Source organism: Hoplias malabaricus, chromosome 17, assembly GCF_029633855.1.
Source record: "Hoplias malabaricus isolate fHopMal1 chromosome 17, fHopMal1.hap1, whole genome shotgun sequence".
Lineage (NCBI taxonomy): Eukaryota > Metazoa > Chordata > Actinopteri > Characiformes > Erythrinidae > Hoplias > Hoplias malabaricus.
The window spans coordinates 20,142,911-20,212,681 of NC_089816.1; the positions used below are offsets into that span (position 1 = coordinate 20,142,911).

The 69,771-nt window shown below is 41.1% G+C and overlaps 6 protein-coding genes across 10 annotated transcripts; 4 read left to right on the forward strand and 2 right to left on the reverse strand.

Moving 5' to 3' along the window:
- Window positions 1-5,713: 5,713 nt before the first annotated feature.
- On the reverse strand, window positions 5,714-7,822 carry smim19 (small integral membrane protein 19). The gene is made up of 3 exons (XM_066649499.1): window positions 7,598-7,822; window positions 6,372-6,496; window positions 5,714-6,275 (listed from the first exon to the last, which is right to left on the reverse strand). Exons 1-3 carry the CDS (start codon window positions 7,726-7,728, stop codon window positions 6,196-6,198), a joined length of 336 nt encoding a protein of 111 aa, XP_066505596.1. The 5' UTR covers window positions 7,729-7,822; the 3' UTR covers window positions 5,714-6,195.
- A 568-nt stretch (window positions 7,823-8,390) lies between these two features.
- si:ch211-175m2.5 (uncharacterized protein LOC568697 homolog) lies at window positions 8,391-12,485 on the forward strand. Its single transcript, XM_066649991.1, has 5 exons — window positions 8,391-8,533; window positions 9,082-9,255; window positions 9,408-9,507; window positions 9,689-9,819; window positions 11,916-12,485. The coding sequence occupies exons 1-5, from the start codon at window positions 8,480-8,482 to the stop codon at window positions 12,201-12,203; spliced, it is 747 nt and encodes a 248-aa protein (XP_066506088.1). The 5' UTR covers window positions 8,391-8,479; the 3' UTR covers window positions 12,204-12,485.
- A 983-nt stretch (window positions 12,486-13,468) lies between these two features.
- On the forward strand, window positions 13,469-22,318 carry ppp2r2cb (protein phosphatase 2, regulatory subunit B, gamma b). 3 transcript variants are annotated; one of them, XM_066649241.1, is made up of 11 exons: window positions 13,469-13,769; window positions 14,839-14,961; window positions 15,213-15,306; window positions 16,905-17,002; window positions 17,202-17,343; window positions 17,482-17,594; window positions 17,874-18,051; window positions 18,125-18,289; window positions 18,424-18,593; window positions 19,031-19,122; window positions 20,056-22,318. In XM_066649241.1, exons 3-11 carry the CDS (start codon window positions 15,249-15,251, stop codon window positions 20,405-20,407), a joined length of 1,368 nt encoding a protein of 455 aa, XP_066505338.1. In that variant the 5' UTR covers window positions 13,469-13,769; window positions 14,839-14,961; window positions 15,213-15,248; the 3' UTR covers window positions 20,408-22,318. The 3 variants fall into 3 exon arrangements, with proteins under 3 accessions (XP_066505338.1, XP_066505337.1, XP_066505339.1); XM_066649242.1 differs by lacking the exon at window positions 13,469-13,769 and adding an exon at window positions 14,472-14,492; XM_066649240.1 differs by lacking the exon at window positions 14,839-14,961.
- A 137-nt stretch (window positions 22,319-22,455) lies between these two features.
- LOC136673837 (C-terminal binding protein 1) lies at window positions 22,456-42,421 on the reverse strand. 2 transcript variants are annotated; one of them, XM_066649584.1, is made up of 9 exons: window positions 42,158-42,421; window positions 35,141-35,295; window positions 30,298-30,442; window positions 29,794-30,000; window positions 28,048-28,262; window positions 26,561-26,691; window positions 25,404-25,525; window positions 24,854-24,965; window positions 22,456-24,084 (listed from the first exon to the last, which is right to left on the reverse strand). In XM_066649584.1, the coding sequence occupies exons 1-9, from the start codon at window positions 42,195-42,197 to the stop codon at window positions 23,898-23,900; spliced, it is 1,314 nt and encodes a 437-aa protein (XP_066505681.1). In that variant the 5' UTR covers window positions 42,198-42,421; the 3' UTR covers window positions 22,456-23,897. The 2 variants fall into 2 exon arrangements, with proteins under 2 accessions (XP_066505681.1, XP_066505680.1); XM_066649583.1 differs by having other exon boundaries at window positions 25,404-25,531.
- An 8,761-nt stretch (window positions 42,422-51,182) lies between these two features.
- On the forward strand, window positions 51,183-63,350 carry maea (macrophage erythroblast attacher, E3 ubiquitin ligase). 2 transcript variants are annotated; one of them, XM_066649872.1, is made up of 9 exons: window positions 51,183-51,339; window positions 55,110-55,295; window positions 55,427-55,630; window positions 60,242-60,364; window positions 60,532-60,608; window positions 60,781-60,889; window positions 61,001-61,134; window positions 61,580-61,775; window positions 61,872-63,350. In XM_066649872.1, exons 1-9 carry the CDS (start codon window positions 51,271-51,273, stop codon window positions 61,965-61,967), a joined length of 1,194 nt encoding a protein of 397 aa, XP_066505969.1. In that variant the 5' UTR covers window positions 51,183-51,270; the 3' UTR covers window positions 61,968-63,350. The 2 variants fall into 2 exon arrangements, with proteins under 2 accessions (XP_066505969.1, XP_066505970.1); XM_066649873.1 differs by lacking the exon at window positions 51,183-51,339 and adding an exon at window positions 53,648-54,011.
- Window positions 63,351-65,766: 2,416 nt separating this feature from the next.
- Window positions 65,767-67,112, forward strand: LOC136673296 (serine protease 27-like). Its single transcript, XM_066648698.1, has 4 exons — window positions 65,767-65,815; window positions 66,109-66,209; window positions 66,781-66,879; window positions 66,973-67,112. The coding sequence occupies exons 2-4, from the start codon at window positions 66,189-66,191 to the stop codon at window positions 67,102-67,104; spliced, it is 252 nt and encodes an 83-aa protein (XP_066504795.1). The 5' UTR covers window positions 65,767-65,815; window positions 66,109-66,188; the 3' UTR covers window positions 67,105-67,112.
- The last annotated feature ends 2,659 nt before the right edge of the window (window positions 67,113-69,771 follow it).

Genomic DNA, 69,771 nt, shown 5'->3' on the forward strand with positions numbered 1-69,771 from the left:
TGTGGCAGGAATCCGGAGACTTTCTACAAAGTGTCGAAGCACACAGCCGCTGCTCATGAGCCTTTGAAAGAAGAAGAAAGTGCAGAGGAGAACTGAGAGAGAAAGAGAGAGAGAGAGGGGAAGGAGAAGCACGTCTATTCTCTGATCTGTTGTCTCTGCTGGTCTTTTATTGTGGCCCAGGTTTGTCCCTGTTGTTTAAGGCCAAAGCTCCTGGTGTTTGATGAAGGTTTAAAGACCCAGTTTCCTTTCTGTGCTGCACCTGAGAGCTACAGGTGATTCTCAAAAATTTGGTGTGGTCCAATGGTCTCACCCAGTCATCAGGAGACTCCCTCTCTCTCTTAACATGACAGATCAGGAGTGTTAGTGCTCTCCTCCAAGCGTGTTGAGCTGTCCAGTTATATTAGTGGGGCTTGCTATGTCTCGCTCTCTCAGGCTGGTGGGTTGTAGATAGAGTGTGGGATTGTTGATGACTAAACTGAGGAGAAATCTGGATAAAAATGAAAACTAAAATATATAAACAACCCTTTTATAAAAAAACATTTTATAAACAGCGTGCCACAAAGTAAACCAGGGACAGATCCTGGTCTTCAGACAGAAATGTGGGCTCAGTGCTTTGGAAAGCTAGGGTTCACACTGATTCACACACGGTTCACACACACAAACAAGCCACTAGACATTCATTTTTCAACCATGTTTCAGTTCTGTAATCTCCACAGAAATAATCACCACACTAAGAGAAGTGTGCCTCAGGGGCATTAAAGGCAATGTTCACCATTTAAATCTTTTTAGTTTTTAATAAAATTCACAGAAAGTTTCTTCACCGTTTGCTGATCTCTGCTCGACTTGCGCTGATAAAGGTCCTGTGTTTGTACACAGCCCTGGATCTGTAAATGGGAAACAAACGTTTTTCGACCAAAAGAACTCTGGAACCGGTTCTGTTCTGGTTTATAAGAACCTTGGTGCTTTTCAGCGAACCAGCAGTTACACCGGTTTTAGTCGACCCGAGGATATGTGACAGAGTATATCATCAACAGGGGGCACTGCACAGTGGTAGTAAACAGAAGCGAGAAAACAACGGAGCGTCAAAATGCACTGAAGCGTTCAAAATTAGGTTCGCAAACTGGAAAGGCACCAAGTATCTCACTACGTACAAGCTCAGGCATCTCTCTCTCTCTCTCTCTCTCTCAGCCACAGCAGAAAAATAGCATCTGGAGGTATTTGGGTGGTGAAGAGACTCTGAACTTTGAAAAGCTCCATAGGTGGGTAATATTTATTTATTTATTTTTTGCTGTTCTGTCTCTGTTTACTTAAGGTGGAAATATCCTTAAATTCAGGAGACATCTAACTGCATTAAATTAAAAACAGCAAAAGAACCTCAAGAATAAACTATTCAAGTTCAAATAGTGAGTAAAACTTCATACCGTCTTTTTTTTCCCCTCAAAAACAACCTTTCCACCTTAAACGACTCTGAGCTTCTGAATGTAAACAAACCAGAGAGAACTGCAATTCCCCACAATCGTAGACGTGCAGCACTAAGGCACTAAGCTCCATCCAATACATTTGTGAAGAGCTGGAGTGGTGTTTGTGATCCAGAGCTGCCACCTCACAACACTGGAGCCAGTGCTTCACTTTACAGAGTTACGACAGTCTCTCATCACTTATAAATGCTCTATAAAGACCTTATAAACATGTTATAAAGGCGTCTCTGCTCCTCCACTCACGCTGCAGCGTTTGTGAGGGCTCTGTCCTGTGTGGAGCCGAGCCGCTGCCCCACTGCTCCTGTGGGTTTCTTTGGTGTTTCTGGCGAGGGTCCAGACCCTGCGGTTTGTCCGTGTTTACGTCTGTCTGGGCAACAGCTCCAGGACGGACAACACCCCGAGACATAAACACGAAACCCAGCCGCCGACAGACGGGCAGCAATCAGCCGCTCTGAGCCCCCTTTTCAGAACCAGGACGAGAGATGAAGTGTTCATGGGTTTGTTTACGTCTGGCGCGTGTGCCATATCAGCGCCCTCTCAGTTATGCGGCCTGGACTGGGCCGCCCTCAAAAACCTCTTTATTAAAGTTGCGATCAGTCGATTTGAACCCTCAGAAATGTGCTAACATTGTTTATCGTTGCTGTCCAATGAAAAACCTGAAAAGCCTTCTTAACTCTCAGTGGAAGTGAATGTAAAAAGAGGTTATTGAGAGTGATTCTGGAGTGTTTCTATTGGTCATTCATCAGGAGATTTACACACAGTGTGAAGGACAGCTGCTGTGTTCAAATGATGCTGTAAAACATCCACAAACACTGAGATACATGTTTTTAATTGGACAGCAACGATATAAAAGTGCAACACAAGGGACATTCATTCACACTTTCATCCATTCATTCATCTTCTGTAAGCGCTTCATCGTAATCAGAGTGGTGGAATCACGGGGGCAAGACAAGCACACACACTCACGCATTCACTCACACACTCACCTGTTCACTCACACACAGACATTCACTCACCTGTTCACTCACACACAGACATTCACTCACACACTCACCTGTTCACTCACACATAGACAATCACTCACACAGTCACTCCCACACACCCATTCACTCACACACATTCACTCACTCATACTCACCCATTCACTCACACACTCACCTGTTCACTCATACATAGACAATCACTCACACAGTCACTCCCACACACCCATTCACTCACACACATTCACTCACTCACACACTCACCTATTCACTCATACTCACCCATTCACTCACACACTCACCTGTTCACTCACTCACACATTAACTCACACACTCACCCATTCACTCACACACTCACCTATTCACTCTCACACTAACCCATTCACTCTCACACTCACCCATTCACTCATACTCACCCACTCACTTACACACCCACCTGTTCACTCACACACAGACTTTCACTCACACACACCTATTCATTCTCACACTCACCCATTCACTCATACTCACCCATTCACTCACACTCACCTGTTCACTCACACATTCACTCACACACACCCATTCGCTCACACATTCACTCACACACTCACTCACACACACACATTCACTCACACACTCACCTATTCACTAATACTCACCCATTCACTCACACACTGACTTATTCACTCTCACACAGACATTCACTCACACTCACCCTCACACACACACATTTACCCATTCACTGTCACACTCATACAATCAACCTGTCACTTACACACTCACCCATTTGCTCACACACACTCATAAAACATCACCCTGTCACTCACACACTCACCCATTCAGAGAGAGAGCGAGGATAAGAGAGTGTTTGTACTCCATGTTCAACAATGGAAGTACATCCCCCTCGCAGCAGAAGAGCAGAGGATTAAAGAGAGAACAGACGACGAGGGAGAAGAAAATATAAATGAAAGACAAAAAGAAAGAAGAGAAGCCGCTGTTCTCTTCATCTCCAGAGGCCTGAGCCGGGGAGGGGGAGGGGGAGGGGGAGGGGGGACTTCTTTTCTCCGGCTGTAGTGAGTCGTCCCGGGAAGACACCACCACACTTCAAAAGAACAAGGGAGAAGAAACACACGAGTGATACGAGGAACGACAGAAAAGCTTTTTTTTCCTTTTAATCAGATCCTCCACCTGCCTTCCATCTCTCCGCTGAACCTTCTCCCTCACTCCATCTCTCTCTCTCTCTGAGAAACCTGAGACTGTTTTATTCCATTTGACGATTTCTCCTCCTCTGGCATATTCACTCCTCCTCTGCTCCTCACAATCCCTCTTTTCCCCTCTCCTCCTCCTCCTCCTCCTCCTCACAATCCTTCTTTCCCCCTCTCCTCCTCCTCCTCCTCCTCCTCACAATCCCTCTTTCCCCCTCTCCTCCTCCTCGTCCTCACAATCCCTCTTTCCCCCTCTTCCCCCTCCTCCTCACAATCCCTTTCCCCCACTCCTCCTCCTCACAATCCATATTTCCCCCTCTCCTCCTCCTCAAACCCCCCCTCCTCCTCCTCAAAATCCCCCCCTCCTCCTCCTCCTCCTCACAATCCCTCTTTCCCCCTCTCCTCCTCCTCACAATCCATCTTTCCCCCTCCTCCTCCTCACAATCCCTTTTCCCCCTCTCCTCCTCCTCACAATCCCTTTCCCCCTCCTCCTCCTCACAGTCCCTCTTTCCCCTCTCCTCCTCCTCACAATCCATCTTTCCCCCTCCTCCTCCTCACAATCCCTTTCCCCCTCTCCTCCTCCTCACAATCCCTTTCCCCCTCTCATCCTCCTCACAATCCCCCTTTCCCTCTTCTCCTCACAATCCCTCTTTCCCCCTCTCCTTCTCCTCATGATCCCTTTTCCCCCCTCTTCTCCTCACAATCCCTTTCGCTCCTCTCCTCCCCTTCCTCACAATCCCTCTTTTCCCCTCTCCTCCTTCTCCTCACAATCCCCCTTTCCCCCTGTCCTCCTCCTCACAATCCCCCTTTGAATCTTTCTCTCCTCTCCTGTGAGGAGTTAATCTTCCTCAAACTCACTCAAGTTTCATATTTATCTGGGATCCTGTGTTTCAGAGGATTTCAGAGATTCAGACTATCTTTAGATTTTCCTGCAAAACACCATTTAATTTCCAGCCAGAACAGCTTTTAAACAATAGCTATTCATTTTGAATAAAAGAGGTGGACTCCAAACACCAAGACACTGTCAGATCCTTCTTTTCTCTCATAATCCCATATACAACTTTAAAAAAAGACATTCTATTTACAAAATAATGCAAACTATTAACACATTATAAACATAACTGGAAAATGATGACAGTCCATATTCTCATGATTAATTCCTTTATTTACATGTTTTAGGTGGGTCTCTGTGTGATGATGTAATTCCTGTTTAATGCAACACAGTCAATGCAATTTAAATCACACGGAAAGTAAAGAAATAAAAAGTCCCAGGCACCGGAAAAAAAGAAACATCTTTAACACCCCTCAACACAGACACATCAAAACTACAGTGACCTGTTGTGCCCAAAAAAGAAAAAAGAAATAGTCAGTCTCAGAGAGATGAAGATGAAAAGGAACCTGAAGAGTTTCACTATATAAGATGCAATTCACCAAATCTCCAGCAGAGGGCGATAATATATAATCTTTTCAGATGTCATCTCCTGTACGAACACAAACTCACATTTGAACCCTTCGGTGGGAATAACTCAAAGCTCGGTAACTTAGCTACATAACTCATGCCTGTCCAATAACTGTGTCCCTCAGCTCTTTCCCTATTGGACAGGAATGACTCTGGACTCTTATCTGGATACACTGAGAAATCCTTTTTTTATATAAAGCCCCTGAATTTAAAACAAAAAAACACATTTGATATATATTTTGTAAATATAGGAGGTCAATATTTAATTCCACACGCTGTTATTGAATAAGCAGATGCTCAAAATATGTTTTCGTCTATAAATATTTTCCAGCACTATTCAAAATATCCACTAGATGGCAGCACAACACCACAATAATCCAATTCCACTGACAGAGACTGATCAAAGTATACAGCAGTCTTATCAAAGCGATAATGGAGAGGGTACAGACTACTTTCATGTGCACTACATGCCCTGAGGTTTGTAGATACCCTTTATAATTACTGACGGTAGGTGTTTTAAATGTGCACACATTGTGGACTTTGTAAAAACTCCATAATAAAGCTTGACATGAAATGGGGTGAGCTGGGCTGTGTACCAGTGGGACTGTGTTCACTGGAGCTCTATCTCATACTTCAGAGGGGAAGTTGGAGTGGTGTTTGTGATCCAGAATTGATCCTCAAGCATCTGCACCCTATTTCAGTAAAGCTGTTAGCGCTCTTTTCCTCACAGCAATGTTCCAATCACCAGTAGAAAACCTTCCTAGAAGAGAAGATGCCGTTCGTGCAGTAAACGGGGAACAAACTCCTGAGTGATACCCTTCATTTCCGAAGTAATATAATACACAGAGGTGTCTACAGTCCTTCGGCTTGTTTTTTAGAAAGTAAATATATTAAGATTATCTCCCAGTCGGATACAGACAGGTTCTCCCCATGTGTTTGCTCTTCACTGAGCTCCGAGGCAGTTTCAGAGCAGATTAGAAAACAAATGATGAGCTAAAGACCTGTGTGGACCGGTTTAAATCATAAATAAGATTAAACTAAGCACGAAGTTTATTAACATTTGTACAGACAGCAAGCCGGCTGCTGGGTCTCACTCATTCCATCGAAAGCTGGACACTCTCCTGCACCTCCGTCTGCTGCTGCTGTTGCTGCTGCTGCTGGTCAAACTTCCGTGCTAAAAAATAAAGAGAAGAAAATTAAGGCCTTTAAAAAGTTAGGAAAGATGCTCAAGGCATGAGCTGATTATCCTGCACTGCATAAAAACACTCACCAAGAGAATACATCTCCAGCTGCTGCCTCAGTCGGACCTTCTGTAAACTGTCGTAGAAGTTGGGCTCCGGCGAGGAGCCGACTGTGGGTGGCATTGTGAAGATGCGCATGATCTTCCTCTTATTCCTGAGGAGCAGAGGTAAAGAAGGACTGAGGAGAGTGGGGACGATCATGTGACAACAGGTAATGTTTCAATCAGGAACAACCTGGAGTCATTTTTTTTTCCTGCGTGTGCAGTTGAAAAGCTTTTACCTGATGTAACAGAGAGGAGTCTATATGGTCTATATTACTGTTAAAAATAATTACAGGGGGTTAAATTATAAGTGGGTTGTAACTGTCTATATTTGGGTTAAACAATAATTTATAGGATTGTGCTATATCTATTAGTGATAAATGATCAATTACAGGGTTAATATTGGTCTATGTCACTGTTAAACAGTTTAGTGGGATACTGCGGACTGTTTCAGTAATAAACCATAAGTTAGAGTTTTACCGTATATTTTAGTGTTAAATGATCTGTTAGTGGGGTGTTATTGTTTATATTAGTGCTCTATTGGCGATAAGTCATACGTTACATTGTTATATAAACGATGTAAGTTGGTTAATATGGTCTATATTATTGCTATATTAATGTAAAATGATCATTTTGATGGTTATTTTCATCTATACTGGAGCAAAACTGTAAATTAGTGTGTTATTCATTCATTCATTATCTGTAACCGCTTATCCAATTCAGGGTCGCGGTGGGTCCAGAGCCTACCTGGAATCACAGGGCGCAAGGCAGGAATACACCCTGGAGGGGGCGCCAGTCCTTCACAGGGCAATATAGACACACACACACATTCACTCACACCTACGGACACTTTTGAGTCGCCAATCCACCTACCAACGTGGGAGGAATGTGGGAGGAAACCGGAGCAGCCGGAGGAAACCCACGCGGACACGGGGAGAACACAAGTCCTCACAGACAGTCACCCGGAGCAGGAATCGAACCCATAACCTCCAGGTCCCTGGAGCTGTGTGACTGCGACACTACACCGTGCCGCCCTAGTGTGTTATTCTGGCCTTTATTAGTTATAAATGATACGTTAGAGAGGTATTCACATCTATGTTAGGGTTAAACGGTAGGTTGGTGGGTTATTCTGGTCTATGCTGGTGATAAATGACATGTTAGAGTGTAATTATGGTGGATATTAATGTAATACATTATCTAAACGAGGGTCTTACTTTCTGGCGTAGAGCAGCAGGGCGAAACTGACCAGAATCACTAACAAATAAACGTTCGTAGCTTCGTTCCACGCTTCATGAACGGAATAATCCACAGACTCGCCATTACTCATCACCCCGTAGCCCCCCATCGCAGTGACGTCCTTCTTTATTCGATCTTCAGACTGAAAACGGAGGATATATCTCCGCAGCTCAGACACAAACACCAACACTCACACGAAGCACAGTTGCGGAAACGCAGCAACAGTTTTTCAAAATAAAAGTCTTAATAAATCCCCTTTTTTGGGGTTTCTTTTTCTATTGTCCAAGTAAAACCATACCACATGCAATGTTTTCATCGTTAATATTAAATAATAAAATTCTTCATTAACATGCAACAAAGGACAACATTCATTAATTATTAGACTGGGATATTTAACAGTAGTTTTTTGTCTAAAGACAATGGGTATTATTATAAATACATAGATTTCTCAGTGGATGAAATGTAATTTAATTCATTAAATTGTTGGTTTATTTGGCAATGCTGTTGCTGTTCACTGTTATAATGTATTTTGCCTCGTGGAAAACGGAGCGTATTCTTTCATTTATTTTTTTTCCAGTTTATTCAAATTATACTTTTATTTTGGGTGTATTTTTACACTGAATTCCACAAGTAAGAGTCCTGTCTTGAATGCACAATAACTGGACTGTTTTTATTGTGTGACCTCTCGGTAAAAGGAATTAAAGAATTCCATTGGTCTAAAAAGGGGGCGGTGTCTGAGTCCTGCTCTCTGTTTGGCTGAGAACGGTGAAGGCAGGGCTTTGTTTACTGAGCTACTGCAGGTTTTGCAGCTTGTAGTTTATGAAGTGTTTGTCATTTTTGTGGTTTGTAAGAAGTTAAAAATGTTCTATTGGGGCGTGAGAATGGTTATTCGTTCTTCTGTTGTGGCCACGATGGTAAGAAATGCTTTAGACTTACATTTAATTGCCCTTAACGTGGAGGATACACTTCCTGAGCAAAAAATACATTATCGCACTAATATTCTGCACTCATTATCCATTCTCTCAGCTCCTCTGACCATACAGTCTGTAATTGCAGAAATACAAAGAGTCCCAGTGTGGTCAGAGGAGCTGAGGGAATGAACAACGAGTGTTAAAGTTGGAGTGGGTGACAGTCTTTAGTCCCAACAGTGTAATTGTACCTAGATGTGGCAAAATCCTGTTCAAAAAGTAAAAATCCTCCCCAGAATTGTGTTTCAATTGCACTGGCCCTCTGAGTCTGGTCTGAGATTATTGGAAAAGCCAGGAAGCCAGAATGAATTCCTTCAGAGGGTTTTTACTTTTAACTTTACGTTTTTCTCCTCTGTTGGTGCCTTTTAAACAATGTAAATATGTAATGTTATTGAAGTGCTCCTCTGCAACTCTGACAAGTGCAGCTTTGATAAAGTTTGCAGATTAATAATTTCTAAAATGTTAACAGCTCTTCTTTGTTTGAATATTTGCAGTCTTCCGTTCTGAAGGAAAGCAGAGTCTGTCACAGAATACCGTACAGTCTCCGACTCTACAGTAGTACAGAGGAAGAAGAGAGAAAAGACGACAGAATCAGCCGCTATCCAGTCCCTCACAAGAAAAGCCTGCCCTATGATATTGTGGAGCTGATGGAGGAGGTTGAGGCCAAGGCATGGCATTTTTAAAGTTTGTTTGATTGATTTTTATATTTATTGCATTTATATCCATGTCATAATGTAGAGCAACACTTAGAATATCAGAAATGTAAAAGCCAACATAGCAGGAAAACTAACAGACACTTCGTACTGTCCTTGTTTCACAGGGCGGCTTCTTGCCCAACGTCTTCAAGGTCCTCGCTTATCGTCCTGAGGAGTTCAGAGCCTTTTTCTCTTATTATAATGCTCTCATGAACAAAGAGACTGGTGAGAGACTCTGATTTACTGAAAACACACATAACACAAAAGGAAACATTTTCCCAGGTACATCTGACATCCACACTGGAGCTGAAGATTTAATTCTGAGATGAAGGAACTGTGGTATACTTCTTTCAGATGTTGTTTTGTTGAAAGGGAGATGCGGTTTGTTTATGCATGTTTTTTGCAGGTGGTTTGTCAAAGGCAGATCGAGAGCTGATTGTTGTGGCAACCAGCGCCCATAATCACTGCCTTTACTGTGTGGTATCCCACAGTGCACTGCACCGCATCTACTCAAAGAAACCCACACTTGCCGATCAGGTGAGTACATACTAACACACACACACACACATATATATACCATTATTGAACTATACTGGCTTTGCAGACACATTTATACTCTTCCTGATCTATTACATCTATTGCTGCTGTAATACTGCTGTTGCAGTAATGCACGGTGCACTTTATGGCTATGCTATTTGCACAATACTGCACATGTGTATTTATTGCCATGGTCTTTGCACAACACCACAGCAGTGTACAAGTTATGAGCTACATAGACACATATGTCCATTATGCTTAGTTTCTTTACATAGTCATAGTTTAGTGTTTTTTAATTATGTTCCTGGTTTAATTGTGTAAGGTCTTCACTTTTGTTGTATACAAACCAGATTCCAAAAAGTTGTGACACTAAACAAATTGTGAATAAAAACTGAATGCAATGATGTGGAGATGGCAACATCTAATATTTTATTCAGAATAGAACACAAATCACAGATCAAAAGTTTAAACTGAGAGAATGTATCATTTTAAGGGAAAAATATGTTGTTTCAAAATTTCATGGCATCAACAAATCCCAAAAAAGTTGTGACAAGGCCATTTTTTACCACTGTGTGGCATCCCCCCTTCTTCTTACAACACTCAACAGACGTCTGGGGACAGAGGAGACCAGTTTCTCAAGTTTAGAAATAGGAATGCTCTCCCATTCATTTCTAATACAGGCCTCTAACTGTTCAATCTTCTTGGGCCTTCTTTGTCGCACCTTCCTCTTTATGATGCACCAAATGTTCTCTATAGGTGAAAGGTCTGGACTGCAGGCTGCCATTTCAGTCCCTGGATCCTTCTCCTACGTAGCCATGATGTTGTGATTGCTGCAGAATGTGGTCTGGCATTATCTTGTTGAAAAATGCAGGGTCTTCCCTGAAAGAGATGACGTCTAGATGGGAGCATATGTTGTTCTAGAACCTGAACATAGTTCTCTGCATTAATGGTGCCTTTCCAGACATGCAAGCTGCCCATGCCACCAGCACTCATGCAACCCCATACCATCAGTGATGCAGGCTTCTGAACGGAGCGTTGATAACAACTTGGGTTATCCTTGTCCTCTCTGGTCCGGATGACATGGCGTCACAGTGTTCCATAAAGAACTTCAAATCCTGACTCATCTGACCACAGAACAGTCTTCCATTTTGCCACACTCCATTTTAAAAGACCCCTGGCCCAGTGCAAATGTCTGAGCTTGTGGAGCTTGCTTAGAAATGGCTTCCTCTTTGCACTGTAGAGTTTCAGTTGGCAACAGCGGATGTGACGGTGGATTGTGTTCACTGACAATGCTTTTTGGAAGTATTCCTGAGCCCATTCTGTTATTTCCTTGACAGTGGCATTAGTGTTCATTGGTCTTCCATCTGTTCGTTATATGTTCAGTTTCCTTTTTCCAGCTACTTATTGCTACTTGTCCCAACTTTTTTGGGATTTGTTGACACCGTGAAATTTTGAATCAACATATTTTTTCTTTAAAATGTTACATTTACTCAGATTAAACTTTTTATCTGTCATCTATGTTCTATTATGTATAAAATATTGACATTTGTCATCTCCATATTATTGCATTCAGTTTTTATTCACAATTTGTTTAGTGTCACAACTTTTTTAGAATCCTGTTTGTACTTTATTTTTAATAAATAAAGGTGCTACAAAATGTTAAATTCCATTAAGAACCTTTGAGTGTGAAGAACCTTTTAATTAATTATTTTTTTTTTAATCTGTCGGTCTTAATGTTCTTTACCAACTTAAACATATCAGTTAAAATGGTTCTTTATGGAACCAAAAGTGGTTCTTCTGTGGAATCCTTCAAAGAACCTTTTTGTAGCACCTTTATTTTTAAGAGTGTGTGTGTCCGTGTTTCAGTGAATACATGAAATGTAAGGAAATAAATGTAAAATATGAAATGTGCTGTGTTTATTTTTACTTTTTAGACAATGTTAATTTTCCAATAATAAAACCTTATAAATGTTCAAAAGTGAGTTCTCTTTCATTTATTTTCACCCAGAAAATCAACAAAAAACAGACATTTTACCAGGGGTTAACACACGTGTGAATGAATGTGTCACTGGTGTGTGTGTTTTCTCATCTTGCAGGTGACAGTAAATTACCAGGTTGCGGACCTGTCAGAGCGAGAGCGTGTGATGCTGGACTTTGTTCTGTGTGTTTGTCGCAGTGAAACAGTGACGGATAAACACCTCAGTGCTTTGGAGGCTGTTGGCTTTGATCGTGAGGACATCTGGGATATCGCTTCCATTGCTGCATTCTTTGCCATGTCCAACCGTCTCGCTCACCTCACCGACATGAGGCCCAACACAGAGTTCTACAACATGGGCAGAGTGCCCAGAGATAAACGGACAAAGCCAGAGGACTTCTCTTTCTAAAGTCTCTTAAAACTCTTCCTTTTTCCTGATCAGTGCTGCTTCTTTTAAACTGGGGCTGAACTCGTGAAAAATTTTGAAGGACATGCGCTGAGTATATCACACAACAGAAAACCCTTATCCTCACTAGACATTGTTAAACTTTCAAAATGTTCTTCTCAATGTCTCCAGTCGAAGCCTAACTTGCATTAAACTAGTCTGCAAAAACAGCCTGTTTGGAACGGACTGTATATATTTAAGTATTAAACAAAACCTCTGTTTAAACTGAAAAACAAATATTAAATATTTCTTTCACATTAAATAAAACAATTCAGCAACTGTGAAGTCTCTCTTTTCTGTGCCATAGTGTTTTTCATGCAAAGAAAACAAAAAAAACTCTAAATTTATCATTCAAAAGAAAGAAAATACAAGAAATACATAATGAAAGGACATATTTCTATGGTTTTAAAGTTATTGACACCATATGCCACAGCGCTGGTGGACCTCACCTCACTCATGCTATTGTGGCTGCAATCAGATCCTCATTGCAGTGTTACAAAGGCTTCCCAGAAACGTAGATTCTAGGGAAACCCTGGTCTGGGCTCTGAAGGTTTCAGCCAAGTTTATATAAGGGATGCTGATGCTGAATGATATGGTTGCTAGGTGACCACACCATGTAGCTGTTGGGAAGGAGACCTGGTGTCTGATTGGCTGTGGTTGCCCATGCTGCCGCAGGATTGGCTGAGATGGAGTGAGATGCGTTGTGTGTTTGTGTGTCTGTGTGTGTGTGTGCGTGCGTGCGTGCGTGCTTGGTGGGGGAGGAGTGGATGTGGATGCAGCAGGACGTTGCTCCTCCCTCTGGAGCTGCTCAAATCGTTTGGAATCGACTCTGAATCGTTTACCAAGTGATGGTACATGATTCAGCTCCACACCTGAATTAAAAAACGGAGTGCCATTTAATACCACTAAGGGTTAACATCAAAAGAGCTTCGTTTTGTTGCACAGAATTAGAAAATATATGAAATAAACTAGCTTTCATAAGGACATTGAAACCTTTATGATTTACTGCAAGTATATTTAATTATTAATTTTCTACAATAATTCCGAAAACATGAGACTACGTATATATTTACGTAATAAGTAAATCCTTACGGAATACGTAAGTATTTTAATGAGTATATATCAATTTAACGATTTGTGTGAAACCGATTCCAAAGGACTCGATTCTTCAATACTTAGAATAGGAGAATCGATTCTTTCTGGGATCCCTCTGTCATTCACCACCTACACAGGGGTTTATTTCCCATTACCAACGACATATTCCCTCAGTATTCCAGCTCCTAGCAGCAGGATGAACTGACCCGAGGATCGCCCATGCGAGGTTTTCTGTGTAATGTCCATGTCGTGTTGTTTTTCTCCTCATGAGGCTTTGTGGTGAGTGGAGATGCTGATGGAGGAGGAAAGGATGCTTCTGTTCTTCTCCCTTTCTCTTCACACACACACAAACACACAAGTCCTCAGAGATGAAGCTGAATGAAGACGTCCCTCTGAGCAGAACTGCATCAACAACAATGTGACTGACTGAAGGAGGTGAGAAATGTGGATGTCGTGTCTTGTTTGTTTGATAATATGTTGGTATACCCACGGAAAACACTTGTATTTTTTATTTTTATTTGACGAATATTCCATTCCACCTTAAATGGTGCACTGTGAATTAGACTAAAAGGCTGGCGGACAGATTTTTCATTCCACCTTAATGCTCACGTGACGATTTTCCTCATTCCACCTTAAATGATGCGCCATTTCGTGGTATGGAATACGAAAATTCCACCTTAAATGATGCATCCGTAAAGGTAGAGTGGAACATTTGAGTAAGAAGACGATTTTTCCCCCTACCCTAAAGAAGCTTTTATTTAAGGTGACCCAGATAAATTCAATATAACATTTTTTCTGTCTGGTGTATCATTTAAGGTGGACTAGTAAATACGAATAAGAATCTGAGAAATATATAAATAAACCATGGTATATTATTAATATTACTTCAACATTTGTAATAACCTGTTATATTAGCTATTATATTATATTATATTGTATTATATTATTCTGACCATTAAAAAGCTGTTTCTATCCTAATTATGTTTTTTATTATGACATGAGATATATTTTAATGTGCAAAAGTCTGTGACCATGCATGATTTATGTAAATATATGTTAAATATTATTAATTTATTTATTTTAAAATATTTTACATCTTTCTGGACATATTTTTGAGGAGATCACACACAGAAATCCACCTGCACAAGGAAGAGGAAAGTGAGCAAATGCACAAAACTGAATATCAAAAAAGTATTAAATATTATTGAGAATATGGGGCTCCTAACAACTGCACAAGACAAAGAGAGTGTTTTTAAAAGTACATCAGGGCCCAGGATAATCATGGACGTTGTAAATAAAGAAAAAGATTGCAGTATTTAATAATTACCTCATAATTAAAACTATGTTAATATCACATTAAACTGTTAAGGCTTTTGTGTAAATTCTGCAAAAAATATATGTTCTTCTTTTGTTCCTCTCTTTTAAAAAACTGAATTACTTGTATTTAATGGCTGTTTTGACTAAAAAAGACATGAATAAATGGTGGTTTCTGACTTTTGCACAGTTCTGCGCTGCTGTGAGTGTTAGAGTCTGTTAGCTTCAGTGAAGCGGTGTAATCTCCTTTTTACACTCCAGACACACACTCTGGGACAGTCCACACACTCCGGCCCAGACAACAACTGCGCGAGTGAGTCTGATCTGGGATTTGGGGTCATAATCTTCTGTTTATGTCTGATAAGGATTAGATTAGATTAGCTAATCTCAGGCCTCTGACACCCCTGTGATTGTGTGTTGATCTGTGCACATGCTGTGAGACTGACCCACATGATTCAATAACAACACATTAAAATGGATTCTGTATATTGCCATAATGTTTATGCTATAACTAATCTCTATTTCTGTCCGTCAGAAGTGTTTTAACTCCTCCTTCTTTTGCAGGATTGGTTGAGCTGTAGACCCTTCCCCTCTCCCAGAATGCTGAGCCCTGTTCTCTGTTCCGAGCTTTCGGCCCTGGAGCCGGAGTACACAGAGGGTAATGAACAGGAGGTTTACTTTTATTCAGTTTTATTTTATTCTTTTTTTTATCCCATTTAAACACTACACAGAGAGTATATACAATGCAAAAAAATATATTTCACTTAGCGAAATCATATTAAATCTTATATTTTAACATTATTTAGCTGTTTTCAAGAAGATTTTATTTGCTTTCTCCATTATTTAATCATAGCTAAGTCATTCAGAGTGTTCTGACATTAAATGTTTAGTTGTAGAGAAAAATCTGTGCAGTTCTCTATATAATATTTCAACTAGAGTGCTTGTTTATTCTGTTAGAAGATCATTTATCTTACATTAAAGGGACCATGTGTAAGATTCAGTATCCAGTAGTCAGTATTTACTCCGGCCTCATCCTTTTCAAGTTACTATTTTAAAGTATCACTAGATAGGATTTGGGTTTTTGCTTCTATGGCTCCTTCTAGTGTAATTTTTATTTACAGCAACTGTACTAAACCAATAGGGAGGCGATGGAAAGGGGATGGTTTCCTACCCTCCTACAAAAGTTACATAATGCAGTTTCTGTAGTGCTGAGCCCAGATTAGCAATGACAGAGGCTCCATTCTCCTTATTACAGCTCAGTAGAGCATCACAGTGATTTTGAAGCTGTTACTTTACGGTAAAAATAGTATGTGTTGGTCCTTTAACATAAAGGCTCTCTCTCTCTCTCAATGTTTGGTTTGTTCTCTGACATTTGTAGAAACAGGATGAGTTCTAGTCCACACTGTCCCACTTATGGGTAAATCTTTACAATAAGGATACGTAAATCATGATAATAACGACAGTAATAATTAAATAAAAATTATTAAGTAATGTTACAATTAATCATTAAGAAATGATAATAAACAAGAACTAGCATTAAGTAGCATTCTTTTAGGATTTTATAAAATCCTAAATAGTGTTTCTGTCATTACTAATTGTGACTTTACTTAACAGTTTAGTGTTATTACTCAAAACTATCTTAAGTACTGTTAATTAATGTACCCTTATTGTAACGTGTTATCCACATATGTAATTCTTATTTAGTGGCCAGTACTGAGGTCAGTTTTACAGAAGAAATAAAGCATTAATCCTTTTGACCGGCCACGCTTTCATATGTTTGTGGCACATCAGATTTTCTCAGAAGGTGAGTGAGCAATAGCTCCACTAAACCAGCGCACACTACTCAGATTTGATTAGAGTTTTGCAGAAATCACATCTGGACACTGGCTCTGGTTTTCACATAATTACAGTAACCATGACACTGTCCACACACACACAAACGCACACACACACACACACAACTCAACTGCCCACTGCCATTTTGTACATAGTGAATCTAAGTGACGTAGGCAGGATTGCAGTGTTTTATGTCACTCACACCACATTACGAACCTCATATGTTCAGTGCATGTACTATACACAGATCTTAATTAAGGTGTACCAGATTTCTGAGGTGGTTTAGGACATAGTGAGAGCTTTTTAAATAGAGCTCAACCTATGTAACTGAACAGTGTGGTCAGCCACGTTAGACACCATTATGGAACATCTGCATAATAAATAATATTGTTTTGTTTGTTTCTCTTAACCCCGATTCAGCTGATGTCATTTCTGCGGTGGAATTCAGCCAATCAGGAGAGTTCCTGGCCACAGGTGACAAGGGTGGGCGAGTGGTCATCTTCCAGAGAGAACCTCAGGTACGACTGAGGACAAAACTGAAAAAAGAACTGCAACAAAAATTACTGCACACTGTGCCTTTGTTACTGTAATCAACAACACAACACCCCTTCCCTCGCTATCTCTCTCTCTCTCTCTCTCTCTCTCTCTCTCTCTCTCTCTCTCTCTCTCTCTCTCTCTCTCTCTCTCTCTCTCTCTCTCTCTCTCTCTCTCTCTCAGGGGGAGTATAACGTGTACAGCACGTTTCAGAGTCATGAGCCAGAATTTGATTATTTGAAGAGTTTGGAGATTGAGGAGAAGATCAATAAGATCCGTTGGTTACCTCAGCTTAACTCTGCCCACTTCCTCCTCACCACCAATGGTGATGTTTTGTTTTGATAAATTATGTTAGTGACTGTGTAAGTGAGGACAATGTAAGTGACTGGGTGAGTGTGTGAAATTGTTGATGTGTTAACTATGGTTCTGAAAGAAAAGCGTTTGTGTGTGTGTGTCTTTTCAGATAAGACCATCAAGCTGTGGAAGGTGAGTGAGAGAGACAAACGACCTGAAGGGTACAACCTGAAAGATGAAGAGGGACGAATGAAGGACATTTCCAGAATCACTTCACTCCAGGTGTGAGTGAGCACACACGCGTGTGTGTGTGTGTGTGTGTTTATTTTATATATGTGATGTATATTTTGTTGCTGTCACGTTATATCCTTGTAGATTTTTTCATCTACAATGGAAAAAGGCCTTTTCAATTTCCATTTTACAGAATTTCCACATGGTGTATTTGAATATTTGTGCACACCATTTATAATAAGAGAATTACTCTCTTTTAAGGTGCCCCCAACTTAAGGTGGAGTTTTGTTTACAGTCTGGGTCAGATTCTCACAGCGATGTGTGTTTTAGGTCCCCGTGTTGCGGCCCATGGATCTGCTGGTGGAGGCGTCTCTGAGGAGAGTGTTTGCAAATGCTCACGCATACCACATCAACTCCATCAGCATTAACAGCGACTGTGAGACCTACCTGTCCGCCGATGACCTGAGGATCAACCTCTGGCACCTGGACATCACTGACCGGAGCTTCAGTATCCTACACAACGGTGTGTATGTGTGTGTGTATGTGTGTGTATGTGTGTGTTTCCTTAACTCATCTTTCAGATATAGTGGATCTGAAGCCAGAGAACATGGAGGAACTGAGTGAGGTGATCACAGTGTCTGAGTTCCATCCACATCACTGCCACCTTCTGGCCTTCAGCAGCAGCACAGGCACCACACGGCTGTGTGACATGCGTTCGCGAGCTCTGTGTGACCAGCATGCCAAACGTGAGGCTCTTACACACTCAAGGCTTTCTTTTCATGTCCTTTAAATAAATGTCTACATCAATATGAATTCATGCAATCATTTGTATTTTAATGGCTTCTTTTTTTGTGCGTGTCTGTGTGTATGTGTGCCATAGTGTTTGAGGAGGCCGTGGATCCCACTAATCGATCGTTTTTCTCAGAGATCGTGTCCTCAGTGTCTGACGTGAAGTTCAGTCACAGTGGACGCTACCTTCTGACCAGAGACTACCTCAGCGCTAAAGTGTGGGACCTGAACATGGAGAACAAACCAGTCGAGACTTACCAGGTCTATCTCTCGCTTTCTCTCTCTCACACACACACACACACACACAAACATATATATACATATACATATACATACACACACACACACACACACACACAGTTCCACCGTTCACTTATTTATTTTTCATTGAAAAAATGCTCAGTAATTATACAGTATCATTAAAAAAAGTGTATATATATTTTTTATTATTTAAATATAAATATAAAAATGACACAGAATCATCAGCTCAGTCCAGTGTCAGTGATCCTGTGCAAATATATCTTTTTCTCAGTATGGGCTCCTAAAAAGCTGCACATCCTTTCAGAACAATAGCAATGGGCAACAGTACTCACAGGCATTTGAAGGTTATTACATATTCTTGGTGATGAAATCTGTGCGTTACAAGTGTTTTTCATAAATGTGTGTGTGTGTGTGTGTGTGTGTGTGTGTGTTTACAGGTCCATGATTACCTGCGCTCTAAACTCTGTACGCTTTACGAGAGCGACTGTATCTTTGATAAGTTTGAATGTGCCTGGAATGGAACAGACAGGTGAGAAGTTTTTCTCTGACATCGTCTCTGACCTTTAGAGGGCAGCAGTGAGCGCGGATTCGCTACTTCGCGGGTTTTTTCAAGGGGGCTTATGACCGGTATATCGCGGATGAATAGCCAAAATATTTCATTAAATCTATTAAAATGTCATAAAATTCCTCTATATTTTTTGCCAGTTGTCAGCAAAGAAGAGTGCACAAATCTTTATGATTTCGTTTTCAAATCCTTTTCCTCTTCTTTTTAGTTCATTTATTATTCTATATGTTATTAATTTAAATGATGTAGTAGACCCTGTGCATCCTCTTGGTAGCAGACGACATGCATTATACTGCACAGTAACTTCTTGCTGACATAGTGCGCTGTAAGATGACCTGTGATTGGGGGAATTGGAGAGACGACGAATGTGATTGGTGCATAGATTAATGTTTTCATCTTTATTAGTGTACTGTAAAGTATTTATTAGACTGGGTGCCTAAAAATATCATTTTCTTATGGTGTGTAAATTAAAAGTATTTTTAAAAATTATTTGCATGTATTAGACTAGGCCTGTAGGTGACAAAATATATAATTTACAAGTATTTCTTATGTACAGTACATGTTTGTTCATGTCCACATCCGAGTGAAATTTACGCTAATGACTTACGCTAAATCACAGCTTAGGAATTACTCTATAAAAGAAACTGTTAGGATATCACATGTAGTTCCAGCTGAAAAACATTATAGAATGACTGTTTAATGCAAAGGGTGGGTTGTTAACAGCACAAGGAGGGTTTTAAAAGTCCAAATACTTGTTAAATACATAAAAAAATAACTTTCCTCTACTTCGCGGTAATTCGTTTTTCACGGGTGGTCTTGGAACGCATCCCCCGCAAAAAACGAGGTATCACTGTAAATTTTTTTCTGAATCATTGTCCCTCCCTCAATCTTTCTCAGTGTAATAATGACAGGAGCATATAATAACTTCTTCCGGATGTTTGACCGCGCGAGTCGACGGGACGTGACTCTGGAGGCCAGCCGGGAGGTGTGTAAAAGGAGAGCGGTGCTCCGGCCACGCCGAGTGTGTGTGGGCAGGAAAAAGAGGGAGAGCGACGTCAGTGTGGACAGTCTGGACTTCAGGAAAAAAATCCTCCACACGGCGTGGCACCCCACAGACAACATCATAGCCATCGCCGCCAGCAACAACCTGTACATCTTTCAGGACAGACACAGTCACCATGGCAACCACACGGGACACCGTCTAGAACAGGACACGCCTCCTCAGATACAGGACGCACCCCCTGAGTGAATTGACACACACCCCCTTCAACAGGACTTTCCAACCCCAGCTGCAGGACATAAACGCCCTTCCTATAGGACACACCCCCTCTGTGAAATGACACACCCGACAGCTAAGGGATGCTCCACATGAGTGAAATGACACACCTCCTTCATACAGGACACACACCCCACAGCTGCAGGGCACGCCTCTATTCCACAGGACACGCCTTATTAATAAACAAACAATCTGCCCTTGCTGTGATTTTGGGCCCTTCTTTTGTGAGGGACACTAACCAGAAGCAGGTTAGAAGAAGGCCTTTTTTGTTTTGTTTATTTTGTCAAACTTTATCTGTTCCAGTTAGTTGTGTTTTTTCTTTGTGCAAGTATTTAATATAAATACATTAATAATACACTCCTCTCTTAGAAACAAATCCCATCAGCTTCCACTCACTGACCACTTTATGAGCTCCACTTTGCAGGTCTGTCATTGACAGAGCTGTGCAAAAGTCAGAGACCGTCCCATGTTGATTCATTTCCAGTTAAAGCAGCATTTATTACTATATTCCAATTTTTTTTGTGGTTGTTTGATTTGTAAATGTTCTTCTTTTGTGACTGTTTCCTTTTCTCAGCATGGGTTTCTTCTCTCCAGCTCCACACAGTGTTGTGCTGTTCTTCTCAGAGTGAAAGGAAGGAAACAAACAGATCTGTTCTCCTCTCTCTCAAAGACAGTGATAAGTGCAGTTTATCTGATGGGGACAGGTTTAGTTCAACCCCTGAGTCTTGGGCTTTTTTCCCCCTTTCAACCTTCCACTTCTTTATGTGAATGCATTATATTTATATATAGACAGCTCCTTAGAAATATCTCCTAAACATGAATAGCTTTTATTTCAAGGCCTTTCTTAACAGAAATGAAATAAACTAATGGTGGTCTACCAAAAATATCCAGAGAACTGTGGCTCTGGCTGCAAAATAATAAGCTGCACCCTCTAACTCCTGGATCTAAAAGCTGAAGTGGCCAGTGAGTGCATAAACACACCATAAATACTTCATTATAAATACACATGAGCTTAATAATGCCCTAATAATGTAATGCTGGATATAATAACTATGTTTATGATTGGGAATGTATCTCCTTGCTTCATCTCTCGCATGTGACGCTATACAAGGAGACTCTAGTTACAGAGAACAAAGTCCCACACCGTTTCTCAGTGTCTAAATCTCTAATGCATGTTTACACTCTTCTTCGTTAAAGGGGCTCATTAAGTGAAAGCGGCTGATTCTTAACAGCAGAGATGAATGTACGAGAATCGGACCCTTTACAGTGTCCCCGCTGTCTGTTGGTTCTACTCAGGTTTTGTGTCTGATATCAGAGTGATATCAGAATTCAAGTAATACAATCGTCTGAATAAACAGCTGAATGAGGAGCGGTTTTTTCAGAGGTGGGTAGAGATTTATACAGTTACTCAAGTACATCTACTTTAAGTGCATTCGTGAGTGAAGCTTTCTCCTTCGATGTGATGACGTGTCGTTGCAGAGCTGCTTTGTGATCGGGTCACACCAACGATTCCCCGAAGCTGCAGCTTTTTTATTTTAGAACAAAAAGATCCAGAAAGAGCTCTGACTGGTTCATGTTTAAGTTCCTGTCCTGAGGAGTTCCACTGACCTTAGTTCACACCCTCAGGACTTTTAGTTCAGAGATCACACACTTGTTCAGCTCGTTTGTTTGTACAGCTACCACAGACAAAATGACACCCTCTCGTTGTTTTAAGTGAGTTACTTGAGTATGGGTTTAGGCTCTGCCCATCTCTGACGGTTTTAATGACTGGATTACTGCTGTGTTTTGATCTGAAGCGTTGTTATATGGAGGTGTCCACAAGAGGGAGTCTGTGAGGATCTAAGTGTTAATTGTGGAAATCAGCTGTACACTGACAATGTGAATAAAGACAGTAATTTATTTAAGTGAAGCTGCTCGTGAACATTGTGTGCAGTAGTTTGAACCCCCTTCTGTCTAATCTGGAGCACGCACTTTGACCCGTTTTTTGAGGTATGCTCTGACAAAGACCTCCCACATAGCTTTTAATTTGGACTTTTATTTCATTTAAAATAATTCATACAAATGCATACAGTCACAAACATTTCTTTTTGGATTCTGTTTAACAAAAAAATAATGATATCTCATAGTATATATAGTATGTATATTGCTAGCCTACCACTTTAACCAGGAAGGAAACTATGTAGGCAATGGAGCGCTGCAACTATCTCCAGCAGCTCAGAGCTGCCTCAGAAAACACGATACAATCAAATCACACACAAACAGGCAAGCAGGACGCCAGCTTTTCACAAGACAACTGGGGTTAGCTTTTCCGTCCAGGAACTAACGGAAATAACTTTTTTTTTAACCTTTTAACACGAAAGGTAGTACATGCTTAACAAAGTTAACAAACAGAAAAAGAAAAATATACAAAATAAAAAACATTGAATATACTTTTTGAAAGTATTTTTGTATATCGGACTACAAAAAGACACATGGGTACAAAAAACAATGCACTATGTGGTTTAAATTCAGAAGAGAGGGAGAAGGGGGGGAAAATAACTTTCCTGAGAGGGTGTGCAAAACGGGCCTCTTCCGGGGCGATTAAAAATCAAGAATGACAATAAAAAACATAATAAAACCAATAAAATAAAAGCAAATATCATTTGTAATATCTATTAAGTCGGTCAGGTGCCTCCCTTTATGCTGTTTTTTCTTTTTTTTTTTTTTTGTTTCTTTTCTACAAACCATGGATTATGTTCTAAAAACTGTACACAAACAGGTTACATTCATAACTACTGCTTTTTTTGTTGCTGTTTTTATCTTAACGATGAAACCCATAGGACACAGGAAAACAGATAAAATGGCCCACTGCACTTGGACAGACTACGATCTAAAACCAGCAGGAACAGCCTCGGGGCGGGGAGAAGGTTTTGTTTGTTTCCAAAAACAAATCCACAAGATATTTAACTCTCTTTTTTGTAGCTGAATCCACACCATATTTCCAAAAGAGAAAAACAAACAAAATAAAAAACAGAAAAAGGGGAGAGTGAGACAGAGAGAGAGAACACAATCCACCACCTTCTGCTCAAATGGCGGGCTACTTCAGAGAGAAAGTAGTGGCTGTGTGTGTGTGTGTGTGTGTGTGTTTCATGGCCAGTTCTCCCCTACTTTACTCTCTGGGGTACTGGAGGAGAGAGGGACAGTGGGACAGTTCTGTAGTGGTTAGGGAATGCATGTATTTGTGTGTGTGTGTGTGAGTGTGTGTGCATGTTTCTAAATGTGCATGTTTTCTGAGGCCAATTCTGCTTATAATGTTAGTGGGTAATTAATTGTATAATTGTAGTGGGTTTAGAGAGAATGAGTATATTTGTGTGTGTGTGTGTATTTCATGGCCAGTTCTGTTCCTCTTCTTGGTTCTTTGGGGTTCTGGAGGACAGAGGGGCAAAGGAACAGTTCTGTAGTGGTTTGGCGAGTGTGTTTGTGGCTACAACTGTTCGTTGGGGTGCTGCTCTCGGTCCGGCTCAGCTTTGCTGGTCTGACCCGGCGAGGGAGCATGAGGCGGGTGGGCGACAGGGGGCAGGCTGTGGGTTATGGGCACTGCACTCGGTACAATCCCTTCCACTGGGGGAGGAAGGCCCCCAGAAGCCAGGCTCACGACACCTGGGGGGTACCTGGAAAACACAAGTGAGAAAAACATCAGGAAACGGATCTGACAGATGAATCCACTACAGAACTCTCCCTCTCTCACAGCCTCATACTGCTCTTTTCCACTGCAAGGTCCCTCTGCTTTTCCACTCCTCCACCAGGTAAATCAGGTCCTGGTTCTGGAAGTGGATTCTTGTTTAGTGGCTGTTCTCTCATGGTTCAGAGCGAGCTGAGTAGGAACTAAACCGTGGCGTGTAAACCTTGCAGAGCGCTGATTGTCCAGAGAGAGTCGTCACTCTACACCACGCAACGCAGACGTCCAGCACCAACTCTCCATCTGTAAAATCTCCAGCTGCAGCAGAGATCACGTTTGTTTTTATCCGACTCACGATGGCAGCTCGTAAAATTACGCCGTGGTCTTTTGAAGAGGTTCAAACGCTCCTTGGATCGGTGGCCGACGAAAGAATCCAGCGAGAGCTAGACACTGCAACAAGGAAGGAACAAACTCTACTGATCTGTCTGAACTGATGACGGAGCTGTGTTCAGTCCCAAACAACAACGCACCAATACACCATGAGTAAACACCTCTTAACGTTACCACCACCGTTGTTGTGGTTTCCAAAACCCACTCTTCCCCTTAGAGACGGGGTTTGAGACGACACCCAGTACATTTCAGGGTGGAGCCGTGGGAGTGGAAAACCAACCAGGGACCAATCAGAGAGTAGAGACCAGTAGAGTGCAGACCATGCAGTGGAAAAACACAGTTTTTATGAGTTTATGTTAAATTGTGTGCACCTATAAGCTCCGTTCAGCTCTGGGTGGATTGCAGGGTCCATGCCGGCCCAGTGTGTGGTCTGTGTGAGGAACTCTTTATTCACACAGTTCTTCAGACTATCAGGAATACGGCCTGGGGGCAGAAAATGAAGTATTAATTAACCCGCTGGGTTCACAATCTCTAACATGAATTTCTCCATCTGTAAACCTTCTAAACCCACACTCTTGGACACAGAGTGGACTTTTGGACACAGTATTATCCCCAAGAACAGAACAAATCCATCACAGTCTTCTGCAGCTTTTTCCTGATAGAGCTCAGAACGAATGCAGCGCCCAATAAACTCACACTTTATTTTTAGGTTATTTTTTGTTGAATTAAATGACAATCATCATGTTTAATACGACACAACAGTCACCGTAAATGACAAAAGAGCAGAGAATGTTTGAATTATGAATTACAATTACACATCACACAGAAATGCTCTAAAACTCATTTGTACAACTGATGTATTTAAGTTTTTCCAGAAACTGAATCAACACATTAAAGTCCGCCAAAATGTCTCTGTTTTACCTGTGACGGCTCTGCGGATCTCCCGGGCTGCCTCCTCTCTCATCTCGATGGAGGCCTGCTCGCTGTACCAGGCGGCGTGAGGAGTGCAGATCAGATTCGGAGCGTCCTTCAGAGGACCCTGGCTGAAACTGACCAAAACAGATTAGGCTTTAGAGCAGCCAGATACGTTTGAATTGCTGACTCAAAAGGGAGGCTCCCCCCAAAACCTTTTTATTTACGCAGCTGGCTCCTCGCCCCAGACACCCATCAACCTCCGCCAATTTTCAGAAACGTTTACAGAACAAAATTTACAGAGCTCATAAAAATAAAACCTATTCATTTCAGCAGAGCTCACCTGAGGGGTCCCGCAGTCCTCTATCCCACACACACTGGAGAGCCGCTGCTCGACAGGACATCAGAGCTTGGGCCAGTTCCCAAAATCACATACAACATCAGGCTCAGGTTTGTTTTCTGTATTCTCTCTCACTCCCTCTCTCATTCTCTCTCCGTAATTCTTGTTCTTTCTTTCCGTCTTTCTTTGTCTCTAATTCCCTTTTTCAACATTTCTCACACTCAAATCCTCTCTTTCTTTCCCACACTTGCCCTGTCATTCTTTCTCTCTCTCCCTCTCATTCCTTCTCTGTCTTTAATTCTCTCACACACTCTCCCCCTTTCTCACTCTTCTTCTGTCTGTAAATCTCTCACATATTTTCAGTCTCTGTAATTGTCTTTCATTCCCTTTCTCACCATCTCTCTCTCTCTCTGAGGCTGAGGTTGTATGTTTTATGTGACGTTTCTGGGATGTTTTGTTTGGCCCCATCAGCTCTTGGGTAAAGTCTCGTCAGGTCCGGTCACAAAGTCAGATTTAAAGGAACAATAAGTAATTTTTTTACCATAAAATTACAGCTTCAAAATATTTGTGATGCTCCACTAAGCTGTTATAGGGACTACAGATCCTCGGTTGTTGCTATTCCAGCCTTCAGCGCTGCAGAAACTGCACTATGTAACTTGTGGAGAGGTGTAGGAAACCACCCCCCTCCTCATTGGTTTCAGTGTAGTGTTGTAAATATGAAATACACTAGGGGGAGCCCCAGGAGCAAAAAAAACCCAAATCTTACCTAGTGTTCCTTTAAGCCTTAACTCCATGCCCAATGTCTAACGCACAGACAGAGACTCACCTAAAGGGCTCTGTCTCGTGGACGTCCAGAGCTGCTCCCCGTATTCTTCCCTCTTTCAGCGCCTGAGCCAGAGCCTTCTCATCCACCAGCCCTCCTCTCGCAGTGTTCACCAGGAACGCTCCCTGACGCATCTACAACAAACAGAGCAACGTCCCATAATACACTCCATCAACTTCATGCTTCAGAGTACACACCCCACACAGACCCAACACACATCAGGAAGCTGAGGACAGTGTGTATCTGCACACACACACACACCAACGTGAAACTGAAGCGTGTCGAAGCCTGTGTGAGTGTGTTTCCTGTTTGATTAGGTGCTGTGTGTTTGTGTGTTTGTCAGTGGTGGTGTTTTCTGTGTTGTCTGTGTGAATGTGAAGTTAATAAAGAGGCACCCTGCACTGGACTGGATAAATATGAGGCTTCTCCTCATGATTAAATCAGCAAAATATTATCACAGATTTTACTATTTACTCTGTACACACTTTTCATTCAAAACAGCTTCAGTTCTTTCAGAACATCTGCTTTCATTCTTCCAAATAAATCTGCAGCCACGCTTCCAAAGTTCAGGTTTAGACATCGGTTGCATTTCCAGCTTCTCAAGGCCACGGTCAGTGATGGTGAGGTCTGAGAAACTCCAGCAACTTTTGATGTGTCTCTCCAATTCAGGGAATGTCACTTTCAAATCCAGAGCACATAAAAGTGCAATCCAGCACAGAAAAATGAATTACACCTCACATCAGCACTTGCCAAAGCCAAACGTGACAGGTTTTATAAAACCTGAGCCTGAAATGAGAGTTTGATGTCCTCTATTTTAAATTATAATTATAATAATAATTAATGGCACTTTTCATTAACCCAAAAACGCTGTTTACAATAAATAAATAAAGAAGTCATAAAGCATTTCTGTGGTTAGTCAATGATTTTTTCATTTCAATGATTCCATTGTCATCAACTATAGTTCAAACATTTACTTTTGCTTTTAAATCCTTAAAAAGGATTCAGAGCAAAAATCCAGAGCACATAAAAGTGCAATCCACATCTCAGACGCTCAGTTGAAGTGTCTCCGGTGGGAATGTCCTTCTCCAGTGTCTGTGCTCTTTTCTGGAAGTGGATCTCGAAGATGTAGTGTTTGTTAATATTCTTGAGGTGAAAACACATCTGCAGTTGTGTGAATACGGTTTGGCACTAAACACTTTTTATTTGTGTGTGTACTTAATTAAAGCAACACTAAGTAGTATTTTCACCTTAAACGTACAGCTTCAAAATAATTGTGGTGCTCCACTGAGCTGTAACAGAGAAAATAGAGCCTCTGTTGTTTTTATTTTTTCTAGCTCAGCACCACTATGTAACTTATGGAGGCTGGCAGGAAACCACCTCTCCTCCCTCTGTCCCCCTCCCTCCCCTTCCCCTGTGGAAGTGCTAAAATCTGAAGTGAGAGCTTCATTTTCTGGTCCAACAGATGGCTGTGTGAGTGTGTGTGTGTGTACCTGTTTGATGGTGAAGTCGTTGATGAGGTGGTGGTTGTGTTCGTTGAGGCTGCAGTGGAGCGAGACACAGTCCGAGTGGAAGAGAAGGTCCTGCAGAGTGTTGACCCTCTGGAGTCCGAGAGCTCGCTCCATTCCATCAGACAGATACGGGTCGTAAAAGATCACGTTAAACCCGAACGCTTTGGCCCTCAGAGCAACAGCCTGTCCCACACGCCCTGAGCACACACACACACACACACACAATAAGTTTAAAGTTTTTGTGTAATGTATAATTGTTATTCAAAATTCAAAAAATCTCCTGCATTCTTTTGTCATCTAATGGTAACTATTGTACTTTAAATTATTTTTATTTTAAAAAATAGTTTTTAAAAAAACTAAAGTTGAAGTATTAATACGCTACATTAGGGCTGGACAATAACTTAATATGAATATATATCACAATATAACATGTTTCAATAACAATGATGTGATTTATTAACACATTTTCAGTATTTCAGTACACATTATGTACAGCATCTGTCACTGTCTGATGTTAATTACAGGGTGCTGCCATCAGCTCACTGCACTATTTTAAATTTAAAGTTAGTTTAAAAATAGGCGGCACGGTGATGCAGTCACACAGCTCCAGGGACCTGGAGGTTGTTGGTTTGATTCCCGCTCCATGGTGTGTTCTCCCTGTGTCTGCGTGGGTTTCCTCCGGGTGACTGTCTGTGAGGAGTGTTGTGTGTTCTCCCTGTGTCTGCGTGGGTTTCCTCCGGGTGACTGTCTGTGAGGAGAGTGGTGTGATCCCCCTGTGTCTGCATGGGTTTCCTCCGGGTGACTGTCTGTGAGGAGTGTGGTGTGTTCTCCCTGTGTCTGCGTGGGTTTCCTCCGGGTGACTGTCTGTGAGGAGTGTGGTGTGTTCTCCCTGTGTCTGCGTGGGATGGCTCCGGGTGACTGTCTGTGAGGAGTGTGGTGTGTTCTCCCTGTGTCTGCGTGGGTTTCATCCGGGTGACTGTCTGTGAGGAGTTTGGTGTGTTCTCCCTGTGTTCACGTGGGTTTCCTCCGGGTGACTGTCTGCAAGGAGTGTGGTGTGTTCTCCCTGTGTCTGCGGGGGTTTCCTCCGGGTGCTCCAGTTTCCTCCCACAGTCCAAAACACACACTGGTAGGTGGATTGGCGACTCAAAAGTGTCCGTAGGTGTGAGTGTGTGAGTGAATGTGTGAGTGTGTGTGTTGCCCTGTGAAGGACTGGCGCCCCCTCCAGGGTGTATTCCGGCCTTGCGGCCAATGATTCCAGGTAGGCTCTGGACCCACTGCGACCCTGAATTGGATAAGCGCTTACAGATAATGAATGAATGAATAGTTTAAAAATATTAGTTTTGACAGTAGTGTTATGTTTCTTGTTTGTTCTGCGCAGGTTTTTTGTGGCCTTTATGTTGTTATATCAATATCAAAATGATATCGTATCAACCAAAATTAAGAAATATATTGTGACCTCGCTTACAGCTGTATATTAGTGACTTTCTCCTCAAATCCACTTGTTTAAACATCAATAAACAATATGCACTTATTTGTCTCGCTCTCTGGACTTCAGCTCTGTGGAGACTCAGTTCTAAGATGAACTCTAACATTCAATCTGAGTAACCTCTGTTCCAAACTTAAGTGGCTGATCATCCACCATCTGGAATAAAACTTTTCAGCAAATACTTCTGTTAAACAGACATCTGTAAAGATTATTAATATAATTAATAAATATTAGCTTCTCACCGAGTCCAATGATGCCGAGCGTCTCTCCTCGGATGCGAGCGGCTCCGGACGCTACTTCCCGAATCTGCTCTACGCTCTGGACCCGCGTGCCCTCACGGAGAGCCTGGTGCAGCCAAGCTGTGCGTCTGTACAGGTTTAAGATGTGACAAAGTGTAGAGTCGGCCGTCTCTTCCACCGACGCAGAGGGCATGTTACACACCGCGATTCCTACACGACAGGAAAAAGGTAAACACTGTGTTACGGAGAAGCACCTTTAATTTTACATAGATAGATTTTGCATTGACACTTTTTATAAGTACACTTTCAACACCTTTGTCACTGACAATGTAACATGCTCTGAACAATATTTCCTTATTAAAAAAGCATTTTAAACATTGTAATGCTTTATTAATATGGGAAATAATGTTCAGAGCACGTTACATTGTAATCTGTGGCTGTGATTATGAAACTAGAGCTCAGCCAACGCTGCTCAGGACACAGCAGAGATGATGAGGAGAGTGTTACCTAATTCTCCGGCAGATTTTATGTCGATGTTGTCGAAGCCGCTGCCGATGCGGACGATGATTCGAAGTGCTTTAAATTTCTCCAGATCTTCTCGCGTTAGTGTGATGGTGTGATACATTAGAGCTCCCACTGCTTCATTCAGTACCTGCATTCAGTACAGCACAGAAAAATGAATTACACCTCACATCAGCACTTGCCAAAGCCAAACGTGACAGGTTTTATAAAACCTGAGCCTGAAATGAGAGTTTGATGTCCTCTATTTTAAATTATAATTATAATAATAATTAATGGCACTTTTCATTAACCCAAAAACGCTGTTTACAATAAATAAATAAAGAAGTCATAAAGCATTTCTGTGGTTAGTCAATGATTTTTTCATTTCAATGATTCCATTGTCATCAACTATAGTTCAAACATTTACTTTTGCTTTTAAATCCTTAAAAAGGATGGGTGAAAATGCTCTTATGTCGCTGTTATACGTTGGCTCCTTCTGTTTTGATCTCTGACCACAGAAAGGTAGTCAGGGCAGTGAGTTCATTTCTCTGGAGCAGGTTATTGAGTCACAGCGCTGGTCTTTCAGTTTCTCTTTCACGCATTTCACAATCACACCACTTCTGATACTCCTACACTCTCAAAAAAAAGGAAATTTCCTTCCATTTATTACATAGAAATAACCTTAACTTCAGAAGGAAAACACCTAAAAACCAAAGACTGTCGGAATTAAATCTCAGTAACGGCTCGTTCAATCAAGCTTTTCCCAGCTATGGATTTAATCTGATCTTTTTCTGACCCCATTAACATATGATCACAGGGAGAACAGAACTTTAAATCCTTGAATTTTAACATGACAGCTGTCTTTTACACTGGAGGAATAGAGCATTAGAAAAGCTTAAAAAAAACTAGGAAATGATTATATTACATATATTTTTTTATTATTTCCTTCTCCTGAAAAGCTGCCACTTCAGAGGTGTGAGGCTTTGACATCACAAAAAGAGCAAATTCATATCAGACAACTTAAGTCTCCTTATATGGTCAAAGGTGCAAAGGGGGAACAAAGTGTACACACTACTTTACACAGACTCTTTATTCAAAAGCATTAAAAGACTGAACATTACTAAATCTCAGCTGTTTCCTCATCTGCTGTGTTTTTTTAAACCAACGGCTGAAATGGAGTCGACAGTTTCGCTTGTCTTTGTCATGTACGACCGATTCTGATCCCTGACAAATACCCTGCAGCTCTACAACAGCTTCTCTTCATGCTCGAGGGGAGCGTGTAATATCTTTGTCTATTCAGTGAGAGAACTTTAAACTGGTAAAATATCCGTGTTCTTGCTTGTGAAAGAGGAGAGAGAGGGAGAAATAGCAGAGAGCCATCTGTCTCGAGGAGCTTGGAGAGAGACTTGACCTGGCCTTCCTCCAGAAACACACAACACCAGCCAAAAGCAATCTGCAAATCAGCAGAAAAACAGACAACCACCGCCTTATTTAAGATCTGAATCAGAGGCCTTCCTCTGCTCAGGAAACATAAATATTCACAAGCGGGACAATATCAAACCCGAAAGATTTATGAGTCTCAGAATACGTCGGATGTCTTTCTACTCTTCCTGCTTAATAAAACAAATATTAAAAGCAAAACAACATGTTCTAATACTGGCTTAATTACAGCATAATTACAACTACTACAACTACTACATAAACTCTGCCCTCGGGTAATTGCCCAAGCAGAACACGAACAAAAACATAGATCTAAGCAAAATTCATCTTCATTATCAACCTTTCCTTTTATTTACAGTCTAAATGGCTATTAAGTACAAGATATTTTCACTTTTCTGCATCAACAAAACAAACATTTAACAGAAAACTGCCCCAAAAGCTCCGACACTAAATAGAAAACCACATCCATCAGTGCTTCGTTTAACCACACCTTCATTTTCTGCACCATCTCCCACTTTAACCCTCCACCCTTCACCATCCAACAACGAAGTTATAGCGGTGTACAACAAAATCTCCCCTAAGGTGTGGCTCACATTCTGCTCCCCTTCAAACCCACAAATGCAAACAAACACACACACACCTCAACTGCCATACACAGGTCTCTCTCATGTAGATAATGTTTATGTAATGTGCAATTATTAGACATTGTACAATGTACAAAGAAATGTGTCTTCCACATTTAACCCATTTGTGGCAGTGAACACACGCACACACACACTAGTGCACTTGGGGCTGTGAGCACACACACAGAGCGGCAGGCAGTCACCCCCGGTGCCTAGGGAGCAGTTGTAGGTTCGGTGCCATGCTCAGGGGCCCCTGAGAGGGAGACAGTGCTGTTCCTTCACTCCCACTGCCCCCAATTTTCCTGCCACTTTAGTTATTTAGTTTAGTAATTAAACCAATGAACTTTCAGCCCTCTAACCATTAGTCCACAGCTGCCCCAGTTAAAAAGGAGCCAAGTTGTTCATTCATCTTCTGTAACCACTTTATTATTTTAGGGGTCACAATTATTTTAGTGGGTCTACGAGCCTATGTGGAATCACAGGATGCAACAAAACCTTCCTGGACAGAGCAGCACACACTCACCCAGTCTCTCACACACTCACCCAGTCTCTCACCCAGTCACCCAGTCACTCACACTCACCCAGTCTCTCACACACTCACCAAGTCACTCACACACTCACCCAGTCACTCACACACTCACCCAGTCTCTCACCCAGTCACTCACCCCGTCACTCACACACTCACCTAGTCACTCACACACTCACCCAGTCTCTCACACACTCACCCAGTCTCTCACGCACTCACCCCGTCACTCACACACTCACCAAGTCACTCACACACTCACCAAGTCACTCACACACTCACCAAGTCACTCACACACTCACCCAGTCTCTCACAGACTAACCCAGTCACTCACATACTCACCAAGTCACTCACACACTCACCCAGTCTCTCACAGACTCACCCAGTCTCTCACCCAGTCACTCACCCCGTCACTCACACACTCACCCAGTCACTCACGCACTCACACAGTCACTCATACCGGTGGAGAGACTCACACTCACCCAGTCACTCACACACTCACCCTGTCACTCACACTCACCTAGTCACTCACCCAGTCACTCATGCACTCACCCCGTTACTCACACACTCACCCAGTTACTCACACTCACCCCGTCACTCACCTTGTCACTCACACACTCACCCAGTCACTCACACACTCACCCCATCACTCACGCACTCACCCCGTCACTCACACTCACCTAGTCACTCACACACTCACCCAGTCTCTCACACACTCACCCAGTCACTCACACACTCACCCCATCACTCACACACTCACCCAGTCTCTCACATACTCACCCAGTCACTCACGTACACACCCAGTCACTCACGCACTCACACAGTCTCTCACACACTCACCCAGTCACTCACACACTCGCCCAGTCATTCACACACTCACTCTGTCACTCACACACTCGCTCTGTCACTCACACACTCAACCCGGTAAACAGTTTCACACAAACTATCCACATATCAACATGTGTGTGTTTGGACTGTGGGAGGAAAGTGGAGCACCTGATGGAAACCAACACAGACAAAGGGAGAACACACCACACTCCTCACAGACAGTCACCTGAGGCTGGGATTAAACACAACTCCACACCCTGGAGCTGTATGGCAGTGACACCCCTGCAGCGCCCCCATGGGGCCTTGAAACGGCCAACAGAGGAGATTAAACACGAGATAAACAGTAACCCATCAGATAAATAGCACTCAGAGCTTCCATCTCTGAGCGAGAGGAGGATATCAGGCTCTGTTCTCCCTTCTGATCTGAACAAATCCACAGATGATGCATAACATACTCCAACTCTTATCATATCTGACAAAACGCGGCAGAAAAGGAGTACCGCCTGATATCAGAAAAGCTGAGAAATTGAGTTTATTTTAAGCCCATGTTTTCAAAAAAGTTCCAGTAGTTATTCATTTCTCCTAAAATTCTGATGAGACCCAAAACAGAGCATGCTGTACTCTGTGATGTAATTTATCCTGATAACAGTGCTATATCGTCATATCGCCCACGCATACCTCTACATTTCTACATGTTGTTGATTACGCAAACTACATTTTGTAGTTTCTAGAACAGTCTTTTTCCTCTTGCATTTGAAAGTAGAACAACAGCCTGAAATAGCAGGTCTTAGTGATGAGTGGATGTGGTTAAAAAGACATAAATCTACAGCATAAAATGTCATATCAAATGACTTACATATGGAGGACATGCTGTGCTCCGCTACCACAAACATGTAATTCATCTGTCAAAGCTGCTCAACGTGTCTGACAGGCTCCAGTGTTCTCCTAATGCAGGGTTTATGAGGGGAAAATCAGGACCCACTCTCACTTCACATCTGAGAAAATACTCAGGCGCTTGTGTCTTTTCCTCCATTCAACACTGTGGTTCAGAAAGGATGTAGAGCTGTGAAGAAGCCCTTACTTAGAGTCATTAATGAGCAGTAGGAAGTGGTTAGAGAGCCATAAAGCTAGGGTCATATCAGACTACATACGTACAGACTAGGCTTTATTCTCTGCTACTGCATGGACCTTGTCTGACTGAGGAGAACATCAAACCCCACTTTTAATTCAGATCTTAACATGTTTCTTTATGTCTGACAAGTTCATCTGTGTCACAAATGTGTGCTTCTACACACTCCGCAAAAATCAATAAGGTCTTGTATGGACAAACGTGCCACGCTCATTTTACACCACAACAGAAATCTAATTTAAGTGAAGAGCATTCAAAACCTTGAAGGTGTTTTTATGACTACTTCAGCTGAAGAGGGTCCTCTACCTTCTCGTGGATCTCCTGCGTGGACTGGGCGTCACAGAAGGCCACAGTGGCCACGTCCTTCAGGATGGGCATCTCCACCGTACAGTCCCTACCGTCCAGCAGCGCCACCAGGGGACGAGGATGCATGGGACCGTTCATTATCGGAGGCCTGATGCCTAAAAACAGAGCAGTGACATAAGTGTTATTTCACTGTTATGTATCTTTTCTCACTTGAATGGAACTTATTTTTTCTTGTTTTTAAAGTTGCTGTGTCCTGGTGTTTTAGGTTAAAGTTAGGCACTGTGATTCTGGTGTGTGTATGTGTGTGTATCTTAGTTTGGAGAACACCAGGAGCGTTGTAAAGATTTAAAAAACACATAACACTAACTCTGCACTTCACAGAACAGAGTATAGACTCACTATTACAAATTATTTCATTGCTGTCTTTTTACACTTTCATATCATTATATATGTGCATTAAATAAGCACTGTTGTCTACTTGTATCAAAACAATAACTACAACAGGTTGCACACTGGACTGTAGAGTTATTTTATTTATTTCCACTGTGAAGTTGACTTTAGAAAAGGAAGGACATATCTGTTTAGGTGCTTTGCGTGTGACGGACTAACACTAAGTGAATAAGATGTATTTGCATGGGATGGGTAAAATCAGACAGATGTATATATCATCCCATATTCCAGATTTATATTGGTAGCAGAAAATAAAGGGTAGCATCATTCTGAAACGGTGACCACATCATCAGTGTTCACTGGTGTAAATCCCAGACAGGACACATAATCATGAGCTGCTGATGGGACACTGTCTCCCCCAGATCACTGTTTCTCTTTATCCCTGTGTCTCATGAAGCTTCTCATCTGAACTAAATGGAGCGAGAGACGCTGATTGTTTCTGACCACAACTGCCGTTCCCTTCGTTTATGACACTCTGCCAGATCGTAAAAGCCTCATGTTTAACACCGCACTGACACAGGCCTCCCTCAAAACCAACTAGAAGAACACTTTGCAAATAAATCTGACACAATGGAGCAAAGATGGATCTGAACCTGTCACTTCTGTGGTGCGTAATCTCTCGTGTGACCGCTTTGATAAAGGTGCTGGACTTGGGAAGAGCTCTATCTCTCTTCACACATCACAGAGAGATGCCTATATTTTTGGTTATAAATCATTGCTGAATATTTCCAGAAAACCAAGACGAGTGTGTTCTCACCCCTCAGAGCAATATTACCAAGCAACACCTGAAAGAGGGACTCCACTGATCTTTCAGAATTTCTGGATAACTCTGTGGTTGAGATGTAAACAAAGGGAATGAAAAAGGTTGTTTGTGAGATGCTCTGTTCCAGTGTATCTTACTGGGCAGGACTAATGCCACACCTCTAAAAGCAACTCCAAAAAATGCTATTACAAAAAACATTAACAAACAATAGAAGAGATGTCATTTATTGAAAGTTTGAACAAAATGTCGGTCTAAGGACTAGTGCACGGTGGAAGCCAGAAAACATGTTTACAGCTGGTTATGAAGAGGAAATAATATGCTGTATTTGAGCTGTAGTCAAAGAGACACCTGGTTCTATTCACCAACACTGTAAAGAAATCTGAGTCTCTACAATCAAATCTCGGAATTATTTTCTTTCATGACACACACTGAATTGTGCAGCGTTTGGACGGAAAATGGAATTCCCTCTTGATAAATTAAGAGCAAGGTTGACAATTGGCCTTAGATTAAATAAGAGTACAATACATAAAGAGAGTAAAGATGAAGTCTAAAATGAGCAGGATGTCCATAACACTGATCAATACAGATTTAGCTCCCGTGAACTCTACTCCTTCTGCAGCAGGTTTTCAATGGAACTGAATGGATGATGTCTGAAATGGTGGCTCTCACTGGACCCAAATCGGAGCACTCAGGATTCCTCCACTTCATTCCACACGAGAAAGAAAGAGAAGGTCGACAGATCGCACTTCATCACATCTCTACAATTACTCCACTGCCTCAAAGGAAATTACCCACTTCCATCTTACGATCCCCAGTTCCACTCGGAGGAGTGGTTTGGCAGTGGAGACAAATGCAGATTAGGAATTTATCTGAGCCTCAGTAATCACTGATAGCAGGCCTTTAGAGAAGGAGAAGGTAATAAATGCAGGAAAGAGAGAGAGGTTTGAAAAACGAGTCTCGCGTGAGAGTTTAAAAAGAGCTTGGATCTGGCTCATGCGTTAAAATCTAAACAAAACAAAAACAAAGACATCCCAGCGTCAAGGGCACACACAAAGATATTTAAAATAGAGCATAATCTCACAGGAAGGATTCCCAAAATAACAGAAGAATGATTTACATTCAGATTTACATACAGTACCTCAGTTTCCCCTCACGTCTTACAAGCACCACACTGCTTCCAACTCCAAATACAATCCATATGTAAAAGTGACCACAGCCGTCATAACCAAGAAAACATTACAGGACAATAACAAAAACGTTCTTAGTGTTAACTTCCAAGATTTTATCCCTAGCAATTTTAGACCATTTCATTTTCCAAAGACTTGTTTCAATTTCTGATTTTTTAAATAAAATGGTTAGAAGCAGTATTACAAGTTCATTTATTTATTGCCTATAACCCTTATCCAGTTCAGGGCGGCGGTGGGTCCGGAGACACCCTGGAGGTGGCGCCAGTCCTTCACAGGTCGACACACACTCACACATTCACTCACACCTACAGGCACTTTTGAGTCTCCAATCCACCTACCAACATGTGTTTATGGAGCGTGGGAGGAAACCGGAGCACCCGGAGGAAACCTTTGCAGACACAGGGAGAACACATCACACTCCTCACAGACAGTCACCCGGAGGAAACCCACGCAGACACAGAGAGAACACACCACACTCCTCACAGACAATCACCCGGACGAAACCCACGCAGACACAGGGAGAACACACCACACTCCTCACAGACAGTCACCCGGAGGAAACTCACGCAGACACAGGGAGAACACACCACACTCCTCACAGACAGTCACCAGGAGGGAAACTCACGCAGACACAGGGAGAACACACCACACTCCTCACAGACAGTCACCCGGAGGAAACCCACACAGACACATGGAGAACACACCACACTCCTCACAGACAGTCACTCGGAGGAAACCCACACAGACACAGGGAGAACACACCACACTCCTCACAGACAGTCACCCGGAGGAAACCCATGCAGACACAGGGAGAACACACCACACTCCTCACAGACAGTCACCCGGAGCGGGACTCGAACCCACAACCTCCAGGACCCTGGAGCTGTGACAGAGACACTACCTGCTGCGCCACCTATATTACGTGTTAATACTAAAATTTATACTTAATTTAAAATTGCTACAGTTGCATAGGTAGATCACAATCAACTATTTCTTATTTAACAGTAGTAACTAGTAAGGAAGCTGCTAAATTAATCTTGTTAAAAAAATAATAGAAGGTCTAGTAAAATAATCAAATTGTTGCCGCAAAATGCAACTTCAATGTGCAGGAAAATATCTGGGTATAAACTGCTGGGTCATTATTTCTAAGAACATTATTTTTCTGTGGGAATGCATCACTTATAAAAACACAAAATAATGAGGAGGGAGATGTCACTCCCACAGAAATCAGAAGCATAATTTGCATCCACTGTTCATTATTGTGATGATCATCCCATTAGTCCACACACTTTCTAAGGGAGTCCCACTGGTGTTAAGGTGGAATTGATCACTTAAATCATGCTAATTCAGCTTGGAACAGTTATAGTACCTGACTTAATTACCCTGCAAGAGTCTCAGGAAGGAGACTATACATATTTTAAACTAATGCAATAATGATTTTCTGTGTAATTGAAAAGATGAATTATACCAGTTAGTCACAGTTGGGCGCACACATGCTTCGAATATGTTTCACAACAGGATATAACAGCATTCAGGTGGGAAATGAGTCCTGCAGCATAGATTAACTTTAAAGTCCTCATAAAAACAGTGGTACTAATAACAATGGTAATAAGATTAATAATAACAGTATGAAAAAGAAGAGATAAAGAAAGAGATATTATTACTATTAATAATATGGTTGCATTGTCCTTAGTAGTTATTAGAATTAGTATAAACATTCATATAATATGTAAGATATTGTGTTGTAAATTAGAGCTCATGGGGCTCACAAGCCCAACCTGACATGAGAAAAATGTAGTAAATTCTGAAAACATCATAGGGCTGGACAATAATTCAATATCAATATCTATCACAATATTAAATGGTTCAATAACAATAATAATGTGAAATTTAAACACATTTTTCAATATTTCAATATACATTATTTACAGTATCTATCACTGACTGACGGTCATTAGAGGGCGCTGTCGTCAGTTCAGCACTAATATTAAAAATATTAATATTGACAAAGCCAATAGGTTTATGTTAGAAGGTGATGTCATGTTTCTTGTTTTTTCTTGGAAGTATTTCAGTGGCTTATATGTTGTTCATATCACTATATGAATTATATCGTATTGACCAACATTAAGAAATACATCATGATATGAATTTTGGCCATATCGTCCCGCCCTATACCATAACAACCTTGATAATATTATCAATGTTGGCCAACATTACATTAGACACACACTGTACTGCTCTCCAGACACAGCCACGTCACTGTTAAAGTAGCATTGGAATATATATTTTTTTTACTTTTACTTGTAGTAAAATAAATACAGAGCAGGTTTCAGCATGTTTCCAGCACGGGTCGCAATACTGATGCAATCCTTGTATATTTACAAGTACATTAATATGAATCAAGAGCAGATATTTCAGCACACAGCCTAAAACATCCTGCTATTCCAGAGTAAAATAAATACATCTGCCAGCAGATATGTCGTTCAGACACCCTCGTGCATGCCTGGTTTCCAGAGCGATGCTGTTCAGTGTGTCACAGGTGTTGCAGGACCAGGTGAAATATTCATTTCTGCGTGTGACATGTCGGATCTCTATCTATCAGTGAATCGTGGCGTGTGCAGACATGGTGCGCCAGCGTTTTGCCCGAAATCTCTTCCATTTCCCAAAACCAGGTGCCTCCCTCTGCCCTTCTGTGCGCACACTGTCATGGGAAATACTCTCATCGATGCACAAAACAGTTCATTTCATTGATTAAGAAGACGGATCGCCCCTCGCACTCTCTCCATCTCTATACCTCACCTTGTCACACATACACAGGGGGCTTTTATTTTACCCACAAAACCCTCGACAACAGCCTGTTAAGACTAACAGTGTCTATAACAGCTTTACGTTCATATATTTCTAGCATGAAACAAATGTCAACATAATATAAGCCTCCTTAATCCCATGGTGAGCATGAAATTTCGCAAAAACGAGCTTAGGAATCCGTATCGATACTGTCTCATGCCTTTGGAGAACACAAAGGATCACATACTACTATTTGCCATAAACAAAGACCAGAAAACATATCAAAGAACCAGCACTGGATCATCAAAACAGCTGTATTTTGCTCTCACTACATCTATCTATCAGAAAGCTGCTGTGGTTTTACTGCTGTGGCTTTAGAGTGTGCAGCGATTCACGCTATATTAATTTGCATGAATAATAGGAAAGAAATGAAAGGGAAAGATCAAAACAGCTGTATCAAGGAATCACAACCACTGTATGGGGCTCTCCCTGCACTGTTCTATTGGAAAGCTGCTGTGCTCATGCTGCTGTCCCCCTGGGGCAATTACTGAGTGGTATGTGTTTAAATTAGCCAGTTCATAGCAACAAGAACCATCAGGGTCAGCCTCACGCAGGCAATCACTCAGACTAATGTCCCTCTCTTTTGTACGAGGGGATGTAGTAAGAGGCGCTGTCAAAGCTCAAGCCCTGATTGAACATGCGGAGATCTTCTGCTTGGGATTTGGATCAATATGATGCATGAAAAGCCAAAAGAAAAAAAAATTTTTTTAATTGGGCATCCATCAGCAATCTCATTAGAATTGTATTAATACTACAGGAATTTCTACAGCATCCTTATTTGGATCTTATGGCTACACTGAATAACAGGATGCTTTGTTATTATTATTACTATGAAAGATTACTGCAGGAATTGTGTGATGAAAGGGGGGTTGTACAATTCCTTTTAATCATTTTTGGCTCCATCCAAGAGAACTTTTTTTATTTTATTATGGGTTTTGCATGGTTGTGTTGTCTGTTCTTGTCTCCAAACAATTATATATTACTAACAGCTTCTAATGACTAATGTAAATAGTATTTTCTTTTAAGTATACACTGAAATAGGCTTTACCTGCAGCTAAAATTCCCCCTCAGTCTAACGTTACTTCCTATGATCCCACTAGGCTAATTTTTGTCCAATATGATGAAATATGATATTATTCAGATCTCATTTTTGTGTTACATACAAGCTATGACGGCTGCCTCTACAAAAATGCTAAAAATCTTCGTTCGTGTTTATACTTAGCTAAGCTTAACAACCGCGGGTTATTTTAAAAAGAAAAAAAATCCTTCTTAGCAACAAAAAACAACACCGCCTAAAATTAGGAAGCAAGTCAAGGCCGGAACTGGAAGGTACATTTCTGAATATTCCGTTCCACCTTAATAAGCGCAGCCGTTCCATTCTGGCTTCTCGGGCGCCAGAATGGAACAGCTGCAGTACTTAAGGTGGACCGGAGAATTCGAATCACGAGCCAAGTTCAGCGACAGGGGAGAGAGGGGGAGAGAGAGGAGGTGAAGAAGGTGAAAAATACGGCGTTGTACGCGGACGAAGGGCTCGCTTTAGAAGTGATTGGAAAGAGAGAGAGGAGAAGAGAGGAAAGAAGAGAAGAGAGTGGCGGAGAGGAGGGAGGGAGGAAAAAGAAGAAGAAAAAGAGGGGGAGGGAGGAAGGAAGGAAGGAGGAAGGTAGGGCGAAAGAAAATGATCGCCGCACATTAATCGCAGAAGATTCACGTGCGAACAAAAACGTAAGGAAAACGTTTAAAAACGCTAAACGTAAGCGTTTAATTATTTACCTAAAGGCAAGCCTTTGTTCAGCAAATGTGAGCTCCCCATCTTTCAGCGGATTCCTCTTCAACGAGGCATTCACAAAAAAGTCTTCAGCATAAAATCCTCAGCATATGGCGCCTAGCTACCTCCCAATTTCTTATTCCGTTTTTTCCTCTCTCTCTCTCTCTCTCTAAGAGTAGGGCTCTCTCTCTCTAAGAGTAGGACTCTCTCTCTCTCTCTTGCTCACTTTCTATTTCGACACTGAATGCAAGTGTCACTGCATTTGTGTGTGTGTGTGTGTGTGTGTGTGTGTGTGTGTGTGTGAGAAAGAGAGAGAGAGGTGCAAGAAAAAAAGGAATGGGGTGGAGCATTTGCTCTTTTGTTTCCTGAGAGAGGAGAAAAAAATTAGAGAGAGGGGAAAAAATGATGGAAATGCTGGGGAACCTCAGACCAAAGAAGAGATAACTCTTTAATCATATTTTCTTCTCCCTTTTAGAGGTCACTTAGATTTTATGCAACCTATTTTATTCAATTTTTGGTAAAGAACCACATAAAAAGTATATTTACATTAACCTTGCATTCTTTAGAAATGTGGGTCTCAATTTGATCTCTGTTTTAAAGGTAGTCGATTAATAAAGCATTATTACCATTTTATTATCTTATTACATGTGCAAACCATCGCAGTTGGCTTCCATTGTCCACTTAGTGCGATGAGAGGTAGTTATGGGTGCATGTAAATATGTATAAATAGTATAAAAAAGTTTTTTTGTATTTGATGACAAAACAACACCATTCAAACCTGGCCCAATATACAGCTTATTTTCCATATGTGCACTACATGGACAATGTTTACATGTTTATGCTCATGAAAGGAGAGCTGCAGGTGTACTTTGAACCTCTGACTGCGCACTGAATGTGTTTGAGAGTATTTGGATCATGAGAATCCCTAAGTACAACCAGTTTCTGGGACTGAACTTTGGAAATGTGGAAAACCACCAGATCTTCAGCATCTTACACATAAAGGAAATGATTAACTAGCTGCAAAGTTCTCAAAGTGTGACTCAAATCAGAATGAGTCAAGTGTCTGAGTTATCAGGATATTTTTTCTTGTTTAAAAATAGGGATATTAGTATCGTGTTAGACACTCACTTATTTTTATACATTGTGGGTCAGTTCCTCAGCTTTCTGTAATTAATTTTGCTTATGTTGCTTTCAGAGCGATGTGGTTAAATTCGATTCAGCGTCGTTCTTAATCTGCCAGAACATATAAAGAAATGGAAGGGCTTTCTTTATTTCACAGCATTTAAATTAGTGTATTTCAAGGTTTTCATAAAATATCTTTAAATTAAATTGGTTTTTATTTTCAACTTCTGACTATTCGTTCTACATTCAAACACTAGTATCTTTAAAATAATTGCCCTCAGTGTTTTGAAATAAGAAGTAGCAGATGGTGTCTCTGTCACAGCTCCAGGGTCTTGGAGGTTGTGGGTTCGAGTCCCGCTCCGGGTGACTGTCTGTGAGGAGTGTGGTGTGTTCTCCCTGTCTGTGTGGGTTTCCTCCGGGTAACTGTCTGTGAGGAGTGTGGTGTGTTCTCCCTGTGTCTGCGTGGGTTTCCTCCGGGTGACTGTCTGTGAGGAGTGTGGTGTGTTCTCTCTGTGTCTGCGTGGGTTTCCTCCGGGTGACTGTCTGTGAGGAGTGTGGTGTGTTCTCCCTGTGTCTGCGTGGGTTTCCTCCGGGTGCTCCGGTTTCCTCCATGCTCCAAAAACACACATTGGTAGGTGAATTGGAGACTCAAAAGTGTCCGTAGGTGTGTGAGTATGAGTGAATGTGTGAGTGTGTGTCGCTCTGTGACTGGCACCCCCCTCCAAGGTGTGTTCCAACCTTGTGATTCCGGGTAGGCTCCGGACCCACCGCTGCCCTGAACTGGATAAGGGTTACCAACATCCCTGGTGTAAATATAATTCCTATTTTTGATCTGGCCCCTGATCACCACTCTATCAGCACACACCCGGGGAAAAACCATCTTACACAAACAGTGCAAAGGCGGCATAAATCACGATAACAATGAAGCTGTGTGGCTTGTCAGTTAACATCATATTCATCAGAGGAGAAAATGAATGTGCTGTACCTCTTCATGACAGTAATGAAGACGACCGTGCTGCTGCTGTGTTTAAATAATAACTGCATTATATTTTTTATTATTTTCTCAATAATAACCCCTCCTCCACATCTTAGATCATTTCTCAGATTATGTCTAGCTCTTTCCAAAGTGATTCCCTGTTTCTGCATCATGTGTCTACAAGCTGAGGCCTTTTGTTTGACTGAACAGAGCTCTATTTATACAAAGTGAGGCCGGCTAGCCGCTGCATTGTCCGGCTAACAAGGCAGTGTGCTGGCGCTAACAGACAAGGCGCAGAAGTCAAGCCGATTCGTACTGAAGCAGAAGATCTCTTTCTCTGTGACTTCATTAGAGCTACTCAGGCCTCGGGGGCTTTGGTTTAGCTACAAGAACACTGGCATAGACTGTGTGTGTGTGTGTGTGTGTGTGTGTGTGTGTGTGTGTGGTGGCTCAGCAAATTGGGGAAATGGGTTAATGCTACTTACCCAGGTTTCATATCACAAGTCCAATTATTATTATCAATGTGCTTGTTTTGCTAAATATGGAGCTCTGTGCGAGTGGATTACTTTTTAATCGACTTGATACAGCAAATAATGGCTCTTATGACCCTTGACTTTGGGCCTTTTAAAAATTAAGTATTTCAAGTATTTCTGAGTATATATTTCACATATTAATATCAATGTGTTGACGTATATTTTAAAATATTCTTCAGACACATTTAAAAATATATATTCTTTATCAAGTATCATATCACTTATTCAATTAATCGATATTATTTTATATCACTTTGGCCAGTTATTATTATTATTATTATTATTATTATTATTATTATTATTATTATTTGAGCAGTATATATCTGTAGACATTTACATTTAGGTGGTGCTCCATGACATGATCTGTTTCTTCTTTGTGCTTTTAAGCCCCTGTCAATTTATCAACTATTTTCCTTTTTTAAAATATGTCTCCTTGCGTTTAATCGCAGGCTAAATTTTGTAAATGAAATCCTAAATCCTAATAAAGTAAAATAATATGTGAGAAAAACATGAAAAGCAAAAGCTTTTTCTGTTACAAAAGCAGCACTTTCCAAGAGGAAACCCTCTCCTCGTCCGGAAAATGGTACAAGGACATGGCAAGGTGAAAATGGTTCGGCAAAGGAGTGCACACCCACACTGGTAAGAGCAATCCACAGACACACACACACACACACACACAGAGAGAGAGATGTAAAAGGCTGGACAGGGTTCGAATAGCCAACACCAGTGAAAACAATACAGCACTGTAAAACAGAACAAGAGAAAGGCAAAAAAGAGAGGGGTAGAGAATAGAGGAGAAGAAAGATGCCCCTGAGAAAGATTACACTGTCTGAGACTCTCTCTCTCACACACACACACACAGACACTGCAGCATGGCGAATTCTTAAGCTCACACTCCCTCTCTTTACAGAGAGTGAAAGCACAGGAAGAACGTTTCCTTCAGTGCATCCTGTATGATATAAAGAGCTCATCTGATGAGAAACCTCATTGTAATCTATGTATCTATCTATTGTTATGTTTAAAGTGGTCAGATGAATGAAATGAATGTGTGAGTTAACAGTGAATAAGTCCCCACTGATTTTCGTGTTGGTCTAAAAGCAGTGTTTGGATGAACACGTGTCAGTGGAAAAATCATGTATCACCACAAGTATAGCTTCCAATAATTTGTGTCCTGACAAGATCCCTTGCACGTTGTATCTCTACAATCACAGACTGTGGCTCTGTATACTTTGTTAGTCCCCTTTGAGCCTGTTCTTGAATGGTCAGACCTCCCACAGAGAAGGTGGATCATTCTCAGTGCTGAGGTGACACTGATGTGGTGGTAGTGTGTTAGTGTGTGTTGCGTTGGTATGAATGGATCAGACACAGCAGTGTTACTGCACTTTTAAACCCCTCAATGTCACGACTGGACTGAGAACACTGGAGCAGATATTATGGTCAATGAGTGTAGAACCAAGGAGGTGGCTTTAATTTTATGGCTGATCAGTGTTTATTAAATAATGATTGAGGCGTGAAATGAAGAATTCTAGATGGTGATTGTGTTAGGTTTCTTCAGTCTTGACATTTCAATCAGGCAGAAATGTAGAGGAATCAGTGGATATCCTCTTGTTGTGATTCCTGTTTTTATGCGTTATATATATATATATATATATATATATATATATATATATATATATATATATATATGTCATTAAAATTCAGTGTGACCTTAGGACAATGTTTCACATTTAAAAGTCTTACAGAAGCCAGACAGGTGAGTGATTGTGAAACTAGAAAACGTGGAGTTGAAGAAAACAGAGCAGTAGGTCGTCCTCAGCCCTCAATAGGAATATTCACCCACGACAATGTCTAGCTGAGACTCAGACTCAACGGCCTTTAGCCTCGCGCTCAACACTGCCGCGGAAAATGTGGCATGTTTCAGGTTTTCTTCGTACAGCTTTGATTAGAGCTGACACATCCAGCAGCTCAGTGCGTGGAAACCTTCATGACCTGCGGTGGTTTCTCTACAGAGGAGGAGCTCTTTCTCTGACTTTGAAGATGCTCCGATGTCCTGCTTTAAATGAGCAGTCAGTCATATTTACCACAAAAAAGTAGCAAATATTGTTTATGAAACTGACACTCTGTCATTTACAAATTTTCATATATACATTCCAACAAATGGCAGATGAATCAGTTTATGCTCGACAGAATGGGTCCCTTAATTGAGGCAGCCATATTTAAAGATGATTTACTAAAAAAGTTCTGTTGCAGGACTAGATCCAGGCCACTAGGTGTCAGTAGGATAGCTATTTCATGTTGTGATAAAGCAATGTTGGAGAAACGACTGGACTTTTCTATATTGATGTTTGGTCCCTATCAACACAAATTGCACCACTGACAAGAAAGGCACATTTATGTTAAAAATGTAAACACTGTTAAAAATCCAAAAAGTATTCAGTCCATGTTTGGAAATTAATTTTCACAGTCAGCCTGTTTTCATTCATTCATTCATTGTCTGTGACCTTTATCCACTTCTGGCCGGCGGGTCCGGAGCCTACCCGGAATCACTGGGTGCACGGCGGGAATACACCCTGGAGGGGGCGCAGGTCTTTCACAGGACGACACACTCACACATTCACTCACACACTCACACCTACAGGGAGAACACACCACACTCCTCACAGTCACCCGGAGGAAACCCACGCAGACACAGGAAGAACACACCACACTCCTCACAGACAGTCACCCGGAGCGGGACTCGAACCCACAACTTCCAGGAACCTGGAGCTGTGACAGAGACACCACCTGCTGCTCCAACATGCCGCCATCAGCCTGTTTTTAATACTGCTGGCTTTACTGTTTATTTGCATATTCACTTAAAATGAATTTGCTCTGTGCATTTATGTTGATGTTATAAGGTGTTTTAGCTTCAATGAATCACAGTACAGAGGACCCACAGCTCATTTACATATATCAGCCTTACAGGCACTCTTATGAAACACTCATGAATTCTGATGAGCAAAAAAAGCTGGAAATTAGGTGAGGTAAAAAGGAACTACGACTGTTTTTGTGGTAAACAAAAATGTTGAATGGACCTCATTAATTTCAGGGTAAAGACACAATCTTTTACATAAAACATGCAGCAGTTATAGAGTGAGTAAAATAGCAGTGGGCTGATAAAGCAACCCCTCAGAAACAAGTCTACTCTCTCTCTCTCTCTCTCTCTCTCTCTCTCTCTCTCTCTCTCTCTCTCTCTCTCTCTCTCTCTCTCTAACACCCTCCTCCAGTTCTGCCATTCTGTCTCCTTTCTCTATTTTCTATATGTACCATTTCCCTCAAATGCTGTGCTAGAAACCAGTCCCTAACTGCCTCTCCCTGCTTTAAAAAAAAGAGATGGAGGGGGTGGTGGGGGGTGGAGCAAGCCTGTGTCAGTGCACATGGAGGCCAAGCGCTGCATGGAGGAAGGAGGGCAAAAAGTGGGCAAAGATACAATGACAAACCTTGCATCACCCGCTTTGGAGGCTTTGCAGTCCCTCAACGTGCTGAGATTTTTGTGTATAATATGAGGCCAAAGAGGGATAAGAAAAAAAAAAGGAACCAATGAGGCCGAGCGACTGTGGGCTGCCTTTGGAAAAGACCCATTCAGAATGAGGCTCATTGCTGGAGCAGACTGGGGGAGGGTCTCAGACAGGAAATCGAAATCTGAGCACACTGTGGGGTGGGGAATGAGGGAAAGGGGAGGAGGTGCGGAGGGACAGTAAAAGGGGACGGACCAGGAGGAGCTATTTTTTTCATAAATGCATGATTTGGCACTTCAGGCTTTGTCATGTGTAAACATTTTCTCTGACTGTGGTTACCTTAAAGAGAACACAGCCTGCATTTCACCCTGAACTCCACTGATAAAGTAGTTTTCATTTAATATCTTCGCAGAAATTATGTGTTATCTTAAAATCACATGATCAGAATTACACACATGTAACATACTAGGTCTATGTGACATGTCATACCTAGAAATATCATGTGAATGGATAGTTTTTTTCTAAATCTGATGACATATTTTAAAGAATATGTCCTAATCCATTTGACAGAAATTTAAAGACACCCCCTTTTTACAACCAGTAAACTTGTTTTACAATGAAGTCTACCACAATCTGCCTGCCCTTCCTTTTTCAGGATTTCTAAAACACATGGGCTGAGTGCCAGCGAGCGTGGGCTACTCCTGTTCTGACTGCAACACTCAGTTAACATGGAGAATAGCTGGCCACTCTTCTTAGTGTTCTCCAGCCAAAAACCCCAGGATTCCCATCGCTGCTGCGGAGGATGGTGTAGCCGGGTGTTCTCGAAATCAAGGCAGATTCCTTTATTTCCAAATGTTCCGCAGTTGGAATAAAGGCCCCTTCGTCTCTCAGTTCCTGTTTTGTCCTGATATGTTCCCAGCTAAACACACTGTCTACATCTTTCTGTTAATAAACTACTGCATGATATGAGCCTATAACACCTCACCTGCCATCATACTCTATCAGTGGCGATTGCTCTAAGACTGCAAGGGAAGCTCAGCTTCCCCTAAAATGTCAAAAAATAAGTGATCAAATATATACTGTTGTGTGTACATGTCATTGAATAAATATGCACTACAACGCGCTCAACATTTGTTCAGAATCAGCTTCTTATCACTGGTAAAGACGCGGCTTTCCTCTCAATCATTCGCGAAGATTCACAGTGATTTAAACAGTGCGGACGCTGAGCGTCCACAGAGTTCAATAGCGAAGCAGCGAAGTGCAGGGAAACGAAACGAGTGATTGGATAAATGTTGGGCTTTGTCCCGCCCATCGGACGCTCAGCGTCTCTGGGGGTCTATGGGGCAGTGGGCGGGCCTCGGCTGGCCCGGACGATCAGCTTCTGCATGATGATTGGATGATCTGTCTGAGGCTGAATCCCTTTTTGATTGACAGCGAAATGAGCGAATCAGCGATCCTTTGGTGTAAAGATCCGAGGGAGCATTACATTTTCATTCTGTTCTGCGTTGAACCAGTCTATCTTAATCCTCTTAGCGGCATTTTCTTTGTTAAATCGAGTTTCTATTTCTGGTGGGTTTTTTGTAGCTGCTTGTATTTGGAGACTGACTTCTATCACTCTTTCTGACTTCTATCGCAGTTTCTGTCCAGCGCGTGCTGCTGAGCCCCGCCACCGTCACAAAGCACTCACAGGCGGACACACTTCACATGGGCCAAGGCCGTTTAAGCAGCCTAGCTCTGCTGGCCATTGAGAGGACACTAGTCAAGTCCCTGGAAAAGACGCCTTGTTGGTACGACAGGGTCACAGATTATTTTGTTGAAAAGCAACGGAGGGTAGAATTTACGTATAAATAAACCGACACATTTTATGATGTACGCCGAAATTGAGCTTCCCCTCCTTGAAAGACCAGCATCCGCCACTGTACTCTATGTACCCTGTATATGGACATTTGTAAGTTTAGTGTATTTTGTAAAAATAATCTAATTCAATGATGCGTGTAACACAAAAAACTGGGACAGTGGTGAGTTTACTACTGTGTTACAGTGTGTTACTTATTAATAATTATTAAAAGATTAATGATTTTTGCTGTTATGCTGAATTTTTCTAAAATAAACGTTTCTGAGAGGAATTTCTTCACAATGTTTTGAAAGAATAAGAGAATGCACCAAAAAAAGGTTCTGTGGCTCCTACAAAAACATATGAATCACCATTATTATATTTACTTAAGAATGTACTTAAAGGCCACAGTCACAATTGTAATAAAAAACACTTTTTATAATTTTCAGATGACACTTTCTTTCCAATTACTGCTCTCCAGTCGGTTTGTGCTGGAAACCGGTCTAATGTGTTTACGAAGCCCTATGTCAGTAAACGAGTAAAAACACAGTGTGGCTCGGTCAGACATGCAAGGCTTATTCTCTCTCATCTCAGGGCAGGGAAACTGCAAACAGACCCCCTGATGTTGAAAATCTTGAAAAGCGATGAGTATATTTCTTTTTTTCAGCTCCATAAGTGGGTAATCTTGACTTATTTTTATTTACATAGGAAACCACTTTTTGGAAGACTGCTAGATAACTGCATGAAAGTAAAGGCTTAGGATGAGGGTTACAGAGCGAAAGTGCTACAAAACTAAATATCTTGAGTTGCAAAGTCATTTCTGTAGAAATTCAAACAGTGTATAAAAGACTTACAAAGTTAAACCTCAAAAGCCACATTCAAACAACAATTGATTTTCCCCTCACACCTACCGTACCACCTTAAAAGACGCGGAGATTCTGAACATAAACAATCCAGAGATAATTACAGTTCCTCGGAATCGTAGACGTTACATTTAAAGTACCATATTTTTGTTTAAAGGACTTTCATTCGTTCATCCAATCATTCTTGCGGTACCGCCGTTGTCTGCAGGGGTCAGTAGAGCGCCGCACTGAGCTGAGGCTCGCGTTGAGGGCGAGTGAGGAACAGAAGCTCGGGCCCTTCGCCCCAGAGGAAGATGGCGGTGCAGGAGACGGCGGCGCAGCTCTCCATGGCGCTGAAAGTGCAGGAATACCCGACTCTGAAGGTGTGTATAACGCCCTCTCCGTTTCATAACACACCACAGGGGAAGGGGGTCCGTTCGGGTTGGGGGTACAGCCTGGAGATACGAGGTTTTGACAGGTTTACAGAGATGACAACGGCTCGGGGATCAGTGGAGTCCGAGTAAACAACAGAGACAGACAGACAGACAGACAGAGAGAAAGAGAGAGAGAGAGACAGACAAACACAGAGCGAGAGACTGAGAAAAACAGAGAGAGAGAGAGAGAAACAGACAGACAGACAATGAGAGAGACAGAACCTGTCAGAAAGTCAGACAGAAAAAGAGAGCACCTGTCAAACAGAGACAGACAGAGTGACAGAGACAAACACAGGTAGAGACACAGAGAGGTCATTCCACCTTAAATGACACGCCAGGTAACGTTAGCTACAGCTGCACTTAAGGTGGAACGGCGAGTTCCAGCGACAAAGGCTCTCTCGGGGTTTTGTTTGTGATTAATCAGCTGTTGCGCAGCTGTGGATTAACAGCAGCTTCACAGAAACGATGGTTAGTTTGGGCCCGGCCCAGCTTCACTTGCTTTTTATTCATGCTCAACCTCATGGTTTGCTTAATGCCATGATACATACATCGTTATCATTCATTTATCATTCAAAACATTACCAAGAGCAGGAAAACATAACGATAATTGTATTTAAAAAAAAACAAAAAAACTGGCGTATGTTTAAAAGTGATTTAAATTTAATTATGCAATGAATAAATACTATAATATTACTAATATAATTATTATACAATTAATATTATGTAGAAATGACACATTATATTACAAAAAAAAAAAAATGATTATCATATCTTGAATAACAATAGAAATAAATATTTAACTCGACTACATACATAACACTACCAAAGTTATTCATGCTATTTATATTTAAAGGGGCTGGTTGTTTATAGCACTATAAAACTATTAGAACCTTTCAGATTAAACCTTTACGGTTTTACATATGAATTTATATGAAGTTTACTATTAGAGACTAGATTATTTAGCCCCTGAAAAAACACTAACACAAAACACATCACAAATCCACCAGGAACCAAGAGGGACATTCTGTGTTTCTAATCAGTTTTTTTTTCTGCAAGTTAATATTATACATTCTTTATAATATTTTCTATGACTTATTAAACCGATTTGCTGTTAATGCCTGTTAAATACCTTTTAAATTTGTTATTTATTTAACCAGCTCCAGGGGTATTCCACAAAAAAACAACTCTCCATTTTGCTAGATAAGTGTGGAGAGGAATGTCCCTTAGCTCTTTTTCTATTGGATAGACTTGAAATTAGGCTCAAATTTTCCGGATAAACTGGGAAATCCTGCTTTGTGCAACACACACCATGCACACAGCTGGTGTTTACTGTAGTAGCTGCCTGTTTATTTTATCTGCTGTAGCTGTGAGGTCTGGGCTTCTGGTGGATATCAGTCAGTTGGACTCAGTAATGTTATCTATTTACACTGTGGTCAATACTGTCCTGCTTTAGTTCTTTACATATAGCTGCACATTTAACATGTATGTCTTATTTACATAGTTGATGCTGCTCTTTTGTAAATTACATATCTTTTTGGTTAGATTCTACTTGGTGGCTCACATGGCCTTATCTAAGATTATAGGGCTTTTATCTCAAATAGCTCTGTGCTCCCTAGGTAGTGCACTATGAAGTAGGACTGGACAATTTGGGAAACATAATGAATTGTGATTTTTAAGACCAGCATTATAATTGTGATTCAGATTTAAATGACAATTATTTTTATAAAATAATAAACAAGGCTGTTTTGTGGATATGAAAACTGAAATGATCTGGCGTTAACTCTCAGCACTCTGTGTCAGGTTTTGGGTTTTTTTTCAGTCGTGGTTTTTGTTGATGCTCACTGCCTCTGACTGGTCTAACTCTAGAAGCTACATGTTTTCATTTAAAAACACATGAGATTGTCCTTGAAAATGTAGAATTAAAATTGCAACTCTTGCTCTTGAATATGAAGATTTCTGTATGAACACCATTATTGTTTTCTGTACTGTGGTGACCAAAAAACGAACAACAATAAAAGCTTTTATACATGATGTCTATAAGGTCATTATATTCACCAAATGATCTCTGACATTTTATACCGTTCACACTTCTGACCTATGAAGTGCACTACTTGGGAAGTACGGAATTAGGGAGCGATTTGGGACACACCCACATTGTGCCGTTAGCTCAGCCGGACAGTTTCAGTCCAACAAACACCTTACGTAAATAAGATGTATATTTAAAATATAGCTTTATTGTGATTTAAATAAACACTGATTTTATTGTGACGACCACGGGACAACATAGGCTAAGCTGACATTTAAGGAGAGAGCAGACGAGGCTGCTTTTTGGAATTCTCCTTTCCACCTTAAATGGTGCAGCAGCTACATTCCGTCAGCTGTAATATTTAAGGTGGAACGGGATCGTTAACTTCATCAGGTGCTGGGAGGTAACGGCTGCCCATCTTTTAAGGTGGGACGGGAGGTACCGATCACTTCAGCCTCAGGCGCCGGAGTGTAACGTTAACTCCTACACCATTTAAGGTGGAACGGCAAATTCGGATAAGGAGCTAACTTCAGCTTGTTGTAGCCAAATCTAGAGGAATGCTCATGCTCTGGAGCCTCGACACAAACGGACAGGGGTATGTGTTGATGATACGAGGATTAAAATGTAAATCTAAAGAGAATAAACGACTCAGATCAGACTCAAATCGTGCGCACGACATGTGAAGTTGTCCGTGTCTGGGCGTGATGGGAGTCTAACGGTTTGATGGCTGGTGTGCCACCTTTGTTCTCTGCGTCACAGATTCAGACTTTGGTCTTTTCTTGGGGATGCGGTCTTGAGTGATGTTAAAACATCGTATCTCCCCGTTACGATCAGACGAGCTCGGGCTTTGTCTTTCATTTGGGTTAAATCTGCAGGTATTTGCCTGAGTGTCGTTTCTAGGACGCAGTCAGAATATAAATGATGTGGGCTTGCTGTCAGGTGTGAGAGCAAGAACAAAAAAGGTCACATGTGTATAGTGTGTGTGTTTGTTGTGTTGCAGTTTCGAGAGTCAGGTGTCATTGGATTTACTGATGGACTGATAATGATTCTGACAGCATTCACTAACTTAATCACCCTGATCTACAGATGGACAATATGATGCTATTCAGTTGTTTTCATGATGCATTTTGTTACAGTGAAAACAGTATAACTGCATATTTTGTTAAAAGGAGATCCTAGTTAATCCTGACTAAATGAAATGTAGTAAATATAAGGCACTGTGGAGACTTCCACAGACGACATGTGATTCATTTTGTGAAACATGAGCAAAGATATTTGTCATCTTATACTGTGTGAGTCTTTTAAATGTGTCACCACTAGTGCGTACTGTATGTTCGTCAGTTGCAAATGATGAACACGCCACTAGACGTGGTCGAGGATGGCTTAAAATACCTTGATTTACATGGAAAACTACCAACATTTATTCCTCCTTCTGTAAAAATAGAGCTTCGTTGTTCTGTGACTTTATATAATTATAAGATTTTGGGACAAAGTCTTATCCACAGAACCGTAATTTTACAGAAGCAACAGCTGTGAATGGCAGAAAATAGAAAGTTATTTTTGTCCCTGTTATTCTGAGCCCTTTCTCTTGGTCCATTCATCATGAAATTTTAACACTGTTCATACTATTTAAGACTCCAACTGTCTATTGCACATCTATTAATTGCATTTATGTGTTTCCTGCTCACTCCAGGTTCCGTATGAGACTTTAAACAAGCGCTTCCGCGCAGCTCAGAAGAACATAGACCGGGAGACCAGTCACGTGACGATGGTGGTGGCTGAGCTGGAGAAGACGCTCAGCAGCTCCTTCCCTGTGGTGGATTCTGTGGTTTCGCTCCTTGACGGAGTGGTGGAAAAGCTCAGCGCACTCAAAAGGAAGGTAAACATTTCATATTGTATATATTCTGGGGCAAATGTATTTTTAGAAGCCCAAAAGGCCACACCATTTCACCCTCAGGATATTATCAATGTAGTCTGCATATGGTTCTAACAGACTGTGATCCTTTTAAGGCGGCAGAATCCATCCAGGCAGAAGACGAGAGCGCAAAGCTGTGTAAAAGACGCATTGAGCATCTTAAAGAACACAGCAGCGACCAGCCAGCTAATGTCAGCGTGTGGAAGAGGAAGCGCATGGATCGCATGATGGTGGAGCATTTACTGCGCTGCGGCTACTACAACACCGCGGTCAAGCTCGCCAGACAGAGTGGCATCGAGGTGGGGTTACTCTCAGGCCCTGTTCACTTTTGTTTTTAACATTTGTCTTGGGTAATTCATTTGAACGTCAACTTTGATCCTGTTATTATATAAGTTCTGCAGATGGAAAATCACCCCTCGGTTTTTAGATACAAATGCCTGATGAATCCTCGCTCAGGGGCCAGTGTGGGGGCTGTTAGGAACGTTTCGATCTGCTAGGCGACTTCTGAATGAACAGGAGTGGAGACACTGAGAGAAACTAGGGCAATGATGTGGTTGATATGAATGATATTTTGTTGCTGTCAAGGACACATTTCTGCTCACAGTACAGATGAGAAATGGCCTGATGTGTCATGAAGCTCCTTTTGAAGGTAGTTTGAGAGATCTGATTACAATGAGTCTCTGAGACAGATTATACCCCGTTCGCACTGTGCTTAGTGCTGGACACCCAGGACGTGTGTGTGTGTGTGTGTGTGTGTGTGTGTGTGTGTGTGTGTGTGTGTGTGTGTGTGTGTGTGTGTGTGTGTGTGTGTGTGTGTGTGTGTGTGTAGGTCAGGCTGATATAAATGTTTGCACTCTGGCCACCTGTGGCCACCTTATAAACTTTAGTATTGTACCTATGAATAAATTATTTCAGTTCTAGATAGAAGTTTTGTCTTTATTATGTTCCAAGTTTAATTTCTTATGGTCAGCTGTGTCCAAACAGGCTCTGGATCTCAAGTTAGGGTGAAAAGTAGTGGTTATTAATGTTTGTGTATGTTATATAACAGTGAATATTTGTGGAGGTTTGAAAATGCTGCTGATCCGGTGGTTTGTTAAAAGGCAAGTGGCCACTTGTGCTTTTTTTGTGGTGAGAATGTGAAGTGTTTCGACATCAGGCAAAGGCCCTGTTGACCCCTGAAGGCAGTGAAGTGAAGATGGTATAAGAACAGATTAAAGAACATAAACTTTGACTTTGAAAAATTACAATATTACACTAGAGGGCAACAAATGATTTATTCAGGTTTATATTTGATACTGTGTGGTTTTTATTCAGGTTCATATTGGATACTGTGTGGTTTTTATTCAGGTTTATATTTGATACCCTGTGGTTTTTATTCAGGTTTATATTTGATACTCTGTGGTTTTTATTCAGGATTATATTTGATACTCTGTGGTTTTTATTCAGGTTTATATTTGATACTTTTTGGTTTTTATTCAGGTTTATATTTGATACTCTGTGGTTTTTATTCAGGTTTATATTTGATACTCTGTGGTTTTTATTCAGCTTTATATTTCATATGGTGTGGTTTTTATTCAGGTTTATATTTCATACTGTGTGGTTTTTATTCAGGTTTATATTTCATACGGTGTGGTTTTTATTCAGGTTTATATTTCATACGGTGTGGTTTTTATTCAGGTTTATATTTCATACGGTGTGGTTTTTATTCAGGTTTATATTTGATACTCTGTGGTTTTTATTCAGGTTTATATTTGATACTCTGTGGTTTTTATTCAGGTTTATATTTCATACGGTGTGGTTTTTATTCAGGTTTATATTTCAGACGGTGTGGTTTTTATTCAGGTTTATATTTGATACTCTGTGGTTTTTATTCAGGTTTATATTTGATACTGTGTGGTTTTTATTCAGGTTTATATTTGATACCCTGTGGTTTTTATTCAGGTTTATATTTGATACTCTGTGGTTTTTATTCAGGTTTATATTTGATACCCTGGTTTTTATTCAGGTTTATATTTGATACTCTGTGGTTTTTATTCAGGTTTATATTTCATACGGTGTGGTTTTTATTCAGGTTTATATTTCATACGGTGTGGTTTTTATTCAGGTTTATATTTCATACGGTGTGGTTTTTATTCAGGTTTATATTTGATACTCTGTGGTTTTTATTCAGGTTTATATTTGATACCCTGTGGTTTTTATTCAGGTTTATATTTGATACTCTGTGGTTTTTATTCAGGTTTATATTTGATACCCTGGTTTTTATTCAGGTTTATATTTGATACTCTGTGGTTTTTATTCAGGTTTATATTTCATACGGTGTGGTTTTTATTCAGGTTTATATTTCATACGGTGTGGTTTTTATTCAGGTTTATATTTGATACTCTGTGGTTATTATTCAGGTTTATATTTCAGACGGTGTGGTTTTTATTCAGGTTTATATTTGATACTCTGTGGTTATTATTCAGGTTTATATTTCATACGGTGTGGTTTTTATTCAGGTTTATATTGGATACTGTGGTTTTTATTCAGGTTTATATTTTGATACTCTGTGGTTTTTATTCAGGTTTATATTTCATACGGTGTGGTTTTTATTCAGGTTTATATTGGATACTGTGGTTTTTATTCAGGTTTATATTTTGATACTCTGTGGTTTTTATTCAGGTTTATATTTTGATACTCTGTGGTTTTTATTCAGGTTTATATTTTGATACTCTGTGGTTTTTATTCAGGTTTATATTTTGATACTCTGTGGTTTTTATTCAGGTTTATATTTTGATACTGTGGTTTTTATTCAGGTTTATATTTCATACGGTGTGGTTTTTATTCAGGTTTATATTTCATACGGTGTGGTTTTTATTCAGGTTTATATTTCATACTCTGTGGTTTTTATTCAGGTTTATATTTCATACTCTGTGGTTTTTATTCAGGTTTATATTTTGATACTCTGTGGTTTTTATTCAGGTTTACATTTTGATACTCTGTGGTTTTTATTCAGGTTTATATTTGATACTCTGTGGTTTTTATTCAGGTTTATATTTCATACGGTGTGGTTTTTATTCAGGTTTATATTTCAGACGGTGTGGTTTTTATTCAGGTTTATATTTGATACTCTGTGGTTTTTATTCAGGTTTATATTTGATACTCTGTGGTTTTTATTCAGGTTTATATTTCATACTCTGTGTTTTTCATTCAGGTTTATATTTGATACTGTGTGGTTTTTATTCAGGTTTATATTTGATACCCTGTGGTTTTTATTCAGGTTTATATTTGATACTCTGTGGTTTTTATTCAGGTTTATATTTGATACCCTGGTTTTTATTCAGGTTTATATTTGATACTCTGTGGTTTTTATTCAGGTTTATATTTCATACGGTGTGGTTTTTATTCAGGTTTATATTTCATACGGTGTGGTTTTTATTCAGGTTTATATTTCATACGGTGTGGTTTTTATTCAGGTTTATATTTCATACGGTGTGGTTTTTATTCAGGTTTATATTTGATACTCTGTGGTTTTTATTCAGGTTTATATTTGATACTCTGTGGTTTTTCTTCAGGTTTATATTTCATACGGTGTGGTTTTTATTCAGGTTTATATTTCATACGGTGTGGTTTTTATTCAGGTTTATATTTGATACTCTGTGGTTATTATTCAGGTTTATATTTCAGACGGTGTGGTTTTTATTCAGGTTTATATTTGATACTCTGTGGTTTTTATTCAGGTTTATATTTCATACGGTGTGGTTTTTATTCAGGTTTATATTGGATACTGTGGTTTTTATTCAGGTTTATATTTTGATACTCTGTGGTTTTTATTCAGGTTTATATTTTGATACTCTGTGGTTTTTATTCAGGTTTATATTTTGATACTCTGTGGTTTTTATTCAGGTTTATATTTTGATACTGTGGTTTTTATTCAGGTTTATATTTCATACGGTGTGGTTTTTATTCAGGTTTATATTTCATACGGTGTGGTTTTTATTCAGGTTTATATTTCATACGGTGTGGTTTTTATTCAGGTTTATATTTCATACGGTGTGGTTTTTATTCAGGTTTATATTTCATACGGTGTGGTTTTTATTCAGGTTTATATTTCATACGGTGTGGTTTTTATTCAGGTTTATATTTTGATACTCTGTGGTTTTTATTCAGGTTTACATTTTGATACTCTGTGGTTTTTATTCAGGTTTATATTTGATACTCTGTGGTTTTTATTCAGGTTTATATTTGATACTCTGTGGTTTTTATTCAGGTTTATATTTCAGACGGTGTGGTTTTTATTCAGGTTTATATTGGATACTGTGGTTTTTATTCAGGTTTATATTTTGATACTCTGTGGTTTTTATTCAGGTTTATATTTTGATACTCTGTGGTTTTTATTCAGGTTTATATTTTGATACTCTGTGGTTTTTATTCAGGTTTATATTTTGATACTCTGTGGTTTTTATTCAGGTTTATATTTTGATACTGTGGTTTTTATTCAGGTTTATATTTCATACGGTGTGGTTTTTATTCAGGTTTATATTTCATACTCTGTGGTTTTTATTCAGGTTTACATTTTGATACTCTGTGGTTTTTATTCAGGTTTATATTTGATACTCTGTGGTTTTTATTCAGGTTTATATTTGATACTCTGTGGTTTTTATTCAGGTTTATATTTGATACTCTGTGGTTTTTATTCAGGTTTATATTTGATACTCTGTGGTTTTTATTCAGGTTTATATTTCATACTCTGTGGTTTTTATTCAGGTTTATATTTCATACTCTGTGGTTTTTATTCAGGTTTATATTTGATACTCTGTGGTTTTTATTCAGGTTTATATTTCATACGGTGTGGTTTTTATTCAGGTTTATTGTTGTTGCTGTGTTTTTTCCCCAGGCTGTTTATTAACATACTTGCGTTGTTCCACCAGGACTTGGTAAACATTGAGATGTTCCTTACTGCAAAAGAAGTGGAAGAATCACTAGAAAGACAAGAAACAGCCACCTGTTTGGCCTGGTGCCATGACAATAAGTCTCGTCTGCGAAAAATGAAGGTAAAGGTGAATGTAGAAATAAGGGGTTAACAGGTTTCCTTTTTTTATACAGCGAGCTTTAATGTTTAAGCTTATGATGTTTATGTACATTATGCTTCTATATTGTAGTCTGAAAGGACCATTTCACTGAAGATCATTTAAACTCATAAAATGTGTTAATTTTTCAGAGCTGTTTGGAGTTCAGTTTGAGGATTCAGGAGTTTATCGAGCTCATTCGACAGAACAAACGCATGGATGCAGTAAGGTACAGTCACATGAAATAAGAATCCAAATAGCCTAAAAATTACAAATAAATCGGATCTCCTTTTGGTCGTTATAATGTTGATGTCCATATTTAAACTTGTCCAGATAGTTTGTGTTACTGAACGGCTGTTTTATCAGAGAGGACTTAAGAAAGTAACCTCTATCTGCTGCAGACATGCACGGAAGCACTTTAGCCAGGCTGAAGGAGGACAGCTGGACGAGGTACGACAGGTGATGGGAATGCTAGCCTTCCCTTCAGACACTCACATTTCCCCATACAAGGTAAGATTGCTGTTATAGACTAGTGACGTTTATATGGAACTGACAAAAATAAACAAGGTTTTCAGAGGGAAAGAATGAGTCATATTTGAGTAAGCTTTTTATTTCTTACAGGACCTTCTGGATCCAGGTCGCTGGAAAATGCTAATCCAACAGTTCAGATACGACAACTATAGATTGCACCAGCTGGGGAACAACTCTGTTTTCACCATCACTCTACAAGCAGGGCTGTCTGCCATCAAAACCCCGTATCCTTCCAAATTAGTCTCCTTAACCTCTGTCACTGTTGAATTTGAGGCGCACCGCAGAGGTGCTTCAGATCTGTCAGGCCTGGGGCAGGTTCAGATTTGGGTTCTTACAGTGCGTTTTTTCTTCAGAAATTATACTTATTGTGCTCTTCATATCTGCTGAGGTTCAGATGAGGTTCATTTGGATGTGGTTTGGTCAGGTTCAGATAATTAGGCCAAATTTATGAAACAAACAAAAAATGTGTTGATATCAGCGTTCATATTTCCAGCAAAGATTAATTGATAAGCTGTTTTTTTGGGCAATATAAAAGGCCTGCAGGTGACTGTACAGAAAGAATAGCTATTTAAATTTCAATCACACAAAAATAGGCAGTAGATGTTTATCCCAAATCATTTGTCCCTGCTTACGGCAGTGTCTACTGAATCCTTAACTCGCGGCTCACAGTCAATGTTACAAAGAGGACGGAACCTCAAAGAACCCAGATTGCCCCGTATGCAGCAAGTCTCTGAACAAACTGGCTCAGCCTCTGCCCATGGCCCACTGTGCGAACTCCCGTCTAGTGTGCAAAATCTCTGGAGAGGTCATGAACGAGAACAACCCGCCCATGATGCTGCCTAACGGCTACGTTTATGGCTACAACGTGAGCGCCGAACATGTTTCTCTTTCTTTCCGTTGTTTTATGAGCAATCATTAAACACACAGCTTATCCAAATGTTTGTCTCACTTCCTTCCGCAGTCTCTCTTGTCTATTCGCCAGGACGACAAGGTGGTGTGTCCCAGAACCAAAGAAGTCTTCAGCTTCTCCCAGGCTGAGAAGGTCTACATCATGTGATGAGACCTCCAGAGGCTGGATCTCGGTTCACCGCTCTGGGCTGGACGAATGGGCGTGACTCCTCTGGTCTGAAAGCCTTCGTTCCCCAGCTCCACAAGACTGCATTCAGTTGTTGACGTGCCCTCAACTGGCCTTCAGTGAAAGAAAGGTTTAGAGTCAGTTGGAGGTTTTACTGTGCAACTGAATGGTGACAATAGAAAAGTGTGTCCTTTCAAAAGAAAAAAAAGAGAAAACAGGAAAAAAAAAGGTTGCTATTTTGACATTTCCTTACTTGATTCTTTACAGTTGTGTGATGGAGACAAAAAAGGACATTGCTCAATATAGCATATGAGAGCTTTGCCTTTTTATTGTGTTTCAAAAGCCTTACAATTCATTGTTTTTTTTGATCAAGGGCAGCCATTTTGCGACTCTTTTTAGGCAAATCGTGATTGGGTCACAATAGGGATACATTTCCAATGCCTCGCTTGAGCACCTGTGAAATCTGTTGCCACCTTAACTGAATTGATCCTGGCAGATTAGCTCCGTGCAGTTACCTGTTAGAACGTACAGTAGCATTATTTGCAATACTTCTCACGTAATTCTCGGTTGGCGTACCTAGGTGTTAGAACGACATCGCGATCTGTAGGTAGCTGTAGCGAAGGGTTAAAGTTACATTTTACATGACTGTGTTCACCATCACTGAGGAAAGCAGTGTCTCATCATGACCAAAGTCAACCGTAGCAGGATTGCATTGTGACCATCACGTCTCAGTGGTGACTTTCTAGAGAAGTCTTTATGTTCCCACACTAAAACATGGATGTCTTTGATTTCAAACCCAAATTGGAGGTGTTTTCTGGTTGGATTAAAGATTAAATGTATTAATTTACCAAAGCAGTCTGTGTGGTCTGGATCTCGGGGCGGATTCATATTATGACACAGTGCATTAAAATGGTCGGACTCTGTACGTCTTCATACTAAACACGACTATGGATTGGTCACTTCCCATGTCCCTGAACAGGCTGTCTTCCTATATTGTGTTAGGTCTTAACAATGGATTGATTTAGTCATTCTACATAGTCTTAACGTTCATTGCCACTTACGACAGTTTAAAGGTGTGATTCGGAGGATAATGAAAATATTTTTTTTGTATTGCTGTTCAAGCACACATTTTCTATTTACAAGTTCCTAGACTTTCTCAGATTTCACAGGAGCAACTGCAGGTGACAGACGGGTCGACTACGAGCTCCCAGACCCTATTTTTTTAAGCACACCACCATTTTTCCTTTGTATTAGCAAGTTGCTTCCAAATGTGCTATTTTATTGTAAGTGTGGAAAAGCTTCTTAGAAACTGCTCCTGCATGTGTATATTCTTAGGGTAGTTGGGTTCTTAATGTCTAGTCTCCAATAAAATTTTATTTGATTACACACTGTGTGTCTCTGGTAACTGGTATTGAAATACAGGTCATTACTAACCATCAGTGATATTTGGAATCCATGAATCATGATCATACGAGAGGGAGGGTATTGATTGTTTTGAAGTCTGCATTGATAGATCGATTGATTAGATTATCTGATTGACTTTGAGGTGCGTTCAGTTAAAAATTCTTTACGTTTCCTACAGTGAAAACTAGACTGCCTGTATATCACAATCTTTGTATTTAATTTCCTGTGGCGTGAAGCAATTCCATATGGTCTGCGTTAAAGCGCCTTCACTTTCTCCAGACAGTGTGCGAGAGGAGTGGAGAAAGAGGTCAATACTTGCACAAATTCACTCAATTTCATAAAATAGTAGATATATTTGATGCTTAAAAGAAAGGCTAGATATATTTTGTGTAAAGATTTATTGACAAAATCGAGTAAAAGCGTAGATCTACTGAATATACTTAGAAAACACTTTTCTCACACGTCTAAAAAAATGGTCCACAAGGGGGCGGTATTCAGTGCTTCACATTAGTGACACTGCCCTGTTTTACAAGTGAGAGCTAATGGAAGGTGTATCTCTTATTTAGTTGTGTGTGTGTGTGTGTCTCAGTGCATATGTATTTTTCTGTATATTATAGTTTAAGTTAATTTTTATATATATATTTATACAACATGATGAAACTGAATCCTCAAACCCTGCTCCCTGAACATGACAATGCAGTTTTCTGCACAGCTCCAAGAGCATTATCTTGGCACATTATAAAGTTACACCAATCAGCTAAAACGTTAATCCTCCTGTTATGTTTTTCAGGAACAGCCATGATGTTCGTGGGTCAATTTGACCTGGTGCATGTTTAATTATCCAAAAGATGTCTGAAACCAAAAATATCCTAACCAGCAGTGTGAATGTCATTATTAACTCCATTACTAATTATTCTATCAATATTTAGTGCAGTAGTGTTCCTTACCACTAACAGGTAATGGTTCAACGTAATGGTTCAATTAGGATAATTCACTCATTTTACATAAAAAATACAACTTTTTAAAATTTTCACCATTTTATTACTTTTGAAAGACTGGCTGTCGATTCATCGTTTGACTTATAGACCCCAGCCAGGATGAGGAGCCCCAAATATGCATCTAAATGTGTTTTATTTAACAGTACACTCATTTAGTGCTTTTCTAGAAACCCAAGGATGCTTTACAATCAACACTCAACATTCAATCCACACACACACTGGCGAGAAGCGGAAGCCAAACGCGCAGCGTACTCTCAACCAGGAACGCCCGTCAACCTGGAGGACTGCATCGGGCACTAGGGTTTCACCCAGGACAGAGCGCCGATCCATATCTTGGCACATAAAAATATACTCATACAAACAGTCACCCGGAGGAAACCCACACAGACACTGGGAGAACACACCACACTCCTCACAGACAGTCACCCGGAAGAAACCCACACAGACACAGGGAGAACACACCACACTCCTCACAGACAGTCACCCGGAGGAAACCCACACAGACACAGGGAGAACACACCACACTCCTCACAGACAGTCACCCGGAAGAAACCCACACAGACACAGGGAGAACACACCACACTCTTCACAGACAGTCACCGGGAGGAAACCCACACAGACACAGGGAGAACACACCACAATCCTCACAGACAGTCGCCCGGAGGAAACCCACGTGGACACAGGGAGAACACACCACACTCCGCACAGACAGTATCCTGGAGGAAACCCACGCAGACACGGAGAACACACCACACAGACAGTCACCCGGAGCGGGACTCAAACACACAACCTCCAGGTCCCTGGAGCTGTGTGACTGCGACACTACCTGCTGCACCACCGTGCCGCCCCGATATCAGAATCATTAGAATCAGATTAGCTCAAGATCTTCTTCGTCTTCAGACACATCCTCCTCTATTTCATTGTCATGATCAATGGTTCTATGGTTCATTGTCCATTCTCTCAGCTCCACTGACCATACAGCTGCTCTTTGTAGTTCTGAATTTACACACTGTAGTCCATCTGGTGCTCCGCATACTTTGTCCATTCACAGCAGTGCTGCTGGATATCCATCTTGAATTGTACAGGGTTAATAAGACCATAGGATCGCCGGTTCAATTCCCAGGACTGGAGAAAACAATTCTTGTGTTTTCACAGACCTGGCTGGAGTTGCTAGATGGGACTAGATGTCCTGGTGAACTGCACTGATGCTGCGTTTGAAGGACACTGTAGTGAATACAATGTCTTTTATGCATCTGTTCTTGTACATGGAGAAGTTACTTTTGAAGGTATCCACTGTGTACTCACAAAGGCAACTTACTTACCTTTGATGGTCAGTAAGAGAATAAAAGCCCAGAGTTTCTTCTGGTTTCTGGACAGATCCGCTCCGCACGACTGGGGACAGCGGGATCAGCTTCTTGTCGGATTTGGGTGGGTACCTTTCATCTCTCTTTGATTGATTTGCAAATGACTCTAATGTTTAATCTAGCAGAACAATTTACAGGGCTTTCAGGGATTTTACAAACCACTGACACACTATAAATCCCAAAGTAATTTAATATAAAGCAGAATTTTTAATTGATATAAAATAATATCTGATTCTAAAAGCTGATGAATATATTCAGTACACGTACTACAGAAAGAATGTAAAATATAGCCCTGCGGTGCGTTGAAATTAACTGACCACTCGTCCCCTATTTACTACTGTGACCCCACTCTTCCAGCTCTTTAGTCCACAGCATGGCCAGCTCATCTCTCCTGACCGTTGCAGTCCTCCTCTGTCTGATTGACCCATCACACTCTGATGACACTGCTCTTCTCAACGGTAAGAACATTTCTAACATCTCTACTGCACAGTGGTATGATCATATGATTCAGATGAAAGGAATATTGTCAAAGTTCAAACTCTGAAATATGCAGCTTGTTTTGATTCTTCAGACATCTGATAGGAAGCTCCCAAGCTCCAAAAACCCATGTTGGTAGGTGGATTGGTGACTCAAAGTGTCCATAGATGTAAGTGTGTGAGTGAAAATGAATGAATGAATGAATGAATGAATGAATGACCATGTTTACATCTCCACCACTGCATTTGGCAGAAGCTTTGAAAATGGTGGAATTCCTCTTCAGGCAGAATCTAAAATGATAGTTTCTTATGGTAATGACTCGTTGGTTGTGTTGGATTTGATGTAAGAGCATGTAATATGATGAAACCCCTGTCTGTGAATGAGAGTAAATGAGACAAGTTGTTGTTTTAAATGGATCTGTCTCTCAAAACGTCAGCGGCTAACGACAATCCTCAGGGGATAAATACAGCTGGACACTCTTCGATGTACCACATACCGTTAGCCGCTCATGATGATTCTCCACTGATGGGTTCATCTCGACCCTTTGTGCAGGTCTCCAGTTCGTCAGCCACTCATCTTGATGCTCCGGTGATGCGGAGAGCTGGACCCACTCAGGATTTCCCCCTAGGGCCAGGCACTCAGCCGTGGTGGGTAGGTACCACTTTGGATAATGCTCACACACTTTACAGTGTAGATTTCTTCTGGACTGTGACATTAAAGATGCATGTGGGGATTTTTATTCAGGCGTCTCTGAGGTTCAGAGGCTCTCACTTCTGTGGAGCTGCCATCGTCGCTGACCACTGGCTCCTGACCGCTGCTCACTGCTTCTCCAACTCCTCAGAGTATGGTCTCCTCTACCACCATTACAATCTGTGAAACAACACTCACAAACACAACCACACTGACAACAATAAAACACATTTACAAGTACAATAACATGCTGAGAATTACATAGTAGTTATTAAAGAAGGCAACACAGTGTTGATGAAAAGTGCACCTTGTGGAGCAGTTTCTTAAATGCAAGTGAGTGAGTGAGTGACTGGGTGAGTGAGTGAGTGAGTGTGTGAGTGAGTGACTGAGTGAGTGACTGAGCAAGTGTCTGAGTGAGTGACTGAGTGAGTGTGTCTGAGTGAGTGTGTCTGAGTGACCGAGTGAGTGAGTGTCTGAGTGAGTGAGTGATTGAGTGACAGAGTGAGTGAGTGTCTGAGTGAGCGAGTGTCTAAGGGAGTGACTGACTGAGTGACTGAGTGAGTGAGTGTCTGAGTGAGTGATTGAGTGAGTGTCTGAGTGAGTGATTGAGTGACTGAACGAGTGTCTGAGTGAGTGACCGAGTGAGTGAGTGTCTGAGTGAGTGATTGAGTGAATGACTGTTTGAGTGAATGATTGAGTGAGTGACTGAGTGAGTGACTGAGTGAGTGTCTGAGTGAGTGACTGAGTGAGTGATTCAGTGAGTAATTGAGTGAGTGACTGAGTTAGCGAATGACTGAACGAGTGTCTGAGTGAGTGACTGAGCGAGTGACAGAGTGAGTGTCTGAGTGAGTGAGTGAGTGAGTGAGTGAGTGAGTTAGTAATTGAGTGAGTGACTGAGTTAGCGAATGACTGAACGAGTGTCTGAGTGAGTGTCTGAGTGAGTGACTGACTGAGTGACCGAGTGAGTGTCTGAGTGAGTGATTGAGTGAGTAATTGAGTGAGTGACTGAGTTAGCGAATGACTGAACGAGTGTCTGAGTGAGTGACTGAGCGAGTGACAGAGTGAGTGTCTGAGTGAGTGAGTGTCCGAGTGAGTGAGTGAGTGCGTGTCCGAGTGAGTGATTGACTGACTGAGTGACTGAGTGAGTGTGTCCGTGTGAGTGACCGAGTGAGTGAGTGAGTGAGTGAGTGTCTGAGTGAGTGTCTGAGTGACCGAGTGTCTAAGGGAGTGACTGAGTGAGTGAGTGTCTGAGTGAGCGAGTGTCTAAGGGAGTGACTGACTGAGTGACTGAGTGAGTGAGGGAGTGTCTGAGTGAGTGACCGAGTGAGTGAGTGTCTGAGTGAGTGAGTGTCTGAGTGAGTGATTGAGTGAATGACTGAGTGAGTGATTGACTGACTGAGTGAGTGACTGAGTGAGTGTGTCTGAGTGAGTGACCGAGTGAGTGAGTGTCTAAGTGAGTGTCTGAGTGAGCGAGTGTCTAAGGGAGTGACTGAGTGAGTGAGTGTCTGAGTGAGCGAGTGTCTAAGGGAGTGACTGACTGAGTGACTGAGTGAGTGAGGGAGTGTCTGAGTGAGTGATTGAGTGAGTGAGTGACTGAACGAGTGTCTGAGTGAGTGAGTGTCTGAGTGAGTGATTGAGTGAGTGACTGAGTTAGTGAATGACTGAACGAGTGTCTGAGTGAGTGACTGAGTGAGTGGCAGAGTGAGTGAGTGTCTGAGTGAGTGAGTGTCCGAGTGAGTGATTGAGTGTCTGAGTGAGTGAGTGACTGAGTGAGTGACTGAGTGAGTGACTAAGTGAGTGTCTGAGTGAGTGTCTGAGTGAGTGATTGAGTGAGTAATTGAGTGAGTGACTGAGTTAGTGAATGACTGAACGAGTGTCTGAGTGAGTGTCTGAGTGAGTGACTGAGCGAGTGACAGAGTGAGTGTCTGAGTGAGTGAGTGAGTGTCCGAGTGAGTGAGTGAGTGACTGAGTGAGTGAATGTCTGAGTGAGTGAATGTCTGAGTGAGTGAGTGACTGAGTGAGTGTCTGAGTGAGTGCCTGAGTGAGTGACTGACTGAGTGACTGGGTGAGTGAGTGAGTGTCTGAGTGAGTGACTGGGTGACTCAGTGACTGAGTGAGTAAAACACTAAATATTATGAAGCCTTGAGGTTCTGTGATTACACTTTGCCCGTGTCACCCACCCCTTGGCTGTGTCTCCTGCAGACAGTTCCTACACGGTGTGGAGGCGGTGGTGGGAGAGCGTAAGCAGAGGGCGATGGGCCGAGGGGAACAGAGCTTTAAGGTGAAGAGTGTAAAGCTCCATGACCAGTACCAGCACACACTTCCCATGACCTACGACATCGCTCTGCTGGAGCTGCAGGGAGATATCGAATTCAGCAAGTTCTTCCACAACATGTTCACTATAATCAATGTGTTGTGAAAGCTGGGAATTCCGTTTCATTTCACACAACTCGGTCCAAGTTTATTTAACCCGTATATAGGCTTTCTGGTGAGGGATAGACTGTGTGCCATGTTGCTATACATCATCATCATCATCATCATTTTCTTCTCCGCTTCTCCATTTCAGGGTCGCGGTTGTTGCTATACAGCCCTTAGAAATAAGATGCACTGGAGCAGATACACATGACCCAAATATCATCATATCCAAACCACTTGTACATGCACCAATCAATGCATTTACAGTAATCCGATGCTGTGCCTAAACAAATAAAAGAAGGATGGAGGTAGTGAAGGCTTCCAACTAAAAATGAGGCTGGATGAAGCCGGAGGGTGGACCATAATGAACCTCGCTGTAGCAGATGGGGGTTTTGTTACATGTGAGTTAAAAGAAAACTGACTCACTGACACTGGTTC

What these genes read in the sequence shown, in the direction of transcription:
- smim19 (XM_066649499.1), bottom strand. Translation starts at nt 7,728, where the DNA reads ATGGGGGGCTACGGGGTGATGAGTAATGGCGAGTCTGTGGATTATTCC. An exon ending in CTGCTGCTCTACGCCAGAAA is followed by an intron (nt 6,497 to 7,597) that starts GTAAGACCCTCG and finishes TCTGCTCCTCAG; the next exon opens with GAATAAGAGGAAGATCATGC. An exon ending in GCTGGAGATGTATTCTCTTG is followed by an intron (nt 6,276 to 6,371) that starts GTGAGTGTTTTT and finishes TTTATTTTTTAG; the next exon opens with CACGGAAGTTTGACCAGCAG.
- si:ch211-175m2.5 (XM_066649991.1), top strand. Translation starts at nt 8,480, where the DNA reads ATGTTCTATTGGGGCGTGAGAATGGTTATTCGTTCTTCTGTTGTGGCC. An exon ending in CTTCTGTTGTGGCCACGATG is followed by an intron (nt 8,534 to 9,081) that starts GTAAGAAATGCT and finishes GAATATTTGCAG; the next exon opens with TCTTCCGTTCTGAAGGAAAG. An exon ending in TGGAGGAGGTTGAGGCCAAG is followed by an intron (nt 9,256 to 9,407) that starts GCATGGCATTTT and finishes CTTGTTTCACAG; the next exon opens with GGCGGCTTCTTGCCCAACGT.
- ppp2r2cb (XM_066649241.1), top strand. Translation starts at nt 15,249, where the DNA reads ATGCTGAGCCCTGTTCTCTGTTCCGAGCTTTCGGCCCTGGAGCCGGAG. An exon ending in CATCACTGACCGGAGCTTCA is followed by an intron (nt 18,052 to 18,124) that starts GTATCCTACACA and finishes CTCATCTTTCAG; the next exon opens with ATATAGTGGATCTGAAGCCA. An exon ending in GTGTGACCAGCATGCCAAAC is followed by an intron (nt 18,290 to 18,423) that starts GTGAGGCTCTTA and finishes TGTGTGCCATAG; the next exon opens with TGTTTGAGGAGGCCGTGGAT.
- LOC136673837 (XM_066649583.1), bottom strand. Translation starts at nt 42,197, where the DNA reads ATGGGGAGCTCACATTTGCTGAACAAAGGCTTGCCTTTAG. An exon ending in CGCAGGAGATCCACGAGAAG is followed by an intron (nt 30,443 to 35,140) that starts GTAGAGGACCCT and finishes TACTGAATGCAG; the next exon opens with GTACTGAATGAAGCAGTGGG. An exon ending in GCTCGGCATCATTGGACTCG is followed by an intron (nt 28,263 to 29,793) that starts GTGAGAAGCTAA and finishes GTGTGTGCTCAG; the next exon opens with GGCGTGTGGGACAGGCTGTT.
- maea (XM_066649872.1), top strand. Translation starts at nt 51,271, where the DNA reads ATGGCGGTGCAGGAGACGGCGGCGCAGCTCTCCATGGCGCTGAAAGTG. An exon ending in AGGAATACCCGACTCTGAAG is followed by an intron (nt 51,340 to 55,109) that starts GTGTGTATAACG and finishes TGCTCACTCCAG; the next exon opens with GTTCCGTATGAGACTTTAAA. An exon ending in CTGTCTGCCATCAAAACCCC is followed by an intron (nt 61,135 to 61,579) that starts GTATCCTTCCAA and finishes CGCGGCTCACAG; the next exon opens with TCAATGTTACAAAGAGGACG.
- LOC136673296 (XM_066648698.1), top strand. Translation starts at nt 66,189, where the DNA reads ATGACACTGCTCTTCTCAACG. An exon ending in TGACACTGCTCTTCTCAACG is followed by an intron (nt 66,210 to 66,780) that starts GTAAGAACATTT and finishes CCCTTTGTGCAG; the next exon opens with GTCTCCAGTTCGTCAGCCAC. An exon ending in CAGGCACTCAGCCGTGGTGG is followed by an intron (nt 66,880 to 66,972) that starts GTAGGTACCACT and finishes ATTTTTATTCAG; the next exon opens with GCGTCTCTGAGGTTCAGAGG.